The following is a 71,918-nucleotide window of genomic DNA, read 5'->3' as shown; positions in this document are numbered from 1 at the left end:
GTTTTTGTAGATAAAGTTTTATTTGAACACAGTCACAATCATTTCTGTATTGTCTCTGCTTTTGTGCTACATTGGCAGGGTTGAGTGATTGTAACATAGACCATATGGCTCAGAAAGCCTAAAATATTTACAACCTGGCCCTTTACAGAAAAAGATTGCTGACCTTTGATTTAGATTCACACCAAATGATAAGTCAGTATAGGTCAGAGTATGAGTCTGTGAGTTGAACAAGAATGTGCAACACTAATTAATAACAAAGCATAGCAGTTGGGATTTGTGTCCATGAGAGAACTTTTACCATTTAGCTGAGGTCTGTGGAATGCAGAAGAACTGGCTATTTCTAACTTCTATCAATGGCAGTCTCTGTGGTTGAGGACTTAAACTGAGCAGAATCTGATTTGATAAAAAATTCTTTAAAAATGTCTCTGTGTGTGTGTACATGCATGCATGTGTGTGCGCGTGTGTATATATGGAAGACTATCTCTCAGACAACCAAGCACAACCACAGGAAAAAAAGAACAAGGCCTAATTCTATCTGAATTATTAGGCAAGTCACTCTAGTCCTCTTGCAAACCAAATGTGGCTCTCTGTGCTTTGGGGGCATTTTTCACAAATGCTACAAAATAGGGAAGGTGGATTTACAGAGTGAGCTCAGAGGATGCAGAGAGTAGCTGCAGTGAATTAGCTGAGATTGGTGTAAGGCAATGGCACTCTTCAGAACCATGTAGAGATGTCTGTTGCTTGGTCATGCTTCATTCCATTCTGCTTTGATCCTTCTAGTTGAAGAAGAGGCAGCCACACAGGAAGGGCTCCACCTACTTTCTAGAGTCTGTTCTCTGGGTACCTTGATCCTGGCCAAGTTTTTCCACCCAGTCCCCCCAGTTTTCTCAACTGGGAAATGATGGGGTGGGACCAGATGATCTCTAGGATTCTTTTAAGTTCTAAAATGCAGTATTTGCTTTGCAAATGGTCTAATGCTTCTTCTGACACTGCTTATCGTTTCTGAGATAACTCTTAGAGATCATTCAATACCCAATCCTAAGCTCTTCACAGAAGAAGGAAACACTGATTCCTATACAGTGCTGGTGTGATAATTTTTCTGGAAGACCTGTTTACATGTATGTCAGAAGACTTAAAAACAATGTAATCTCTTTGATCTAGCAATTCCACTTTTAAGAACTTATTCTAACAAAGTGAGAAAGAATATGCTCAGTGATATAGCCACAAGCATTTTGGCTTCAGCCCTGTTACAACAATGAAAAATTGAAAGCAGCCTAAATGTCTTATGTAATCAATGTGGTTGAGTAATCTGTGGTATAAACATATTATGAAATATTATGTGACCATTGAAAATGATGTTGTAAAAAAGTACTTATTGCCATGGATAAGTATACATACTGTTGAATGAATAACAGCTTTAGAGCATCAGTTTTTGTTACTATGTTTTCCTGAAATGGCTTTACCATTATTTATACTATCTATATGCCTACATTGCAATCTACAAAGGGTACACATGAAAATTATCAAACTGTTTACTGCTGGGTGGTAGGATGATGACTAATTTTGATCTCTTTGTCTTACCTTTATTTTAAGTTTTTCTACAGTGATGATATACTATTGTGTATGTATGTCAATGCATACATATGCACACATACATACATGCACACATCCCAGTTCAGAGAAGTAACACAAAATTTAAATGGATAGATCTGGACGCCCTGCCCCCTGCCCAGCTAACATAAATGTCCTCCCCATGCAGTTAGATGGGTAACAGGCTGCTCTGCTTCTACAGAGAGGGAAAGAGGCAGACACTGGCAAGAGTGACATTGGCGGACCTCTTGCTCCTTCCTCACGTCCTGGCTAGGATGACCAACTATCCCAGTCTGTCAAGGATTGAAAGATTTCTTAGGAGGAGAGACTTTCAGAGCTATGCTGGGAAAGTCCCCAGGCAAACTACAACAGGTTAGTCACCCTGTGCCTAGCAGACTTGGGAAGAATGTCTAGTACTTATGCAGGTACGCAGAGGTACGTACGTGTCTGACTCACTCCATGGTACGTGGTCTCTTGAGCGATCACTCACAGAAGTCTCTGACCCTGGCCCTCTAGGCCTGGAAAGGCAGTGAGCTCAGCAGGGCGGGGTCAGGACTCAGAAGAGGCTGTCTGACCCTGAAGAAAGCAGAGCTCATTTCAGGTGGCACCTTCTCTTCTTTGCATTTATCCCAGCGCGAGTATCTGTTCTGTGCCTGAGCCTCTGCAAGTAAGATGAAACGAAGTGTTGTCTGAATAATTCAGGCTCAATTAGCCATTCAACGACTTAATTTCCCACTTTAATTATTATTAAACATTGAACTAATTAATGTTGCTGAAGTTGCATTTATTGAATCCCATTAGCCCAATTGTGCCCATTCTGCCAAAACTCTCAACATCCTTTTTATGAAAGTGAAAGAGGACAGAAAGCAGTCAGAGGAGCAGAGACCAGCAAACCACAGCTGGTGTGGACAGGAAGTATGAGTGGCGATGACAGCGCAAGTTTGTGTAAACAGCTGGGAGATTCCTACTGCAAATCTCTCTCCCTGGGTTGCACATGCACACCTTTGCAGGCGGTGGGCGAGATGGTGCAGGGCAGGACCAGTTCCCATTCAGCAAACGGAAGCTGTGACCTTGTCTTGCCCCTTGTCACAGTGTTTCTGGAAGTAGCACACCTTTTTTCCCCCGACCAGCTGAGTCAGGAGACATTCTCACAGGTAATTTCAGGGAGTCGGTGCATTGCTCACAGTCAGGTTACTCCGAGTCTTAGTGGGCTGACGTGCTCTGTCAGGGATGTGAGGGTGAGTGTCCACAAAGCAGACTGAGCTCATTCCCAGGCCAGGTCACGCGGGCGAGTTAACAGGCGTTCCTTCGGTCTTCTACCCTGTGGTGCCAAGTCACGTTATTTCCTAGCCCACAGGGTAAGCACATGGAGTGGAGCAGAGCCACCCAGACTTTAGAATTAGTACTGAACTGCAGCTCAATCACTTGTCAATACCATATGGCGAGTTATTTTTTTTTATTCTTTAACATTTATTGAATTTTTTTAAGAATGAGAGAAAGGGAGGGGAGGAGAGGGAAGAGAGAGAGTGAGAGAGAGAAAGAGAGAGAGATTTCATTGTTCCACCCATCCATGTGTTCATTGGTTGTTTCTTGTATGTGTCTTCACCAGGGATTGAACACACAACCTTGGTGTATTGGGACAACACTCTAACCAACTGAGCTACCTAGCCAGGGTTTTGCTAGTTATTTAATGTTACTAAGTCTGTTTCCTCAAATGTGCAATGGGAATAATATACTTCCTACCTCATTTTCATTTTTCTCCTCCTCTGAGTTTCTCTGATCTATGCCTTTTTGTTGCCTGTAAATCATCCAGAAAGAGGGTCAAGTTGATTCTCTGGGGAGGGTATTCCAGATTATTCTAATCTTCCGCCACACAGTGGCTACAGTCATGGAGGCTGGATCTTATTCCGCAGGGGACTTTAGAATCATTTTTGTTCTCTGAGAAAGACTTGTTGCAGGGGTTTGTAAAGTATCATGCATGGACAATTGGTGGGTCACTGTGGTTCTCCAGGTATCATAAAATTCAGGGTGAGAAAGTGCTCACGTGTCCCTGTGAGGCAGAAACATAGGGAAGCCCCACTAACTCTGGGTGGGAGGACTCTTGGTCTTCTCCTAGTCACCATGTAAGTTCTATCAAGAACCCACATCACCGAATCCTTTGTTGTTCTCGCGTTGTCCTTCCCCATCTTTGCCAACAGCACAAAATGACAAGGTTTGGCTAGCAAGCAGTCGCCTGGATTTTTGTTGTTTGTTTTATACCATTAGGAAGAAGAGGGAGATTAGCTGTGAGAGACCACCTGGTTTTTGGTGAAGAAATAAGAAGCGTGGCGAGATGGTTCAGGTGCATTTGCTGGTAGGAATGCAAGTGAGATCCAGAGGAGGAGGATGTGAATGTGAGCAATGGGAGAGTTCTCTGAAATAACCCATGAGAACATCTGACGCAATTGATGGAGAGAGGGCGTGCTGCCCTCAAATGAAGGACGACTGGTTCTAAGATGAGATCACACTTCCTATCTGCACGTGTGTGTGTGTGCAACACAGAAGTATCCCTCACACTAGAGTCATGATGAAAATCCCACCTCTTAGTAAGCAAATCTAATCCAGGGACCCAGGACACTTGCTTGACCCGATTATCCAGGAACTCTGCTACTTCATCCTTCTCCTTATATTTTGAGAGAGAGAAAGTGGGTCCTGAAGCAAAAAGAGGCCAGGTGAGGTGTGCTCAGGTGTGTTTGCTTGGTGCCAACTTTAGAAAACCATGTGCACAAATATGTAACAGCATTTAAAAGTTTCTATTCATGGAACCAATAACTCTGGTTCTAGGAATCCGGCCAAAGGAAATAATCAGTAATGCTGATGAGCATGTATGTTAAGGGTTCTCACTGTAGCACTGTATATTAGAGCAACATACTGGGGGAAAGATGGGTGGGGCCAGTCATGGGAAATATCTAAATATGTTTAAGTACATCTGCAGGGTGGAATTACACAACCAATGAAAATGATGTTCTAGAGGTATTCATTTCCTAATCTAAAAAGTGATGCATGCATATTGTTTAAAAGTTGAAATAGCACAAAAGGGGAGAAATGAGAAGGAGGTCCCCTCTTACCTCAGACTCCAGCCCTTCTCTATTGATAATGACTACTCTCATCATAGACAGATTTTGTTTTGGAAAAGAAATAACAAAATGACTTCAGAGTAATGGTAAGTGGAAGAAAGACACACACACACACACACACACACACACACAAACCCTTAACTTTTCAGTATAATTACAATTTAAGAGAGGTGGGATCAGAGTAATACAGAAAAAGTTATTCAAAACTGTTTCTAAGTGATGAAATTAAGGGTAATTTTTATTTTCTATGTTTTCTAATTTTTTAAATAATCTTTTACTTTCTAAAACTCAGCATTTAGGGAGCTAAAGATTGCATTCAAGTTCAGAATACAGCAAAGAGCAAAAATGATTTCTTTAAAAAATAAAGTTTTTTAAAAGTCAAGTTTTTTTATATTTACACATATATGTTTCCCTATTGTCATGTGTAAGTTTAAAATAACACTACAAGCTGATAAACTTTTGTTCTAAAATACCTAGAAAATGAATGTGGTCTCCCCACCAGCTTTCTCCATCATCCTACTAAATCGACACAGAAGAAAGTTAGAAAACATCACGAGAAAGTTTGATTTCTTAATTAGTATTAAAAAGGGGTCTTGTGCTCAAACAAAAATATTCTTCTTATTTTGCATTTGAGCGCCAATTGCTGAAATTTGGACTTTGTCTTTCTATAAATGAACCCATCCAGGAAAATAAATTTGACACTGGTTCTTAGGTCACGGTCTAATGTTCTGAGATTTTGCGAAAGGATCCCAAGGGAAAATATTTGTCTGGTTTGTATATAACAGCATTTAGGGACAAAATGTCCATGTTCCAAAAATGCTAAATGTACATTTAAGAGTCTAATGCAGATTGCTGGATTTACAATGCTATTCCAGAATCCATATACAAGCTTTAAAGAGACAGACATTCCTAAATACCCCAAAAAAGATCCAGGAGCAAATGTGTTAATTTCTGATGTTGGAAAGAGCTTTCTGCATCTAAATTGAAATGTATGTATGTGTTTTGATGATGAGATTCCCTTACTGGAGAGGAACTGGAAGGGTATCAGCTTCTCATTCTGTTCAGGATTATTCTGTCTGTACCATATGACCACGGCTGCTGGTCAGGTTCACCATTGAATCTGTGGCAAGTAGAATAAGCAAATATCCTATTTGTATCCACAAACTAGTTAATAGGTGAATGTTACTTAAATTAAGATTTGTTTTTGTCTTAGATAAACAGACATGGGACTTAACTGAAGAATACTGGGCGCCAAATGAGCAATTCTTTCCCTGTGGTGCCCCCACACTTGCCAAGCTATCCGGGTAAACGTCACAGCGGCGAGGTGGCGGTGGCCGGAGCAGTAAGGGATGAGGGCTGTGGGTCGTGGTCTGCCACAAGAGCTGGATTCAGATTTTTACTTCCTCATATTTTGAATTCTCGAGAACTGCTGTTTCATATATTTATAGATGTATCTTGCATTCATTTGCTAGGGCTACTGTAACAAGGCAACACAAACTAGGTGGCTTAAATAAGAGAAATTTATTTTCTCACTGTCCTGGATGTTAGATGTTCAAGGTCAAGGTATCAGCAGGGTTGGTTCCTTTGGAATGCTATGAGGGAGAGGCTTTCCTATGCCTATCTCCTAGATTCTGGTGGGTTGCTGGCACTCTTTGATGTTCTTTGGCTGGTAGACACATCATCCCAACCTCTTATTTCATGTTCATGTGGTGTTTTCTCTGTGGGTCTCCATCTCCAATTGTCTCCTTTTTATGAGGACACCAGTCATATTGGAATTAGGATTCCGCCTCATTCCAATATGACCTCATCTTAACTAGTTACATCTGCAACAATCCTATTTCCAAATAAAGTCACATTCTGAGGTATTGGGGTTTAGAACTACAACATATACATTTTCAAGGGACACAATTCAACCCATAACAAATATGTAAACAGATAAGCACACACATGTATGTATGTAGAATATTTGGGGGGGGGAGATAAACACGGTTACTGGCACTGTGGTCTGCTCTAAACACTGATTGCATGACATGGAGTTTTACTTGAATTCTCCATCGTTACTGTGAAAAATGTATGTATGTTGCTGATTATAGCAGTTATCATGCCATACATTTGTGGCATTGTTTTTGACTTTGATGGTAGAATAATGTTTCCTGTATCCATATTTTGGGGGTCAAAAATAATAGCTACATCTGCATACAACTAGCATGTGGGTAACTAGCATAAACCATGTTGATATGTGAGATGTGATTTATGACTTCACAGAATTTCTTCCATTTTCCAAGGTCAATAGCATCATTTACTTCTTCATTTTGGATTAGAAACTTATTTACTCCACACTAGTTTGACTTCACCGTGGGCAGCTGTGCATTGTCAGAGCAGACCTTCATGACCTGGCCCTGGTACGTGATAGGACTAGATCATCTAGAACCTGAAAACTTCTACAGCCTTGTGGTGATGGAGAAAATGACATTGTGACAATGAGTACAGTGGACCATCGCGCACGTACGACAACAGAAGTTCTGTGATGTTTCCCCAAAGATACCTGATCTCATCTGCTCTTTGAACTCCTTCACAAAGAAACCAATGGGTACTGAGTAGCTATTACAAGTTCCCTGGTACCAATCCTCAAAAACAGACCTAGGTTAACCTCTGACCAGGGGTCAGGAAAATCTCACATATGTCCAAGAAAGCAAAGCATGCATTTCAGTAAATAGAACGTAAGTCCTTGGGTGTTCTAGAAAGCTTTATCTACCAGAAGAAGCCAGTTGCTGGGTGCAGGGTACTGATCTGAGGTCACCAAGGGACTACAAAATGAAAAGACACAAGGCATCAAAATTACAAGCTATAGAACAACCATCATTCAGAACCACCAGAAACCAAGCTGAATGGAAGTCCTACAACTATGGAAATAAAGAAGAAACCAGCTACAGGATTAAAGAAGAAACCACATCAAGATGGGTAGAAGGGGTGGATATGTGGAACACGCTTGACCCACAGCCACATGTGGTAAATAAAAATCAGGAAGGATATCTGAGGAGGGAGGGGTCCCAGCCTGACACCGGGCCCCCCAGCTCAGGGTTCCAGTGCCAGGAAGAGAAGTCCCAATAACTTCTGGCAGTAAAAGCCAGTGGGGATTGAAGCTGTGAAAGACAGAAACTGCTGGAGTCTCAGGAAATTTCTCTTAAAGGGCCCACACACAGACTTACTCTGACTCACTCCCTCTGAGCTTCAGCATAGGGGCAGCAGGTTGGAAGTTATCAAAGACATACAGGGAGGAATCAAATTGTTCAACTTCAGGGTGAGGGGTGGGGGGCAGCTTTCTCCCAGAGATAAGTTCTAGCAGAGGCCATTGTTCCTTTTCTGAGCCCTCCCTAACTGAGCCACAGAGCAGATATCTGAGATTCCGTCAACCTGGCTCACATTGTTTACTCCACCCTGGTGATTCCCTAAGGCCCTGTCCCATCCAACTTTCAGGCCCACCCAAGCTGTTTCTAATGGATTTTCTATATGAATGGTTTATCTTGGTCCATGCTTCAGATTTTCCTAAAATCTCTCAAATAAACAGCATCTGGCTTCAGCGAGCCTTGTATCTCTCATGAAGTTGCCCTGGGCCTGGTACTAGCAGCAGCCAGATTTGGTTCACAGCTTGGCCTCACTTAGGCAACTCCAAGCCCAGCACAAATAGCAGCCATCTGCAGATTTCTTTGTAGCTTATGCTGTGTGACACCACACAAAACATAGGCAGTGGCTGACCTCAGACATGCCAACAGCAATCAAGGCTCAACTACAGCAGGACGGTGTACACAGCTCACATGGTGGGTGCACCTTGAGTGCTGAGCTTGGGTGATAGGAGAGGCTGTGTCACCAGACCCTACAGGACATCTACTACATAAGGCTACTCTAATAAGCCTGGGAGACATAGCAGCTCTACTCAATGAATAGAAAACAAACACAGGGAGGCTGCTAAAATGAGGAGACAAAGAAACATGGCCCAAATGAAAGAACAGAACAAAACTCTAGGAAAAGAACTAAACAAAATGGAGACAAACAATCTACCAGGTACAGAGTTCAAATCGCTGGTTATAAGGATGCTCAAAGAACTTAGTGAGGACCTCAACAGCATAAAAGAAAAATCCAGTCTGAAATGAAAGACACACTATTTGAAATAAAGAACAATTTATAGGGAATAAACAATAGTGTGGGTGAAGCCAAGAGTCAAATCAACAATTTTGAATACAAGGAAGTGAAAAACAACCAATCAGAACATCAAGAAGAAAAAACAATCCAAAAAATAAGGGTAGTGTAAGGAGTGTTTGGGACAACTTCAAGTATACCAGCTTTTGCATCATGGGGGTGCCAGAAGGAGAAGAGAGAGAGAGAGAGAAATTGGAAACCTATTTGAAAAATGACAGAAAACTTACCTAACTTGGTGAAGGAAATAGACATACAAGTCCAGGAAGCTCAGAGAGTCCCAAGCAAGATGTACCTACCAAAGAGGCCCACACCAAGACACATCATAATTAAAATGCCAAAGGTTAAAAACAAGGAGAAAATCTTAAAAGCAGCAAGAGAAAAGCAGTTAGTTACCTACAAGGGAGCTCCCATGAAACTGTCAACTGATTTCTCCAAAGAAACTTTCTAGGCTAGAAGGGATTGGCAAGAAATATTCAAAGTCATGAAAATCGAAGATCTACAACCAAGATTACTCTACCCAGAAAAGCTATCATTTAGAACTGAAGGATGGCTAAAGAGCTTCCTGGACAAGAAAAGGCTAAAGGAGTGCATCATCACCAAATTAGTTTTATATGAAATGTTAAAGGGTCTTCTTTAAGAAGAAGAATTAAAACAAAAACATTAGCAATAAAATGGCAATAAATGTATATCTATCAAGAATTGATTCTGAAAAAATAACATAAACAAACAAGCAGAAAGGAAACAGAATCATAGATACAGGGACCATTTTGATGGTTGCCAGATGGGAAGGGGGTTGGGGGGATGGGTGTAAAAGGTGAAAGGATTAAGAAGTACAAATTTGTATTTACAGAATAATCATGGGGATGTAAAATACAGCACAGGGAATAGAGCAGCTAGAGAACATCTGTGCACGACTCATAGACATGGACAAAAGTGTGGGGACTGCCTGAGGGAGTGATGGGGGACGGGGTGAAGGGGGGCAAAGGGGGAAAAATCAGGACAACTGTAATAGCATAAACAATAAAATACAATTAAAAAAAAGAAAAGGCACAACATCCAATAAACAATGTTTGTAAAACAGTTAAGACTTTAACAGTATTTCTTTTTTTCAAAGAGAGAGGTAGTTTTGAGTTTTAAGGTAGACTGCTAATGCATTTTAAATGTTATTTATCATTCAAATGCAGACAAAAATCCTTTTTAAAAATTATGATACCCCACATACACATCGGTTAACTTCAACAACTATTGTTATAAATTAATTGCTTGATAATGACAATAGCAATTATTAGCAATTTAAAAGCTTTGCTGGAAAATATTACAGATAGCAGGTAAGGCACTGAGGAAAAGGGAAAAGTTAGCTAGAGTATTTCTTGACAAGCTCCAATTCCTAAAATAACAGCCTATTGTATATGGACAGCGCAGACCATTGCAGACTCTCACAGTGAGTCCAGGCAGCCAGCAGAGTCTCTGAGGGTGGAGGATCTCACCCCCTATCTCATTGTTGACTTGGGCAACATCCCAAAGGCTGCTCTATAAGAGTTAAGGTTTGATATTTTGCCTAGGAAACCTCCCACTGCAGTCTCTGTAAGGACCAACTCTCCCAAACTTTTAAATTCATGAAATCTTTTTAATGAGGCAAAACCCTCCAACCATCTGTCCTATCTGTTTTCTCTGACCACGGGGGAGAGTTCGCCTCTGTTCACTCTTCCTGTCTGGTGTTTCCAGCAAACCAACTGCTCAGAACAAAAGACCACATCTCCTTTTCTCTTTTCTCTTTGTGCTGGTTGGCCAACATAAATGTGTTTCTCATTATTTGGTCTGTTTTACAATGTGAGAGCCTGCTGGGGTTCATTGCTTTGGGGAGTACTAGGTATTTCATCTCATACCAGACTGGCCCTTCCCTGATGTTTAACAATGGCAGTCTGTCCGAAGACAGGAAATTCTGAAGTGCTCTGCTAAAGTGAAAGGCTCAACCAGATATTAAGGTTTGGGAGATTTTTCCCTTGTTTTTAAAAATTTGTAATTCCCTTATAGCTTAAGTGGATAAGTATGGGGGGGTGGGTGCCTGGAATGGACCGTGGGTGGTAGGACAGACCCAAAGGTAATTCTCAGGTTCAAAGCCATCGTGGTGCAATGGAAAGAGAACAGGCCTTGGAGCCAGAAGGTCTGGTTTGAATCTCGGATCTTTTTTACTGGTTGTTTGAACAGCTTGTGACTTTGAACAAGTTAATTTATCTGGCTGAGTCTTCCTTTCATCATCTGCAGGGAGAGGATTTAACCTACTCTTTGGGATTGTTGTAAAGATTAAATGAGATGCTAATGAAATCACCTGGCACATTATGGGTGTTCAGTAATCAATGCCTCTTACTGTTTTTATTGTTGTTGTCCTAGGTAATGGCGAGAAGGGACAGCATGGCACATCCAGGGCCTGTGACCAAGGGATGGCCAAATCCATGGGGTAGAGGCTTATAGTAGTAGAGCTGTGCTCTGTGTTTAAGGATCATTGATAGGGGGCAGGGGGACGGCATTGATTAACTCAACTCTGACTACTCTGGGCAAGTCACTTAACCTTAGTGACCTCATTAAAGAAATATCTATTGAGCCCCTGCCTCCAGCTCCAGGGCACTGGGTCATCTGTGATATGGAAATCATAATAATCCCCACTTTCATCTTACGGTTGCCCTGGAGATCAAGGGAGATAATGTCTGTGCAAGTACTTGGTAAACTTCAAGCACTATCTAAATGTTCTGCTGTGGACGTGAGGTAGAGGGTACATTTACTCTGTCCCATTCATGAGGTTCAAATACAAACTTTTCATTCCTGGGTATTCAGCAGAGAGCAAACACATTCTATTTGACTTTAGCATTGAATGAAAAGTAAACAGTACCTTTTCAGATGCTTTGCTTCCTCTCTTCTCCCTTCAAAACAAAACCAAGCCCTTTAAGTGCTTCCTGCTGCGTTTAGAAAGAGATGCCGGATTACAGATCAGCCCCCCTTCCCTCACAGGGCCTTAGAGGTGGGAAAAAAGTGAGGCACCACAACAAGGGTGTCTAAAGCTGCCTACATTTGGTTCTTCATTAAGGGATTGAGCTTTTTTCAAGCCCCACACTAGAGCCAAGTACCCCCAAGGCAGGTGCCTTCCTCTTCCCTGGGAGTAATCCCAGGAGAAGTACGGATGAAAACACGTGCACAGTATCACTGTGGAATCATGTACCGTGTTACTCTGAAAAGGAGGAGGGGGGAGGCCCCCTTTTTTCTCTCTTACTGTTTGTACTCTTCCCCCCGGCCCCCACCACCACGCTTCACCCCTCCATGAAGGCTTTGTGGCAGTTAAATCGCACTGTGCCTCTTCCCTCCTCTGGCCCCCAGTAGAGTATGCATCTTCCACACTAGTCTTTGGCCTTAATGATTTTATGTTCCTTATTTATTCGTTAAAATTTGCCTTTGAACCAGGCGCTGTATTAGGTACTGGGGATCCAAGAGCAAACCAAACAAACATGGTCTCTTCCTGGGAGGAATTTACTATTTAGTAAGAAGGGAGATTTCAGAAAATGGAAGGGACAAATGAGCAATATGTCATACATCATAAAGAACATCATAAAGAATGTAGCTTCTATTCTGAAAACAATAAATGCCATTGTGAAGGTTTTAAACAGCTTTATTCAGATATGTGACATACAATAAGCTGCACGTACATATTTAAAACACACGAGTTGAGAATTCTGACATGTGTGGACACCCAGAAGATCATCACCACAGTATAGTGAGCACATTCCTCACCCCCCAAAGTTTCCTTGTGCTCCTTCCTTTCCCTACGGTCTGCTCCAAGCAACAATTGATCAGTAACATCACTGAATAATTTGAATTTCCTAGAATTTTATGTAAGTAATCATACAGTATATGTTCGTGTTTTTGTAAGGCTTCCTCCACTGAGCATATTTATTTTGAGATTCATCCAAGTTGTAACGTGTACCAATAGTTCATGCTTTTTACTGTAGAATAATATTCTATTGTATGATATACCAGTTTGTATATCCATTGATCTGTTGATGAACCTTTGGTTGTTTCCAGTTTTTGGCTATAATAAATAATATTGCTATGAACCTTTGCATATAAGTATTTATGTGGACATATGCTTTCATTTTTTTCGGAGGTAGACAACTAGGAGTGGAATTGCTTAGTCATATGGTAAATTTATGTTTAATTTTCTAAGAAACTTCCAGGTCTATTTGACCTCTAGGTCATCATTTGTTCATGTCAGCTCAGTGTAGAATTACAGAGACATAGACAATGATGGTGAAGAAGCAAAATAATAGCTGACAATTTATGTCTGTTTCTCACATGCCAGGCATTTGTGCTAAGAATTTTAAATGCATTAGTCCTTAATGCTGTCAATAAACCCTCTGAAGTACGCATTATGATTATTCTTATTTATAGATGGGGCCTCTGAGAGTTTTGAAATTATATAACTTGCCCGAAGTTTATCTCCTAGCAAGGAAGAGAGATCTCAGGCCTTTCTGACCCCCCAAATTTGTATTCATAACCACAATGTGAAAGGGACTGAGCCAGTGGACACTAAAATCAAGATGCTTGTGTGTTTTGCTTTCTTTTCAGATGGGGAAGAGTGTAACATTCTGTGCCCATGGGAGGGGTTCTGTTTAGTTGAGATGTTGGTTTCATTTTTTTAAAAGATGATCTCTGGACTTTTTATTGACCCCCAGCCCTTCCAAGGGGCGCCCTACTTCTGCTGCCTCTAAAGCCCCAGAACTTTGGTGGGAGTCTTTGCATGGATTGTATGGAGCAGCTGTTGTTCAGTGTGGCACCAAGATTGAAGTCCTCCCCTTCTTCCAGTTGGCGGTGCTAGGTGGCAAGCTCAGCCTCCGGCTTGACCTTAGTGTTCAGCAGGGCCTGGTTCTCTTGGGCCTGGCGCTCCTGGGCCTGGCGCTGCCCCTCTGCCTGCGTCCGGCCAGCTCTGACTCTAGGTGCAACAGGGTCCCGTTGAGCTGTTCCATCTGCATGGCACAGCACGTCTCCACGCTCTCAGCCTGTTCTCCAGGCTGGCCTGCAGGTTTCTCATGGAGTTTAGGTTGATCTCTGAGGACTGGGTTGTACCTCAGCAGCTCCTATGTCTCAGCGGTCTGAGAGGTGGCCACTGTGGTGTTCTCCTCAATCTGCTGGGACCAGTACATGTCTAGCTCCTCTCGGTTCTTCCGAGCCAGCTCGTCACCCCGGGCCCGGATGTCCGCCATGATCTTGCTGAGGTCCTGGGGCATCCAACTCCATGGCCAACCCAGAGTCGGGAGTCTGGTTTTCCAGACCATTTACTTCCTCCTCGTGGTTCTTCTTCATGAAGAGCCCCTCCTCCTTGGGAGCCTCAATCTCTGCCTCCAGCTGCAACCAGGCAGATATTGGTGACATCAATGGCTTTTCGGAGTCCCCTGATGTCCCCCTCCACAGACTGGCGCATGGCCAGCTCTGTTTTATACTTGACCTGAAGTCATCAGCAGCAGGGCACCGTCAATCTGCAGAACAACACAGGCACTGTCCACAGAATTTGCAAAGATCCGAGCCCTCAGGTCCCCGATGGTCTTGAAACAATGCCTGGGGCCCCTTCTTCTCCAGGTGCTCCCGGACTTTGTTCTCCAGTCTCCGATTATCAGCCTCCAGGCTCCTCACCCTCTCCAGGTGGGAGGCCACACGGTCCCTCAGGCACTGCCTAGTCTCCTCCTCACTCTGGGCACTTCCCACTCCTGGCAGACCCCCTGCCATCCCTGCAGCCTGGCTCCCTGATCCCCAGCTGCCCTGCACTGCAGTGGAGTGGGACATGGACACCCAGGAGCCTGAGCCCCCGGAGCCTGCACAGATGCCCGGCGCACTGCTGGGTGGCTGGACCCCGTGGCTGGGCGACGGCAGGGAGCCCAGGGGCTGCCAGTTTGTCGAGAAGCTGGAGTGGGTGCTGAAGCTCATGTTGTTCAGGGAGAAAGACAAGAAACCAAGACTCAGGTTCAAGCTGCAGTCAGTTTCATTTTGTTTTAACTGTTGTTCTAAGAATCTAAGCAAAATATAATGTGCAAATACATTTAGAAATCAATTTGTAGATTACTCTAGAACTCTATAGGAATCATTTAAGCTGTCTAATCCAAATAGGTGACTATATTTAAAATATATTTCTATTTTGCTAGGTTTAGATCATAGCTCTTTAGAGAGCCTCATTCATGACAACACAGCAAATAGGAATTGACTCTATAAGGAATCCTGGGAATCTGTAATATTTGGAGGCAGAATGACATAACAGAAAGAACACGAGTTTGGGAGTAAAAGAGACTTGGGTGAATACTTGGTCTGATATTTTAATGTGGAAAAGATGTTTAAATTTTATTTTCCTCATCTGTGGAATGGAGATAGTAATGTCTATTTTAAATGGTTGTTTTGAGGATAAAAAAGATCATTAGGCAAAGCCTTAGGTTCCTGGTGCATGTCAGTTCCTAGTTCCTTTTTCCACTCTACTTATTGTTGTTGTTTTTTAAAAAAGGCTCATGCTTTTTCATCTTGGCTTAAAATCTAAAGCCCTTCCTGCTAGAGGTTGGTGACCCTTCCCAAACTGTGTGCACAATTTTGTATGTTTGTACATGAGCATTTTGGTAGGAAAAATGTCCCTGGCTTCTATGAGATTTCAAAGAAACCCATGATTCAAAACCAGTTCAGAACCACTATGAGAGTTTTTCATCCATTCATTCAACAACACTTAGTGAATATCCACTATGGGTCAAATATTTTGCACAGATAAACTCGGTCACTCACTACCTGTAAGGAGTTTACAGCTTGGAGTAATGAATAAAAAACTGCAGTGTTTTGCAAATTTGTATGTTATCACACTAATTAAATAAATTAGAAAGAAAGCTTGGTACATGAAGGAAAAAACAAGATGAGTTCTAAGGTGGGGAATGAGATAACATGTAAGCAGGTTGAAAAGGCTCAGGAATCGAGAACATAAACCTTCCTGACTTGCGCAGCTGCTCCGTGGCTGGGAAGACTGTGCAGGCCTTGCCCCGGACGGAAGGGCCAGCTAGGGGTTCAGGGGTGGGGTGTGGGGTGAGGAAATGCACCCAAGCTCCCTCCACCCCACTGAGGGCGCTCAGAGCTCTGCTTACCCAGAGGGGTGCTTTGTTTCTAATTTGCTCAAAGGCACTCAATGTTTTAGGAGATTTTAGCTGTTAAACTTTAAAAGTGGATCACTCTAGTCCTGGGGAAAAAAAGTGTGTTCTTTGCTCAATTGATCTCTTAGAAGACATGACAAACAGTTTGGTCACTATGTCAACAGCATTTGGGAAATAAAGAAGGTATCTTTCAGTCTCAGGTCTTCCCACAAGTTAGCAAGATATGTTGGAAAATTTCTAAAACTGAGGGATATTTGGGTGTTACATGGAAGCAGCTAGAGAGCAGGTGGTTAATGAAGGCTTTTTTCTATTTTTTTGAAAATCTTTTTTGGATGCTTTACTTAATGTTACTCTGAGCAATGGGAACAATGGGAAAAACCCCTTGGCAGCTGACCCGTTTCTGCTGACCTTGACCTCACCCTGGCAACCAGCTCCACCTAACCCATCCTATCTCTGGCCAGAGCCTGCGCATATTTATTCTTTGGAGTCTGCACTTTGCTCTTTTATTTTTACTGACCCTGCGCTCCTCCTGTTTGCTCTCGGTGCTCTCTTCATGCATATTGCAGGCGGCCCCATGTTTAACTTGTGGTCAGGACTAAATATAACCACTGCTATCGCTAGAGCCTTCCATACATATCAGCCCCTTTCCAATGTGTTTGTAAACTCCACCCCGGGACAGCAGGCACCAAGTCTGCTTTCACAAGAGTTCACTTCTAAATGGAAACTGTCACCAAAACAGGGATGGCCGAGTTCAGGACGGAATCAGTTCTTATCACAGGCTGCACTCCTGCTTTATCTCCATGTGCAGAACCTTGGTCTCCAAATCGTAGGTGGGAGAGCCAGGAGGGAGCACACTCGGGGGCCCTCTTGTCCGTTTGACAGCATGGCAGGTGCCCCTCCCCTTGACCTTGTCCTCATCCTGGGCCCTTTGAAGGGAAACGAAAAGTGTCTACAGCGTTGTCCCATCCTTCCCTCCTTTGGAGCCTTCTAAAGCATCTGTGGGAGAGTTCTGCTAGTGGCTTTACGGAGTACCACAGACCTGAGACCCAAGGTTCTCCAGACATTGCTATCACCATCCACACTGCACAAGGATAAGCTTCCAGCCCCATCCTCTCCAGGAAGGTCTCCCTAACAATGCTCCGACCATGCTGTTTCCTCCTGGAGTAATCATTGCGCTGGTTAGAATTGTCTGTAGGGTTCATAAATTGTTTTGTACTTTAATGTCATACTTTAAAATGACAGGGAAAACTCATCAGAATCTGAGTCTCTCTTCTTTTTATTTTTCCCATCCACACCTCTCCAGGCTGAAAAAACATTGGCTGTTTTCTTGCCAGTGTCTCACTTTTCTGAGGACATGGAAGAACATTCAAGTTAACATCTCCCTTCTTCCCTGAATATGGTAGAATCTGCTGACCTGCATTACAGGGCTGGCAAATTACAGATAAAAAGAGGTGGCCTCGAGTGGCAGCAGGACCTCTTATACAAATATACTTAGTGAGAGGCAACAGGACACTTGCTCAGCCAGCTGAATCAACTTAGGAACAATGAGATCACAGAGCTTGATTTCATATCCTCAAAGTGGGTCTGGAATCAGGTCTTTTAAAATTTCTCCAAGGTCCATGAGGTCAGAGATGCACTCCTTTGAAAGAATACCGTGTGCATTGACATCATTTCCCAAACCAGTCTTCCTCTTCCTCCCTTCCTTCTCGCAGTTACCGAGTACCTACTATGAACAAAGCTCTGGGTTAGCAAGGAAGACTCACATGTCCTTCTTACGCTCACTTACATAGGAGAAAGCACTTAGCCACAGCTACGTTAAAAGGACTGAGGAAGGACCGTTAGATAAGATGGCTGGGCCGCTACTGGGTGCAGTCAGGAAAACAATTCAGATGCTCAGAAGCAGAGGCCATTTTCACAGGGGTTGAGGGAGAGTAAGGAAGCACAGAAAGAATATGGTAAAGAGAAGACGAAGGGAAGGGTTTGTGTGTTTGTATTGATTTGAGCTTGTGTTAACCCCAGGAAGGAAGGAAGCAAGTGGAGAAGGTACTGGAGAAAGCATGCAGGGGACAGCCAATGTGACCCATCAGAAAAGGAGAAGGGGAGGGGGTGTGTCGAGGGTTGGGGGCAGGGGCATGAGGCCCTGCCTTGTGTGCTTCTTGATCGGGACATTCCTCTGTCTTGCCGTCCTATAGATGTATAACTAGGGAGTTTTCTGTGTGGCTAGACGACTGCCAAGCCCGCTCTCCAAAAGGTCTCCATTTTGGTGTTGGCTGTGAGGGAGGGAGGGAGGGAGGGAAATAATTCTTGCTCTTTGCCCTGAGTTCTGTGTTTACAAGTTTACCCTCATGCTATTAGGACTTTGAATGAGGACACAGTGTCCGACTACTAGTCATTAGAAAAACTGTCCTGGTCGTTGTGCATCTTATAAAACTGGCTTCAGGCTTGATGCAGGGGGGGAGGGGGAGGTGTTGATAATCAGGATCGGGGAGTCTGGCTGTGCCGTGGGCCTGAGGGGGGCTAGGAACGGTGCAGCTGAGAACAGGGGGAAGCCTTTTGACAAGGAGGCGGGGCTGGCTGCGAGTCAAGACGCGGCCTTCTCATTTCAGTGACTCATTGTTAGGACTGGAATTTCAGGGTTCCTGTGGTGGGGGGTCCACGTGGGCAGGTGTTACAAAACTGGAATTGCTAGATCTTTCAGGGTACTGAGCGTGGATATGTCCAGTGCATGAAAGCCTCACCCAAGAACACAGAGCTGGATTTGATTTCCATTGACCAGTTAGGATATTATGCTGGATAGAAGATCACAGCCTGTACCTCCCTTAGAAACAGGCAGTAATGTGTGTAAACAATAAATCGAGACGAGAATGCTCAGCTCAGATTTTAAATCAGGTCGGAAGACCAGTGTATTTTGCTCACTAGCATATGGTTTTTGTTATTCCATAATCCATGTGAAATGAGATATCATGTGTTGTATGTAGCCCAGGACCAGGTAGATGGTCGAAGATGCTGCGTATGTTCCCACCACATCCCGCCCGTTCCCCTGACAAGAAAGTCTGAACTCCACACACTTGAAGTCTTCCTTCACAACCTGGTTTCTTTTTTGTGTTCAGTAATACATGAGCACCAAGTATGTGCCAGGCCGGGAGACATAATAAAGTCCCTGCCCTGGTAGAGTTTAGATTCTAAGGAGAAAGTCAAGAGACAAATAAAACAAAGTGTATAATGTCAGATAGTTAAAAGTACCATGAAAATAAATAGTCCCAGCAGAGTGAGGGTAGAGAGTATCTACGAGTATATCTTTGTTTCGCACTTGGTCACCAAAACGATCAGCCACAGCCAAGCAGGCGCCCCTCTGCCTCAGCACAGAGTTCCTGGAAGGAGAATGTGGGTGCATTTCCACAACCTCTCTCACCAGAGATGCCCTCAGCTCCTCTTACCCTCTTCCTGCCCACCTGTTGTTATGTCGTTACAGATTCAAGTCTCGAAGCTTCTTCCATTTGGGTTCAGTTTCCTTCTTCAAGCTCACCTTCCCCACGAGGGTGTCTGAGTAGGATATTCACTCAGTCTGCGAATATATCTTTATTTCATCTCTGCTTTTGTTTAATAGTTTGGCCCTGTACGGAGTCTAGATTAAGATGATTTTCCCACAACCCTTGGAAATATCATCCCAGTGTCTCCCAGTATGTGTTGCAGCTGTTGAGAAACCTTTTGTCAGGCTGTTTTTCTTTCTATTAATTTGCCTTTTTCTTCCTCTCTTCTCCCCCGCCCGCTCCCCCGCCTCTTTCCCCTTTCCTATACTTTCTCTCCTCCCTTCACTGTTTTTTCTTTTTGTCACTTTTTCCTTTGGCTGCTTTTAAGGGGTGTGCATGTGCGTGTGTTCCATAGCTTCACCATGGGTGTGTCAGTATAGATTTATTTTTCTCTGTGCTGTCTGGGACCAATGCCTCCATATCTTCAAATATAAATTCTCGCTCATTCTCCCCAATTAAACTGAACTCCAATGAAATGTTGGTCCTCCATTTCTATCTTTTATTTTTCTTAACACCCTTTAATATTTTCTATCTTTGTATCTGTTTGGTTTCATAATGGACAAACTGTGCTACCTAGTTCACAAAGTTACAGTGACCTATTTTATGATTTACATATTTTCTTTTCAAAAAATTTTTCTAATCTGCAGTTAAACTGTATATTGCATTTTAATCTTAATGACAGCATTTATTTGTCCTAGAAAAATTTTTTCAAATGTATATGTTTTCATAATGCCTTGTCTTTTCTTGGAGTTTTTGCTTTTTGTGGAGTATGTATTTAATCATTTTAAATATTTCTTTTATATTCTCCTCCAGATTGTCTATTCTATCAAGCCTAGCTCTCCATTTTATTCTGTCTGCTTATTCTTGCTAATGGTGGGTTGTTTCCTTATGTGTTTTGTAATTTTTTATTCATGCTGTAGTAGAGACTCTGTGTGTGTGGAAACCCCACGTGGCATGGATTTTGAGAGCATTCTCCGAAGGTAGGCTGCTTCTATTTTTGCCGAGGATTCTATGGGCTCCACTGGCCCAGTACCAGTTTTTTATGTTATTCCTGAATGTAGAGTTTTCTAGGCCATGCAGGCAAATTTGTATCCCTCATTATGCAAAGTGGAGGCTTTGAGTTCCTATTTTTCAAGAGAGACTTTACTTCCTCACCCAGGGTCCACTCAGAAACCAAAAACCTTTTTTGTAATATCTGGGTACTGACTGGTGGATTTTTTCTGGTTTGTCTTTTAACAGAAGAGTCAGCAACTGAGGGTCCCAGCTGAATGGAGGAATTTCAGTTTCTAGCTCCCTATCTTTATCAGGCTCACAGCCTTTGTGAGGTCCAATACACAGACTAAACGTTTACTTGAAAGCCTTGTGCTGCCAAGATCCTGAGTGTGGTCCCAGGCCAGCAGCATCAACAGCATCTTGGAGGCTGTTAGAAATGCCTAAGTTTAGCCCCACCCAGACCTACAGAATTCGACTTTCCCTCTTAAAAAGACTCCAGTGATTCACTTGCACAGAAGAGTTTGAGCAGCTCTGCTGTAAATCACCATGTTATATAATCCTCATCCTTCCATCCTCTCTGTTACAGAAGATACATTGTCAGCAAATGGGTTTTGGGATTTTTTTGCGGGGGGATGGGGAGGTTGTTTTAAACTTTTCATTTTTGGAACCTGAGAATTTCATTGTCTTTCTCAGGAGCTATCTATGCCTTTACAAACACTTGTTAAAACCTCATAGTGCATATGAAAAGACTTACTGTATCTTTGTTAACCTCAGCAATTGCTTTGTTTCTTTATGTTAGAGAATTGGTCATAATCTTGTATCATTTTTGCCCAAATTCTTTATTCTCTCTTGAGCTAAAGTGAATAATGGAAAATAATTCTCACAACACGTAATAACACTAATATACTAACTGCAGCACGATTAAGTCAGGCAGTCTTTTAACTCTACCAGATGTGTAACGAAGACTGTCTCAGAACTGGGTATGCTCATAATCAGCGCTGGTCTTGCAAAACACTGTTTCAGGCACGTAGCTGCAGTACAGGAAGCAACCCTTGGCCTCTGTGGCGAGCTCACCACTTACAACTTGGGAGACTGTTCTGAGCGCGACCCTGCGTCTAGAGAGTCACGTGTCCTCAGGAGAATGTGCACTACATCCTAACAACCAATTGTAATGCAAATTAGGGCCCCGTTGTCATACACTTTGTTAATGAAAATGATAAAACTATAAGCTGGGCCACTTGTGAGAGCTTTGTTGCTTCTGGCACGATAAGGTGTGGAAGAGCATTAGGTGTGTGTTTACTCGGGGGTCCGGGAGGACGTCTGAATTTCCTAGAGCAGTTTGTCAACTGTTAGTGAAATGGGAAGTGGGTGTGACACGAATGATGATACCGCAGGAAGCTGCTCTCTGATGACACCTGGAAGTGATTGTCTTTAACATCACAGGATAACACTTTGAACAACATAGAGATACACAAGGAGTTGAGCTTAGAAGAAGCTGCACTGGCTTTACGTAATAAAGGAAGCATCTTTAACTAAAAAAAAACCAACACCCAAAACCTTCCTAGTATACCATATCACCAGGCCAGGAGGGCCAAGCCTACTCATTCCTCCAAGTCCAGCTTTAAGCATTTAGCAGTTTCCTAGGCCAGCTCCTGGCTTAGTGTCTTGTGTCTGCAGACACTCAATAACTATTTGTAGCTTCTGTGTTCTAATGACAGGTTAGAGAAGTTCTTTTGAAAGTTGCATAGTTAAGTGAATAATTTTTGCTTAGCTTTTCCTTGGCCTCTTTTTTTCTTCCTATCTCTTTTCCTCTCCTCCACTACGGTCCCCTCCCCTCCTATCCCCTCCCCTCCTGTCCCCTCTCCTCCCACCCCCTCTCCTCCCGGCCCCTCCCCTCCGGTCTCCTCCTCTTCTCTTCTCTTCTTTCTTTTTTGCATTCTAATGCTTTGACCCATAACGTCCCCCCGGACCTGCCGTGTACTTTTTACAAAGCTGGGTCTGGCTCAGGGCGAGGTCTCCTCTCTCCACCATGGAACCTCTGTAGTGAGATAGGAGAAACCAGCTGTGCTCTCCAAGTTAGAGACCGAACAACAGAGCAGGGGCCAGTTTATCAGGACACCTCTTTCAGAGCCCTTGTTGAGCAGCTGGGGACCGCAGCCGGTGCCCAGGGCGCCGGCACCTGGAGGTCTGGGCAGTCAGAGCCGCAGGGCAGGCGGCTCTCTCCAGATGCCTGTTAGGCATCAGCCATACACTCATTCATGGCACTGCTGATCCTAAACTGCAGGAGCGCCCGAAAGGGAAGAGGAAGCAGCCCCCGACTTGGGGAGCTTCTAATCAAGTGGTAGTGAGGTACCCTTTCCAAAAGTATGAGAAGAAAAATCCCAAGCTGTCAGAAAAACAAGTGCCTCATGGAGATGTGGAGACTGCACAAAAATGCTGAGGGTACATCAGACAAAGAGATGGGTCCCCCCAGGATGGGCAGGGCCCCATCATTCTTTCATTTCCTCAAATTGCCACTAAATCCTTATCCAGTCTCCTGCGTTTCCTATGGAAGGATAGAGCCCCTCTGGTACTCCCCTCCCCCGCTCCCCAGGAAATCCATAACACCAAGCACAGAAACTTTGCCTCTTTACACACCACTTTGGGGATTCTGCTTGCATTAAACAAACAAACAAACAAAAAAACCCAACACCATAACTTCCTTAAACTAGGTGAGAGGGGATTTCTGCTTCTTTCTTCCTACCTCCTGGAGGATCCACCTGGCCCACTGTTTCTGATCATTGTTTGCACAGCTTCAATCCAAATGTGCATGTTGTTATCTGAATGGTGGAAAGCTGAGCTGGCAATGACCTTAGGTCATGGTCTGCCCTGCTCCTCTAGAGGCAGGATTAGTATGGGAGACCCCCCTCTGGCCAGTCTGCCGGCTAGCCTCCCTCTTCCCTGGGAAGCCCAGATCATTGTCTTCGAACTTTTCTCACAGCGCACACATCCCTGAAATCCCTTAGGCCACTGTTTCCTGAAGGGCTCCCCATTCTTAAATGCTCCCTTACCCAGGGGTTTTGTATCTGTACTGATTATTTGAACTTTCAGTTGTGTCTTATATTGTTAGGAGGTGTTTGGTTTTTAAAAAATCTTTCTGACTTGTTTCCCCAACTGTATTGTCAGTTTTTTGAAAGCAGACAGGGGTACTTATGCCTGTGTTAAGTGTGAGAAAGAGACCCAGGCTGAGGTCTTTTCTGCTAAAGTGTTTATAAGCCCCGCGGAAACCACATCTCTGGACACTGACCCTTAGTGCACAGAAGAGGGTCCTCTTCGATATGGGGCAGCCTTCAAGGAGACTTTGAGCAGAGGCCATGGCCAGCTAGCATACATACCGAAGCCAAAGTAAAAAAAGGTGGCTCATATGTTCTTTACGAGGCACAGTGCTAAATGTTCCATACACATAAACTCATGTAGACCTTTCCCAAACCTTTAAATTAGCTATGCTTATTGTCCTCATTATGCAACCCAATTAATGAGATCAAGTAATTTGCCTCTCAATCACACAGCTGAGTATGTGCGGAAGAAGAACTAAAATCTGAATCTGCCTAACTTTAAGGCTTCTTTTCTTATAAGCGTAAGGTAAATAGGGTTTTACTTTTCCTTCTCTGTAGACAAAACATGGCAGCATAGTTCGTGGTCATGTAAATACATACCAGGAATATTTACCTTTCTAAGTCCTTTGTCTGCTTCCTAGATAGGGAGTATATGTATGTCCCAGTGGCTCCTGCATGTGCCAAGGGTGGGAATCCCTACAGCAGGAGAGAGCTTGCTTTCATCTAAGAATCAAGGGATCTGATTGCAGACCTCGCTGCTGCCAGCTCCTGGTGCCATGTTGGGCAAGTTGCTGTGCCTTTCCTTCCCTGTCCTTGCTCATCAGTAACTCTAAATGAACTCTGAGATCATTTCTAAAACTACTTAACGGTTCACTTCTAAGACTTATCTCTGCTGTCCAGAAACTAAAAAGAAGTTTCTTGGCCCAATTTTGAGTGCACACTGAATTTAACAATACTGTTGCTGATATCTTTAATCCCCAGAGAGCTTCCTATAAGTAAATTCAAATAATAAAACCAGGATCTTTCATTCTTAACATGGTGTTCTTCAATCTTTGACACCATCTAAAGGCTCTTCTCTCAGGCTCCAGTGAGTTCCAGTCAGCACGATGGACTTACTATCGTTCCTCAAGAGTGTCTTGATCCTGGGTGGGTCACTTTTTGCCTCTAGGGCTATAATTCCTACAAAGGGAGAAAACTTAAGGATACAGGAGTCATCTCTCTTAGGATGGCCGATTAAGCCTTCTCACCTACAGAAAGAATCTCCCTGCTTAACCAGTGCGGGGCTGGAGGAAAATGTGTTTACATTTTGAATCTCCCTGCGGAGCGCAGACTCCACAGCTGCGCTTTAATCACTCTGCACAGCCCCAGGCTCCCTGCACAGTCGGCTGGGTGAGGGGCCTGTTCTCTGAGGAATTCATCAATCTACAAGTTTTCATTAAGTACATTAAGGAATTAAAGTCCTGATTAAAAATGCCTTCCTGGCACCAGAATCTTGTCGGTTCTTGGAATCTCTAAGGTCTACCTCTACCTTCCCCTACCTAACCTTCCTTTAAAAAAAAAAAAATAATAATCATGCAGGAAAAATCATCCTGTTTGCAAAAGAAAAAAGTGAGGCAGAAGGAGGTGTGGTGCAGGTTCAGTGTGCCAGAACATTCTCTTTGAGAACAGTGGCTTGGGCCGCTGCCGGCGCCAGCCTGTGGTTCTGACCGTGCCAGAAATGGCCTGAGTAGGTAGTTAGCATACACAGTATTTTTTTTTTTTTTTTTGACTTACTGTGTAACTGTGGGGAATGAATTGAACCTTTTGGTGATCCATGTGTCAATGATAGATGCCAAGATGTTGGCTCTCATAATTTTGTGACTGTGAAGACCCTTGAAATATTAGGAAAGTCTTGGTAAAATATAGTGACCTTACAGGGGTGACATTTCTGGTCACTGCTAAAGCTCTAACAGCATTTAAATAGAGCTTTCTGCTTTGTCATAAATGTATGTCCTCAATATACTTTGAGGCTGAACTTCCCAGTTTTGAGGGGATAGCTGTATCAGGTGTTGACATTTTACAGTGTGTGTCAAAGGTACTAAGGGCCTGATTTTCTCTCATGGGGGCCAGATGTCATTGCTCTTCCCTCGGGCTTCTGTGTGCCCTCTCCCTCTTCATTCCTCTGCTGCTTCCAAGGACAGATCCACATTTGCTAACCTAGACCCTGTGGGGGTTAGTGTCACCAAACAGGAAGAGAAAGCCCTTACCTTGGCAAAATTTTTAAAAAGTTTTCATTTGCTTGTCTGAAACAGGGAATATTTATGCCTTAGAATGAAAATTTAAGTTTTCCCTGGACTGTTGAAGTAACAACCAATGGGCCATTAAAAGCTGTCGAATTCTCACTGCGAGAATTTCTCAGTAGGGCAGTGGGTAGCTGATGTCATTTAACTTCTCTGTGCCTCAGTTTTCTCATCTGTAAAGTGAAGCCATAGGAATCACCGGCAGCCCAAGGTTTTTTCTTGTGTCAATAGCATGATTCTCTTTTTACTATTATTGTATTCAGTCATCATTATAAAAGCTGGTGTTGCCAAAAATTATTGATTTTGTCACTTTTTTTCCTTAAACAAAATAATCTCCTAGCTCCTTTCCTCTCCTTTCTCACTCTTTATAAAGTACTGTCCTGATTAGTAAAGGTCCACGACCTCTATCATGTAGACAGAAGGATTTTAACCTTCTACGGAAGCATTTCATGTCTCATCACTGACTTGAGTTTTCTTTGGTATCTGTAGTAGCTGGGGGGAGTTTTTATTCCTAGCTAACACTATCTCCTTTATGCTGGTGACCCACCCAAACATTTTGGCCTTAACTTCTTAGCAAAGTTCTATTCCTATATTCCCAACTACCTACAGGGAATTTCCACTTGGGAAGAATATCTTACCATGAGTTGAATAACAGGTTGTTTTGAGCAGCTGTTACATATCCAACATTATGAGTAATCTAGAGGAAGCATTAGACATCATCCCTGCTCTTCAGGACATTCAATTGAAATGGGGAAGAAAAAACCTGAAGTACATTAGGTCAGGAAACACTTGTTGAGGGCCAGTTTGTGTGGGATACCAGAAAGCCTGATGTGTGGCCGTATGTTCCAATTTCCCAAGAATTGTCCTATTTATACATGTTGCATTGGAGTAATTATCAATGTTACTCCTTCTGACCTTCAAAAGTATTATAGTTTGGATAAGGAATTACAGGGGCATCTTAATGATGGGAAATGACAGGGCCTTGGAATCCTCAAGTCAACAGAGAAAATTACCATAGCAACTAAGAATCTTGAGATATAGTACTTTGTTAACATAGGAATAGACATGGTCGCACCTTGGGTATATTTCATTCTTGATGAGACAGTTCCTCTCATTGCCCAAGGCATTTGTAGAGGCTATACTGCATTGTTGGTTTATCTAATGCAAAGGTTATCTCCTCCAGGTTAAAATTCTGATCAGCATCTCTATCTCTGAGATGGATGTAATGTATTTCTGAGGTACGTCAGATCTTTCATTTACGGGAAATAAACCAAGAAAAAGCCTTAAAGAACAGCCAACAGGTCAACTCTAGCAGCTTGTATAGTTAACATAAAGAAAAGGGACCTCAGGTCTCAGTGGCTCAGTTCAACAACCACTCCCAAGTGTCTCCACCAAGACAAGTCCTGGGCCTTCAGTCTCCAGGGCAGAAGGAATTTTGGAGCAAAGTCAGAGGTAAGAAATAGTGTGGGATATGTGGGGACCACCATGTGACTTGGCCTTGGTGGAAGGTGAGTCAGCGGGTGGCAGGAGACGTGGCTGCAGAGGAAGGCAGAAGCCACGTTAAGAAGCATACTGACTCAAGTTTGGAAATGAAGTGGTACCTGAGCAGAGCTCCATCCCCAGGCTCTGATTGGCCTGGCAGCTGCCACATGTGTGGCAACATGATCTGTTTTTCAGGGTTCCTGCTGATCTCTGAAAACCCTCTCTGCCCCCTCCGGGGCTCTGTTCACATGCGTGCTGCTCACATCAAGCGTAGCAGTGTTGATGAGACACATGCTGGAGGTCTGGGACAAACAACACTAGCTAGAAGGAAACAACCAGACCTGGGCAGATATCCCCATGTTTTGTGTCACCTCCAGGTGCTACAGAAGGACTGGTGCAGCGAGGACAATTGATTCCCTGGGTCAAGGTAGTGGTGTTTATGTTCTTCCTGAATGTGCAGCAATAGCTGACAATGCTGGGCTGGCACTGAGGATCCCACTGGCTCTGTGATTGTTCCTCCCACTGGTCGGCTTGGATGGCCCAAAAGGTCATGTGACCCAGCTCAAGGTACAACCCCCAAGCTGCTGGATCCTGAAGTCCCTGCCACTCTGGACCACAATGTACTAGTTGGGTGATCTTATTTACCTTGGCAACACACGTCCTTGGCAACAGAAGCAGAGCAGTATGGGTTGATGCATAAACACAAGAAGTTTAAAAAGAAAAAAAACCTTCTACCAGATTGGAATTAGCAAGTAGAATTAACCAAAAGGGAAAGATGTAAAACCAGCAGGAAGAATGTCTCCAATCAGGTGAGAGGAACGTGCCAGCAAGGATTTTTTTTCATATAAGAGAATTATTAATAGATGACCAAGGACTTTTAAAATCAACTACAGCCCTGGCCAGTATGCCTTGGCTGGTTGGAGCATTGTCCCATGCACCAAAAAGTGGTGGATTTGATCCCTTGTCAGGGCACATAACTAGGTTGTGGGTTTGATCCTTGGTTGGGATATATACAACAGGCAACAGATTGATGTTTCTTTCTCTCTCTCTCTTCCTTCCTGTCTCTCTAAAATCAATTAACATACCCTTAGGTGAATATTAAAAAAAAAAAAAATCAAGTACAGATGTTTATTTTCCAGTTTGCTAGACATAAATGCTAAGCATGGCATTTGCAAGAAATATCTTTTTTTAGGTACAAGGGAGGTCTTCAAGTTGTATGAAACTTTTTGCCTTCACTTATTTGCTTAAACATTGCAAGAGTTTGACCATTGTTCATTTGGTGGCGAATCAGCACTGGACTAAGGGATTGTGAAGGGATTCCCTCTCCTTTGAGGATTAAGAGATGCCAAGAAATGGAAATCATCCTGATCAGAAAAAGTCCATGAGATTATTGGACCCACGCTTATGCGAGGTCCTATGGGTGCTGATCACTTTCACCTAAAGTGCATTGAGGAGTATGTTCTGAACTAGACAGTTGAGATCATAGGATTATGACTTTTAACTGTGACACTCCCAGGAGAGAACTCCAATTTAACAACCTCCTTCATGAAGTTTCAATCCAGGTTTCACTGTGATTTACACCAGTGTTACTCTTAAGTGTCTCTCTGTGATGATGTGAGAGACTTGGTCCAGAAAGTAATCAATATACTCCTTCCTTCATAAAGAAAGTCAGGCTTTAAAAAAACCACTTGGCTGAAGCACAATGTGTTTAGGGAGGCGGATGACAGACAGTATGGTGCAAGCTCCTTCTCCTGGAGCAGGATGTTAAATTTGCAGCCCAGCAGCTCTCTGCAGAAGGACGTCTGCCTGCAGACTGCACTTTGAGAAGCACTGACATGTACATGTCATCTTTCCAATCTACAATTATTAATCCATCTTAATTTTGAAAAAAATAAATTTTGAAACAGTTACTAACTTACAGAAAAATTGCAAGGGTAGAACAAAGTATGTAGAACTGTATAGCTTTCACCCATACTCTTTTCAAGTTTTAGCTCTGACGTGCTTGCTAGCAAACACTGCAGTTCTCAGTCATGTGATCCAGTCTCTCTAGAACGAGTTTTGTGCCCTTGACTTTTATAAAGATTACATTTTGTAGAATGACCCTCAACTTGGGTTTTCCCTGTCCTTCCTCATGGTTAGCTCCAGGTTATGCGCTTTGAGCAGAATGTCACAAAAGTGATTTTGTGCTATTACTGCAACCTACCAAGTGGCTCATGATGTTCCTTTTTCCCAAGAGCAACTTGGATCACTTGATTATGATAGTGTCTCTCCCATTTCTCTACTTTTTTCTTTTGTAATTAATAAATATCATGGATATTCCATTACTCATTCCACTTTCACCAACTTGTTTTAGTGCCCATTGATGTTTCTTGCCTGAATTTATTTTTACCGTGATGTATGTTTGCCAAATGGTAATTTTCTGATTGGATCAGTCCTTATACATTTAGTAGCTGACATTCAATAGTAGAGAGAAAATTTCTCATCTCCCATTTTTAAATTCATTTGTTTATAAACAAATGAGTTATTACTCATTATAAGCTAATGTTCAGTGGGTTACAATCCATTATTGTCATTAATTATTTTGATGCTCAAATTGACCCAGATTTCGACAGTAGGATCCCTGTGAAAGTGGCTTCTGTGGCCTTTCATACGCGCCTGCCACTCTGGGGGCATTTCCTCCACAACAAGCTGCTCATGGCCTATCGTGTACTTCCTTCCACTGCCCCAGCTCTGGACCAGCCAGTTCCCTAAGAAGCTTGTCTTCTTTTCATGAAGAGTGAGAGTTAGAAGCCAAGATCTGGATGCTAAGTATGTGCTTTGCCACTGGAATGTTGCATTTCCCAGGCCTTCTGAGAGCTAGGAAATATGTGTATTTTTATACCTGCATATTCACATATACACATATGTATGGACACATAGATACTTTTACATCTATCTTCTGTCTCTATTTCTCTGGATCCCCTTGTCCTCAGTATGTCTATTTGTTCAGTCTCCTGTACGTAGCCATCCTCCTGACTACATGAGGCTGCCTCTTTGCTCTGCCCTGACATTATCCTTGTAAAGGTCAACATTACTAACTGCCACCAGCTGCCCCTTCCACCTTGCTCCAGGGTCATCCTTGCTCAGGCCCCGTTACCCCCTGCTTGTGCCTTCCCAATGACTATCGGGTTGAATGAGGAAGGCTAGAGAGGATACCAAATTTTTGTTTTTTAACTAGAAGAAAAAGTAAGCAAAGGCTAGATCGGGATTATCAGCAAGAGTTGCTCCTTGGTTCGCTGATATACCTTAGGATTTAACCTATAAGACAGCCCATCTACCCATGTGGTATGAATATTGACATGAAAGGGTCTTCCATGTCCCTAAGTCTCCACCAGGACTGTGACGGTGAGGGGGGTGGGAGGAGGGAGGCGCTTGTGCGTCCTGCAGGCATGTGGGCCTGGGTACGGCAGCAGGGACAGGGCTGTCCGCATTGATTTTCCCCTTGTGAACTCAGCAGAACACTCTTCGACTGGTCTAGACATACAGCATGCCTAACGAAAGAGGAGCAAAAACAGACAATTGGTTTTTCTTTGGTTCTCACCAGGAAATTACATTCTTCACCCTCTGTTGAAATGAGCACCAGAAAAAGAAATGTGTTTCCGCAGTCAGCAATGGCTGTTACCTAATTATGAGCTCGCATTTCCTGTGACTTGAGCAACAAGTATTTGCCAGAACTGCTGAATTGATGGTAAACTCCTTGAGGGCAAGGGACAGAATAGGAGACTTATGTAATCATCCACGGTGACTTGCAATTAGTGAATTGGTAGTCCGCTCCCCTTTCCTGCTAGATCATTAACCATAACACCAGGTGAGGACTCCTGTCTCTTTTCCCACAGTGTTCTAGGCACCTCTCTTGTTCACATTTTTGGCAGGACTGAACGCTGTAACCTTCTGAAATGGTGAAAGGAGCAGAAGCAGAAGTGAAGTCCTTTCCTACTTTACCTTCTCTCCCTCCATTCCTCCTTGCCTCCCTCCTGCATCTGAATTAAAACATGGCAGAAGCTGATGCAAGGATGACCTTGAACTAGGTGGGCAAATGACTCTACTGCTGAACAGTGCTGCTTCAAGTTCAGGGCCGAGTAGTAGGACACCCAGGTCCAGACTGCAGTCAGGGCCCTCGCTGTGGGCCAGCCCCTGGCACGAACTCTCTGTTCAGCTTTGAGCAAGTCTCCTAACCTCTCTGGGCATTGTCGCCTGTGTCTATAAAGCTGGAGGTTGGGCTTCCTGGTCTCTTAATAGTCTGTGACTCTAAAGTTGTTTCACCCGGGTCTTAGGAAACACTGAGCTGCATGGCCACATGACACAAGGATGGTAAAGTGACACGGAAAACTGAGAGTGAAACACTATAACACTAGAAAGACCATGCTCTGCATATTAAAATCCAAAACTCTCTTTCTGTGTGTATGTGTGTGTGTTTGCTTGCAATTATAGGAAGCACAGCAGAAAGCCACTTATAGTCACTGCTGAAGGCTATTCTAAAATTCATATGAAAAGATAATCCCTAGAACAGCTAAAACAATTAGGAAAAAGAAGAATGAAATGGGAAGAAGCGCTCTGCCTGATAAGACCTGACTACATGGCTACTGTAATCAAGACTGTGGTATTGGCAAAGGGATAGATGCGTATATCAATGGAGCAGAATAGCGAACCCTGGCGTAAACCCGCACAAATATGCCGACTGCTTTCTGACAAAGATGCAAAAACAATTCAACGGAAAGAGGTCAGATCCTTTAGCAGTGGTGCTGAAATAGTGGATATCCACAGGGAGAAAAGAAGGAACTTTGACTTAAACCTCTCACTTTTCATAAAAATTGATTAAAAATGAATCATGTATTTAAATTTAAAATACAAAACTATAAAATTTTTAAAAGAAAACATAGGACACAGCCTTTGAGATCTAGGACTAGGCAAAGAATTCTTAGACTTGACACCAAAAGCATGATCCCGTAAAAAGAAAAATTAATAAACTAATGAAAATGAATGAAAAGTAAAAACTTTTGCTCTGAGAAAGTCCATGTGACAAAGATAAAAAGGCAAGCTATAGATTAAGAGAAAATGTTTTCAAACTATGCATCTGATAAATAAATGACTTGTATCTAGAATATACAGGGTCTGGCATAAGGAAGGCCTACTTGAGTGTTATTGGTAGGGTAATAATATGCGTATAATAATTTATAGTTTTAACTTGAACATTTCTCCTTAAATGTCATATGACGTGTTTGAATGTGATATTGTTATGTTACAGAATTACATGCTTATGATTTTGTAATAAAAGCATCTGTAATTAAAAAGGGGCATTATTTGTGCTGGACCCTGTACAAAGAACTCACAAAACTCAAGAAGTAAAAAAACTTCTCAAACAATTCAATTAGAAAATGGCAGAAGACATAAAGACATATCCCTGTAGAATACACAGAGAAGACAAATAGGCACGAGAAAAGGTGTCCCACTTAGTCAGCTGTTAGGGCAGTCCAAATTAAAATCACGATGATATCACTGTACACCTATCAGAACTGCTAAAATAAACAAGAGTGACACCGCCAAAGGCCGGCAAGGATGTGGAGGAATTGCATTCATTACCAGTGGTGTAAAATGGTACCACCATACTGGGAAACAGGTTGGCAGTTTCTTATAAAACTGAACATGGAATGGGACTATCCTAGGGTCTTGCAATTACACTATTGGGCATTTACCCCAGATAAATGAAAAATTATTTTCACATAAAAACCCATCCATAAATGTTTATAACAGCTTTGTTTGTAGTAGCCCTAACCTAGAAACAACTCAAGTGCTCTTCAATATAGTAATTGTTAAACACACTGCAGAACATCTATACAATGGAATAAAACTCAGCAATAAAAAGGTTCAAATTTGATACCTTGAAGGGTTCGGATGAATCTCCAGGGAATTATGCTGAGTGGAAAAAGCCCCCCCGCCACACCCCGGAAAGATTATATACTGCATGACTCCACTTATATAACATTCTCAAAATGACAAAATCATAGAGATGTGTTGGGAAATACCCTGCCTGGTTTCAGGGACAGACAAGAGGATCCCAAGGCTGGAGCTAATCAAGGAGGCCTTGGGAAAACAGGCCAGTAAGGAGACGAAACCTGTCTCCCTGGCAGGGGCACAGCCCCTACCCACCTTGCATCCTCCTGCTTGACCCTGTGATGGTCGCTTGTTGATGACGGGTAAGTTCTCTCAAGAGGAGGGATGACCTGAGCCATCGGCTGGTATGGGCAGCAGACAAGGACTTGGGGGACACGGAGAAAGGGCTAGAAGGCCTGCACTCCTCGGCTTGGCTTGGACACGGCCAGAGTCCTCATTCTATCTGAAAGAAGTCTCCTTGTCTCTGGGTGGCTCTGCCTTGCCTGCCTGGCTCAGGCTTGAAACAATACTAAAGGCAGGTACAGCCTTAAACTGGATCGGGCGGTTCCTGGGAACACTCAGGCCTAGAAGTAAGTTCCTGTAAGTATGCTTTGTTCTTCCCTCAAAAAGTGACGGTAACGGGCTCATGCTGTGAAGGAAAATTATATTATTCATAGACCCTGACCTAAGGCAGATCTCTTGTGTTCCTCTAATTGTTATCCATGATCTCTATTTGTTTTCTGTGAACAGAGCCTTTTGACAGTGATTGATGAGCTTTGCTCCATACCCCTGTGTATATGGTTCTCAATAAAAGCCTTTGGACACGGGGGTTCGGGACCTTCTCTCCCCCAGAGGGAAGAGCCATGTCCCCTCTCGTGGCAAACAGAGAAGGGTTTGTGACGACTCGTGTTTACTCCCCGCTTCTGTGAGAACCCAGGGATGGGGTCTGCGGGATTCAGAGCCCCGCTTCCTCCTCAGCTGGCTCTGGACAGTAACCCTGAGATCCAGGAGCCCCTCGCTCCGCTGCGGCGCTCCCCGCAATGGAGATGGAAAACAGATTAGTCATTGCCAGAGGTCAGGGACCGGGGCTTGGGCGGCGGTATGGAGGGGAATAGAGGGGGAGAGTCAGTGTGTCTATATAAGGACAACACGAGAGACCTCTGTGGTGGCAGAAGTGGTTTACGTCTTGCCTGCCTCAATGTTGGTGACCTGATTGGGACACTGCAGTACGGTTTTGCCAGATGTTACCATTGGGGAATCTTGGTATACAGTTCATGGACTCTGTTTCTTAAAATTGCATGTGAATCTACATTTGTCTCGAAATAAGAAGTTAAAAAAAAAAACACATTAGGGATCTCTGTCTGGGTGTATTTTGATGCAAGTAAATGGAGTAAAACATGTACAATTTGGGAGAAGAAAAGACTAAAATAACTATTGGAGAGAGTGTAAATAGCTTGGTGACAATGATATGTCTTTTTCTTTCTCTGTTCCCCAGAGTACTTGGCCCCAATTATAACCTTGCCCTTAAAAGTTCTCAGTAATTTTGTTTAATATATCATTGTTAGTATGGGATAGAAGTTGCCTTGTCAAGGAGTTTAATTTTTGTATAAAAATGCAAGATACATATGTATGAAAATAAGCAATTCAAATGTGGTTCTGTGTGAAGAAGCTGATGATTTGTTTGTGAGAGGAGATGATAATTATTCTTGATATGATAACCCAAACATAACCAAATTCCTTTGGTGTAATATGCAGTTAAATGGTTGTGTTTTCCTCTTGCAGGGGTTTTGTTTGTTAGCCGGCTTTTGTTTTATTTTACAGGATGTCCTTGAACTACACTCACAAGCATGGGAAGCAGGAGCCGTGAACTGAGCTCTAAGGAAAAGGTTCTCACCCAGATTTCTGGAGCCCAGGGCTCTTAGGAAGCATGCCAGGGATCTGGGGAGGGAGGATGGCTGTGCTTCCCTCCGGCTTGCAGTTTCCGCCTTGGGCAGCTCCTGTTCTATCGCTTTTGAAAATTGGCTTTATGTAAGATTTGGTTTAAAGCCAGATTCCAATGCTTCATAGGCCATTTTGAAAGCCACCAGCTGCTCTTGTCTGTGTCCGCTGGCCCAAGACGCTGCAGTTGCATTGAAGACCACGTATCCCTGGGTGCCCGCCTAGGGAAGACAGTGGGGAGCCCGAGCAGATAGGGAGCGAGCCTTGCTGTGCAGGGCAGAAGAACCAGTGCCTTGGGCTGCTCCCTGGGCTGCTCCCGCCCCGGCCACAGAGTGCTCTCTTTCAGCGCTGCCCTCTGCCCCGGGGAGGGCAGGAGGCCCTCACTTACAGAAGCTCCGGGTCTGAAACTTCCCGTTTCAAAGCAGAAAAACGAACCAGCGGGAGAGGGATTTTTGCAGAGAAAATAATTTTCCTTTTCAGAGTTTGCGCGCGTACGTGTGCATGCAGTAATACATGAACACTATAAGGCATGAGGCTCCGAGGGGGAAGGTGATTGACCAATTGATGAGAAAAGCAGCTGGAGGCTGCAGAATTCAAATCATCTGCTTATTGCCAAAGCAGATGGGCAAAGCCGTGTGCGAAAAGAATTTAGGAAAATATTTAGGAAAATATCCAGTGTCGTTTCAACAGATAACTGATTATGGCGAATAATAATGAAAAAATTTTTAATAAAATGATATGGTACTAAGAGAAGTGAAACGGCACCTGGCTAATCCACCTTCCCATGGGACACAGATGTCCGCCGAGGGACAATGACCTAGGTGGCCCTGGGAGTGCGCCCAGGAGAAGCAGTGGCTAATGTGTCTTTCTCCCCAAGTTTAGCAGCGCAGGCAGTGATGTGTGTGGTTCCCACTTTCTCCGAAAGAGGGGTGAACTCCGGAAAGCTTAACTCCCCTTTGGTGGTGGTGAGTTCCCCTTGGATAAATGGGGCTTCATAAAAACCCTTCCGAGTACCCACGTCATCCACATGACGGTCCCTCCCCCAGCACTGGGCAATGGTAAATGCCAGCAGGAGGAGGTGACAAAACTGAAAGGGAAGAATGTGTGTGTCCGCATCGCAAGGATGGCCCTCAGGAAGGGACCTCCTTGGCCTCCCGTGGTGCTTACGGTGTCCTGAGCTTGCTGGGCCAGGGAAAGATGGGCTGAGACCCTGTACTGGGCAAAATTCCTGGGCGCGCTTCAGTGTTGCTTTCTGGTTCCTGGGGTCTGGAATCATGCTCAAGTCAGCCTGTGTCTGTGCCTACAGCGAACAGCTTCTCAGGGAGTTTTGCCATGCCCTCTTTGCTGGGGACAAGGGTGGCAGGGGCGGGGGGAGGGGGAGAGGTAGGAGTACATAAGCCCAGACCAATAATAACTCCTTTCCGTCTAAACTTTTACCCTTAAGAGTGAATTGACTGGAGTCCCCAGAGGGCTTTTGGCCATCAGCACTACAATTAGGAAACAGAAAAGCTAACCAACAAAAACAAATAAACCACAGACAAAATTATCGCTCTGTTATAACCCATCCAAAAAAAGGCACCATCCAGTGAGAGCTGATTCTAGCCCATGGCTGGCCTGGCTTTCTGAGCCCCCCAGAGGTCTAAGGAGAAAGACCCCAAGGCCCAGGGGAGGTGAACGCAGCCAGGGCTCACCCTGGACGGTTTGCCCGGTGGCTCCTGGTGGCTCCTGGTTTACTCGAGTGCTCCAGGGTAATTCATAGCGCCCCATTCATTCCCAAGGCAGCCCAGTCAGGACCATCCATTATACGGTCTTTAAACAAACAAACAAACAAACAAACAACCTGAGAAGTTGACTCCAGGCCTCAGCTGAGGGTCTGCAGTTTGGTCCTGAAGTCTCGCTCTTCCCATAAGACTCGTCAGCCAGAGTCAGCAAACACCAGGCTGCAGGTCCAGTCTAGCCTTGGCCTGGCTTGTATGGCCCACAGCTAGGAATGGTTTTTGCATTTTTAAAGTTTGTTTTTTGAAGAAGAATACGTGACAGAGACCCTCTGTGGCCGGAAAAGCCTACGGTATTTATTGTCTGGCCCTTTACAGACAAAGGTTGCTGACCCTTGATCTAGCCACCTGATCCTGCCTTTTTGGGCAGAGGGTCCAGATACTGGGTCATTACAAATGTCTTTTGTCCCCAAAGTGTATTGTATATCTGTGTCCTTTCGCCAATTCAAGCCCAGCAGAGGACCTGAGGTGGGCAGGCGCATCAGCGTTTGTGGAGACATGTCACCTACCAGACATCTCGAGTGGACACAAAAGGCACCAGTGAGATGCCCCCGCCTGCCCCGACACCGCAGACCCCCGCCCCCTACCCCACTCCCCGCCACCGTCAGCGATGGCGAGGAGAAGAGTGAAGGCTAAAGCCTTCCTGTGCCCCAGCGGGGCTCCTGTGTGCATGAAAGGCAATGCTGGGACGGCGAATCCTGCCTGCCTCTACAAAGTCCCTGCAGCCATGAGCCTCTTCGACGGCTTCCGACCATCAGCGACATCCTGCGGTCCCGCCAGGCCCTCAGATTCCCCAATTATTTAACGTTCACTGTTGCTGATGTACACGTGCGCAGGTGTGCGCCCCATACTATGTTTTTAAAATATCTGTTTGAATTAGCTGTCAACTGTTTCAGAGATTTACATGTTCAAACCTCTGGGTGTCCAGCTTCCCCTTCCTCAGGGCCGGCGGTCCTTGCACGAACTGAGGCCTTTGGGAAGGATGTGCCTGCTGTCTATGAAGATGTGTGTGTTTGCTTGGCCCCGGGCGTTGCTTATCTACCTCAAGGGTCTTCTTTTCAGAAACACCACTTGAATCTCAGCTCTGTGAGAGCAACACCAGTTTAGGGGTACAGTTTTGGAAAAAGCAGAAAAGACCCTCATGGTCCTCTCTGGTTTTGCCACCGACCATGCAACTTTAGGAAACACACTTAGGACCTACATCTTTACCCACCAAAGGAGCTCTGATGTCCCTTCCAGCCTGAACAGTGATGATTTCATCAAGACCAAGCTGTTATCTGGGATGCTATTCATTCCTGTGATTTTATGAAGAATGCAAATAGTGTACGTGGTACTTTCTCCAAGTTTACATTTAGAAGCATTTTAAAAATGAATGTGTTGGCCAGCTCTCCAGAGTGCTCAGGGCACAGTAAGAGCCCCCAGTTTCCTGTTCCTGCAGGAAACACTAAGCCCCTTCAATGCAGCAGTTGACAAAGGATGGCAAGGTCAAGGCCAGGACCCAAGCTTTCAGACTCCTAATAGCTCTGGACAGCAGAACTCACTGCTTTTCATGGCTACCAGAGGATTTACCTTAAACATGAGTGTCTCCTTCAGGGGTGTGTAGAATAAGTACCTTGCACATGGCAGGTCACCACCAAATGTTCGACTCAGTTGTTCTGAAAGCCGGATGTCTGCTATTCTGGGAACATAGCTCTAGAAAAGTGTCATTTTTCTTTTTTTACTGGAGACAACTCTGAGATGTCTTTCTCACAAGTCAGAATATATGATTATGAAAATCATACCGGATCTCAAATAGACATTCATGAAAAAAAAAGTGTTATATTTTCCCCTCCCATTTCTATGACGTTTGATATTCTTGGGAAAAGCAGTTACGTATGTCGCTCACTTTTTGCGTCTGATGCTTGGGCTAAGCTTTCCAGCGCGCCCCTCCCCCTGCTGAGCCACTGCTGCCTTTCGGGGCAGAGGTTGGCTGACAGGCATCGTCTGGCTGCAGTCCACCTCTGCGCCCACTCCCTGTTCTGAACTTTGAAATGAAACATCACTGGAAATCTTTGGGGTGAATGTCGGATGACGAACGGAGAGGGAGTCCTACCAGGAGTTGGCTGGTTTTGCTGGTGACAGTGATTAAGCAGTTAAAGATCTGAGTGTCATTTAGTTTTCCCGCCTTTGAACGTACCAAACCGAAAAGATGTTTCAAGTACAAGTGAAAGGGTAGGAAGAAACATGCCCTTGGATCATGAAACATGGATTCAGAACATCATGTTAAGTGAAATAGTCCAAAGTTAAGAACTGTATGATTTCAATCATACATGGGATATAAATGGAAAGCAATCAGTGAACAAACAAGAAAAACAAACAAAAACTCAGAGCAGACAACAGTTCGGTGGTTACCAGAGGGAAGGGGGAATGGAGGGTAGTAAAAGGTCAAGGGGCTCAATATATGGCGATGGAAGAAGATATGACTTTGGGGGGCGGGCACATAATGCAACATACAGACCAGGTTATCATAGGAATGTGCACTTGACACCAATATAATCTTACTAACCAGTGCCACCCTAATAAGTTTAAAAGTAAAGTATATTTTAAAAAATGATTCCAGAATAACAGTGGCACCTACATTTTATCCCCAGCACCTACTTTCTGAGCTATAAGCAGCTGCTGTGACAACTTACAAAGCCATTCCCCGGCCCTTCCTCTGTGTCAGCTCAACCGTCAACCACGCTCTACCCCTCTGCAAACCTCTGTCCTGTATGTAGAAACACGTTGTTTGAGAATCACTCTCCCCAGCTTGATTCCCAGAAGAGAGGTGGTTTCACAATAGGACAATTTCAGTTTTGTTTTTTATCTACCTTTATTGCATTTTTGCATTTGTTACAAACCACTCTTACACCACACAAAATACATCCATTCTGTGATTTTAAAGTGCATTTCCCCTTTAACTTTGTGTACAAAAATATTTATTTTTTAAAACATGGAAATTTCTTGACAAGGCACTTCCAGGTGTGCACTGAAGCTGAGCTTTCAGTTCTACATTCACATCGAAGTCAAAGTGAAACAACGTTGTCACAGCTGCACTCAGGGAGTCCTCCCGGGCCCAGGAATCTCTAGGAACTGATAACAGAACTGTAAAAACATTCACAGCTTTACAACGTGGGCTGCTGAGCTTTCGGACCCCAACCAGGAAAGACCACCCAGAACCAGAGCCATTCTGCCCCGCCCAGATGTGTCCCACTTCAAGAAGTGAAGATAGCTGCCAAAGTGTCTTCGGGCGACCCTGTAAGATCCCTTTGTACGTTTCACTTCTCCCCCATTTCAGCAATCACATCCGAAGAGGTAAGTAGATCGGGACCTCCCAGAGCAAAAAGCCGTGAGGCCTGCTCCAGCAAACCGCATCCAGCCGGGGAGTTTTAAAAGAGGAAACAAATGAAAAAACAACCAAGGCTTTCATTCACTGTCCATGAAGAGCCAGGAAACAGGCACTTCTAAAAAGTGAGCAAACAATCCCTTTTTGGGCTTAAAAACATATATAACCCATTTAACATCCAAGTGACTACAAGTGATGCTTGTTTTTAAAAAGCAAATTATATGCAAAGATCAAAACCACAAATTCGTTTAGCAGTTCAAAATTTACAGCTTTAGAAAACATTGAAAGAGTCTTGTTTTGCCACCATTAAAATTAAATCTTAGAGAAGAAATAAATTCTACCTTGATTCTGAAATTGTTTTAATTTGTGGAGACTACGTAACTCCGTTATTTCTTACCAGCTCCCCTATAACAAGTATATTAAAGAGAAAGAAACCCACTCAAATGCTTCATCTCTTCCAAGAAACACTGAAAGCTTATTTATTATATCTTTATATAGTCCAGCTTATTTATTGCACCTAATTTGCAAACGCTCCCCAGGGCATTTGGGGGAATAAATAAGAAACAAAAATGGAGCTGCTTCCCCATTCCTGGACCACCGCCCCAGTAGCAGGAGGCTGAGCCTTCTCGGGTAACTCGGGAAGGACCCCAGGACTGGGGGCCATTTGTCCTCAGAGCCAAGAGTTGACTGAGGGCCAAACCTACAGGTCAGGTGCGGGGAAGTCTTCAACCTGGAAACCTGCCCCCCTGTGAAGTGTGGAGACCCTTGAGCTGATGGTGAGCTATGAAACAAGGAGAGGTTCCATTCGGGCAGTTCTTGAGTCCATCTGCTGATAATCTGGGACAGTACCGGACAGAAGGAGTGAGCCTGCCTGCTAAAGAGGCGGTGGGATTCTTCAGATGCTCCTAGCTCGCTGAACGGCGCAGCTGACAGGGACGCCGGGCAACCAGACTCTTCAGTCAGAGCAGGGTCTTTGCAAGCGGGTGAGGACTTGCCTGGTGGGTGAGAGTCCCAGGTGCACAGGCTGGGGGCTTGCAACCAGAGCCGCCAGCAAAAAGAAGTGGGGGAGGGCTGGGAGTTGAGAAGGGGAAGGGGGGAGTGGTTTAAGGCAGTTTTAAAAGAGATACTTATCACTGAATTACCCTATTTCAAATTTTGACATAGGAATGTCTTAGGATCACTATTATTGAAAGCCATACAGAAGTCACTTGAGGCATTTTTCTCAGGAACACAGAACGATCTCATTACCTTTAGTTGGGTAACGTGCAAGTGCAGCTGTACCTTTCCTGAAAGAGAGGGGGCGAGGGAGGGGACTTCTTAAAACAAAATCAGTTCATGACCTATAGAAAATCAGTTTCGCTTCCCTTCAGTTTAGATTTTCACTCTTAATGGTTCTGATCACTGGATTTGTAACACAAAGTACTCTCTGTGTATTTGATGTAAGATATGCTTAGATAAATGGATAAATCACAGTTCTGCCCAACTTGAGCACAAGATGAATGCAATTTTTCCCATAAATTGCAACTCACCTGGCAGAGCCATAAAAAATAAAGCAGACTAATAACAGTCATTTTTAGGAAGATGAATTACATTGAACACCACTTAAAGAGCATTTAAAAAGTCAGAACATTTTAAAGTTCAAAAAAGAAACAAACAAAAAAAAAATCACCACCAAACTCCAGGGGCCAAGCAAGACACTTCATACCTGTCCGACACTTATCTACACAGAAGCCAGGAGGTCTTTTCTAAGCGACAGGAAAATGCAAACGGAAGGAGACTCTTGGCTTGTGGAGTCCAGGAGCTGTGTATCTGTCTCCTGCTTCCCGTAGGAAAACCTCACTTCAGTCAATCAGACAAAAAGAAAATGAGATAGTTGTTTAATCTCCAAAAACAAAACAGAAAAACCCCCAACCTTCTACAAATACACATCTAAAAATATTGTAAACTACCCCAAGTACAAACCAGTCCTGCCCGAGAAAAATCACAGGATCTGGGGAGCCCTCTAACAATCAAAGTCCCAGGAGTCTCGCAACAGTAAGAACCAACAGGTTTTTAATTCTTTAGTCCAACATGGTGAAGAACAATTGATGTCTGATTACTTCAGAGTCGCCATACATATGAAAACCTACCCCTTTCACATAACCATACTCACATACCATAAATACGAACACCCAAATCAAAGCCCCTGGGTGCTTATAAAGTGTCCTGGATATGGTAAATCACAGTCAAAATAAAAGCAAACATTTTCAGAAGGCTTTGGGGGATACATTGGATCTGCCAATCCAAGCGTCCTGAACACCGCATAAAAGATGAGTCTCCAGGAAAGGAGACGGAAAATCCTCCTGTGAACGACGACGCCTGCAAACCAGCTGAGCAAGTTAACGCACCCCTGTAATTGAGCCGTCTGGTGACTCAGGATAAGACTGAGCACTTAGAAAGTTCCCCCAAAAGCCAAGAGGAGAAGCTGAAAGTGTCCCACTCGTGGCTGTCCTGCTGTGTAACACTGCACAGGAGCCAGGTACTTTGGGTCAGAAAGGGGAAGTGCCTGTCTCACAGGCCAATTTGCCTTTCTTATCTTCTGAACATCAGATGAACTGTCATCTTGATGAACAGCAGCAGAACAACACAAAAGAAATGCACACAAAGTATGTAGAACGCGTAGACATGGGGCAGCAGCAACAGCCAGGAAGGGCCTGGCTGGGTGGAGAATGCCCAAAGGCAAACAGCCGCGGTCCACAAGGTAGCCGGGGACAGTGACATGCAAGTGACTGACTTTCCCAAGCGGCTCCTCCACACCGCCAGGGCACCCTCCGACTTGCGTCGTCACTAAGCCACCGTCCTCCAGCCTCGCCAGCACTGCCTGCAGGCCTGGTTCCTGTCCAGACCCTTTCTGGCACCCTCCTGCCCAGACCCTGTGGCTGCCATGGGTGCCGGACAGACCAGCACACGACAGTCACTCTGCGCGGGAAGCCAGTTCTGTGATTGAGGCTGGGCTGGTCTTGCTGGTTGAAGAAAAAACTGTATAGGATCCTTTGTTTTCAAAAACTGTGCCTAATGGCAGTTCAGCTGTTCTCGGCTCCCATCTCCATCCCACTGTGACTACAGCTGGGCCGGTACACACGCACTGGGCCAGGCTCCAGCACACGCAGTCACTAGTAGTAGGGCCCTAGTTTTTCGTACCCTAGATAACTGGGCCACTCCGGAAACAGACCATAGGAACACCGAGGGCTTCCGAACTGGTCAAAGGCTATTCCAAAATCTGGTCCATTGTGCGACTCGGCTGTCCCCTGAGTGGATTTTAATTCCGCCCGCGTGATCCGATAGTTTTTGCCTTTGTTGCTGTCCCAGTACGTCTGGCCGTTGCACTCATAACACACAGCGAACTCCATTCTTTCATAAGACTGGATTTTCTCAGGTAAGCGAATGTCAAAGGAGAACGTGTCCCTGTCTGAACTAGAGTAAGTGTCCTTCACATACCAACAGGGAAAGTCTGTGAAGCTTTTCCAAGTGTCAAATGTCATCCTTATTTTCACCGTCTTCTCAAACGCGAGGTTGCGCACCTTCACTGTGCCTGCGATTGCTTTGTCCTTCAGCACGCAGTTCTCAAGGCAAACGTGGTCGGTCTGAAGCCGGTTTCTGAAGTCTAAGTAATCTGCAGAAGGCTGAGGAAAATCCAAAACAAAGCTCTCGCTCTCTGCTGTCGTCAGACTCACAATGTTGTCTAGGAGCTCGGTGATGTTAAATGGAATATCTAACGGGTCATCAAATTCTGAGAACACTTTGACCATTGTCAGGGCCAGCCCCTGGTTGTCCGCGAAAGACACTCGCTTTTTCACCTTTTTCTCTTGGATAGTGGGGGCCATCACTCCGCTGGCTTCATTCTTGCTGCTCAGCTGAATACAAGGCCTCAGAGGTTTGCTTGGCTTTGGTGAGATCTTGAAGGCGAACCTATCTCTGCGCAGGGAAGGGGCCATGCAGCTGTATCTGCACTCTATGTCCACAGCCATCATTGGGTCAGGCGAATAGGCTAGAACCCTGGCAAAAGGGAAAAAGAAAGAAAGAGGCTGCAATGAGATCAGGGTGATGTTGCTTTCCTTCCTCTCTGTCCACAGGGCTACAGCTCAGTATTAACTCAAGTGCAGTCCAGCATGACTTTGGTTTCAAGGGAGATTTAAAGTGTAAAGTGGGGGTGGGAGGGAAGAGGTCCAAGGTTAAAACAAATGAACAAAAAAGTACGGAACCACTGGTGTTAACACTAAGTTCATAGGTTTTTGTAATGATATGCTATGAGGATTAGCAAGAGAGCATATTATTTGCAGGACTGCTCAAACTTATACGAGCAGGGAACCCTTTTTTTGTGGAGCATTAAGCAGGACTCATTCTGAGAACATATTTTGGTAGCTACCGTTTTAATCAAATAAAAAAATGGATTCATCCCATAAATATTGATTAGTGTTTACTATATGCCAGACATTTCACTAGACCTTGGACTTCAATAGTGAAGACAGACACAAACCAACTTTCATTAAATGTACAATACATTTTTATAATCCAATATACCTTCTTTTAAAAAAAAAAACCAGCATTTTAGTATTTTTAAACTTTTCATATAGGCGAATATCTGTCTTTTTCTACAGTGAAAATAGCCTCTATAAGAACAAACAGCAAACAATCATTCTAAAGATTACGTTAAATCTGACTTATAAATACTGCAGTTTTCTTAAGTAGAAAAACCAATTAAACCCAAAAGATTAAAGACAAGCTTGAAAAACATTTTACAAAAAGCATGACAGTAAAGGGTTAATACCTTAATATATAAAGAGTCTTACAAAACAATAACAAAGTATTTTACCTAGAAAAATGAGAAAGAGCATTAATAGAAAATTCATGAACAAATACACAAAATGTCCAACCTTGTAAGTAATGTAAGAAATTTAGATTAGGAAATAATACCCGTTTTTACCTATTGAGTTAGGTAAAAATTTTAAAAGATAATACAAATATGTGTATTAGTCCAAATTAGTGCAACTTTTCTAAACATTCTTATCATTTTTGGCTCTAATATCACATGCAGGTATTTATCTTAAGGAAGTAATTAAAAATGCATGGATGTTAATATACTAAAATGTTCTATGACAACATTATAAGGGGAAGGGTGAGAAAATAATCTAAATGACCAATAACAGGTATCTGGTTAAATCAAGTGTACCATATTCAGGTAATAAAATTTTATATTATCATCAAACCATTACTTGGAGAAAGATTTGAATGGCATAAAAAAAACTGTTACTGTAAAAAAAAGGAGAGGACAAAACTGTACATAGAGATCATACTTGTGGATAAAAATATTATGTATATTATGCATATTCATAAAAAAAAGACTAGAGATATACTCAAAACAGTCAGAATACCCAACTGAAGTGATTTCAGGAAATTTCTGTTTTCCTGCTTACATTTTCTAATAATATCCCTTCTATAATCAGAAAAAAGTGAATTAAAAAAAAAACAACCCTCAAATATTTCAGGATTTGCCAAAAACACATTCAACACAGTTCTCTCACTAAAGCTGGGAAATTTTTATCTTTCTAATTATTATGGCAAATTTATATTCTGATTTGACAATTATTATGGGCTCACTGAGAAGCCAGTGACAAAACCAGCATTAAAACCTGTAGTCTGAGAACCACAGAACACAGATCCAGATTCGTTCCCGAGCATAGCTCCGTCACTCCTGCAAGGGGGTAGGGAGGTGAAGCGTGTTGGGGTGCTCGCTCTCAGGCCTGCCCTGGATCCGCACCCCACGGTGGGGATGGCTGGGTGATGGTGGTAGTTAAGGACGAGTGACAGCAGCCTTTGCCCAAAATGTTGCTCTGAGCTGGGAGCACTGGTTCAATCCAATAAATAATATCTCATTTTTACCTTCCGATTTTGATCAACCCAAGACAGTGGAAAAAAATGAGAAAGGACATAATGGTTTGACCCCATTTTTCCAAAAGAATTATAGCACTTGCCTAGGATGAAGGAATTACTCAGCAAGGGGAAACATATACATTCAGAGACAAATAAAACAATAATTTATAGCCATAGTTATCTAAACATTCGTTTTAAAGGGTATTTGTCTTACTGTTTCCTCTCTAACAAAGTCAAACGAGTGGAAATTATAGGGGCAATTTGCTTTCTATTATCTGTTCTTATACCCCTGCAATTGTTCTGGATAGGAGAGTTCCAGATAGGGCAAGATAGGTTTTAAGAGTGCTGACCAACAGGTTCAATGAAAAAAAACCCCCTAAACTTACAAAGTACTTGAATTTAGGTTTTCTTTCGTCCATTGCAAAACTTTGTTAGAATGCACTGGAAATACTTCTTCAGCTCTAACTTCAACACAGGTAGTTTTTGTTGGTTTGCGTTTTATTAAATAGGAACGAAAAACCAAGCAGGGGGCAAAGCTTTGTATCACAGCCCCTCCCACCCTGTCAACCCTCCACAACCTCGAGTAGGAGCGGAGGGAGGAGGGGTTCCTTCTCGGCCACAGCAGCTTCCTCCTTGCCTGAGTCAGCACAAGGTCATCTGCCAGTTCCCTCTGCCCAGCCAACCAACCTCATACGTGCTTTCCTGCACGACATCTAAACAGCTCATTAGCAAAAGGCTAGGAAACTCTCAAAATATTGTGGAAACAGTTCTAAAATAAGGGAATCAGTTAAGGAATGAAAATTTGGTTAAGTTTCACTGTTTGCACTCAGGAGTGTAAATTTGCCCGAGGTCCCTAAAAGCACTAAGCTGTAAGAACAAGTGGAACTAGGGGTGAGGAGGTGAGGTTCCAGTCGCAGCCAGAGCTTATTAAACAATTCCACTGGTCCATTCCAGAGCCTAATCAGTTTTGCAACATTTTTCCACGAAAGGCAAGAGTAAGGTTAACCACCTGTGGGCCCAAGGGTTACTGCCCCAGGAGCATTGCACAAGCAACCCCTGCCTAGAACCCTCCACTTTCTCAGTGTCACCGTAACTGGAGGTGTGGACATTCACCCCTGCAGCCTCTGTCTAAGATTAGATCTGACTTCGCCTATCTTTACACGTAGATTCCAGTTTTCAGAAACTGAAACATTCTCCAAGAATCGGTCACCCAAGTACTGATTTGGCTAAGTACCCTCTGCTTGGGAATTCGCCAATGGACTGTGACAGGGGTGACTATCACCCAGAAGTGGTCCTAGCAACAAGGTAACAGTTTCCTGAGCCCCTGAAGGAAGGCCCCTGGCCAGGCATTTTTAGGCTCACATGACACGGAAAGATCAGTCCCAGCGCAGCCTGCACCCAGCTGGACCCCAGGCCTCTTCTGAGGACACTCCCACTGCTCCAGCCCTTTCTAACCCTGGCCGGGGAATGTGCGTCACCGAGTCTGGCCAGAGGTAAAAACCGAACAAGACACGCGTTTGACCCAGCAGAGCTTGACATGGGACCTGGATGCCAGTTCGTTGCAGGACGGGACCCTGAGAGCGTGAGTGGCCATTACTCAGACCAGTATGGATGCTCAAAAACTTTGCTTCCAAGTAGATACTGGAGCTCTGTTTGACCCCATGAGGGCCTGGGCCATGCCCAAGGGTGGATTTCAGTGTTCCTGGTCAAAAGAGGGCAAACCTCAACACCCCATGAGAGTTAGAGGACGTGGATAGCTCTGCATAAAGGTTTTCCCTGTCCCACTAGTGACAAGTAACACACCACCTCAAGACAGCTGGCCATGGCTAGATGTCATGGTGATTTTTCTAATGAGAACTATAGGCTTGTAGAGAAAATAACCCCATGACCTTCACAGTGTCAGCTAACCTACTGACTTTCTGGCCGTACCTTTTATAGGAAGTTGTTTGTTTGTTTTTTTTTTTTTTTTGGTCTTGAGACACATTTCGATATTTCCCCCTCCATTCTCTTTCACTTTGATACACAAAGACAGACAAATAACATGGACCATTGCTCCCCCCCAACCCCACCCCAGGACGCAGAAACTACATTAGGTAAGCAGTTACAACCGGTTATAATTTTTTTTTAGAGACATGACCATCTACCCCTTCAATACTCCTTTATCCCCTCCCAAAAAGTTCAACACAGTATGCATAAAGTCGACATCCTTCTCTTTGTACTCTGACCATGAGGCAATTCACAGCCTTAAAAGCCACTTGTAAGCCTCTATCTTGTCATACCATCCAAAGCATCTTTGAGACAAATATCTGTGGATGAAGCTGCATATTACAGGGAACAGAGAAGTTAAAATGGCACAGTCCCCGCCGTCTAAAAATGTCACGCATGAAACGCAGAGCACGGGCCTAGACATGCCATCGCCCAGCTGCGCCACTTGCTCCAAATCACTCAAAGTCTCTGGGCTCCAGCTTTCTCCTCTGAGGTCCCTTCTGGCTGACATTCGTGGCTGCCAATAGTGCCTGACGGTTCTCTTCCCACTAACTTTCCCTAAATACCTCAACTTCACTTTTGTGGTGAGGCCTCCAGCTGGCTTCCTCCAGGTCTGGCTCCTGGACACCCCTGCCAAATGAACCGTTTCCTCTCTCCTCTGTACCCCGGCTCAAAGCCCTGGTGCCCTCTTCTCCTGGACCCTAGGTCTCTCAGGGAGGCCTGGCCACAGAAACCACAGACTCCAACACCTTCTAGAAACTCTCCACGTTCCCAAGTCAAGTCTCTCCTCAATTTTTCTCCTCTTCTCTAGGAAACGATGGCATGACGGCCCCCAAATCTTCCAGTATGTCGTTCTGCACCCTCTACCCCTCTTTTGCAGCGAGTCCCTCCCACACCCCTTTCTCTGTGTTCAAAGTGTGGAACGTCCAGTCTGGAAGATCCTACCGGTACCCGGACCCTCCAGTCTGGAAGATCCTACCGGTAACTCTACCCGGACCCCTCTCTGACCCACCCCAAACCCTTCTACTATCCTCCTTCTCCCGGTCGGCCACCCACCTTTGGGGCCGAGGGGCAGCCCCCTCCCCAGCTCGCTGGCTGCTGCATCGGAGAGCTCGCGGAGGGAGGTGGCAGGGGGAGGCCGCCAACGCCGGACTACACTCGGTTCCCGGAGGAGGCGGAGCCCAAGTTATTATACCAGGGCGGGGTGGTGGGGGTAATCCTGGACTGAGCCGCGCCGCGCGAGCGTCCCCACGCGGCCACCTCTCCCCAGACGGCCCGAAACAGCCGCAGTCTGGGAACCTGAGGCCAGAGGTGACCCGGCTCCGCAATACCTCGGCCACCGCGGCGCTCTTTGTCCCATCTCCCTCGGCGGCCAGAGAGACTACCAAGTGCGTTTCCTTGAGTTTTACCGGGAACCGAGGTCCGGAGAGAGACGAACCGACTTTTTCTTGTGCTCCAGACCCCACCGCCCAACTCCGGCGACACACTCCAGGGACAACAGAAGGGGACCGCACCTCGGTTGAACACGTGGGTCCGGCCAGGTTCGATCCTACCTCTCGTCCCTGGATTGCCCGCTCCACGTGGAGGCAACAGCTTCCTGAAGCCTGTCTAGAGTGTTCCACCCAGGAGTTTAACTGCAAGTTGGACGGAGAAAGTGTAGATGGCAGGAACCAAAGAGGGTTTCCCCTGCGCGCCTCTTACCGCCGTGCCTGCGGCCCTGCTCTCGGGCTCCACGGCGTGGGGAGGGCTTTACCTGGCACAGCTCATAAGCCCAGAGGTGCAGAGGCGCCAGCCCGCGGCTGCATCTGTGCCGGAGTGGCTGGAGGAGCCGGTGCGACAGCAGCAGCAGCGGGGGCCGAGACTCAGGTCCGCGCCCTCCGCCGGCAGCCGCATGCGTCCGCACACAAGCACCCCGCTCGCCTCCTCCCGGCTCCCCGCCACCTGGGACTCGGGATCCCCGCCGCCGCGTTGCTCCCTTTAACTTTCCGGCCACCTCTCCCTTCTCGGGATGCCATCCCAGACCCCCTTTCACGTGAACGCCCCCCGCAACCAATGGGCGTGCCCAGCACGCGAGCGGGGACCAATTGCCGTGAAGCCGCGCTCCTGGAGAGCACCGCTCCACCACGTGATCTGCTGAGCGGCAGGAGGGATAGGGCTGCAGTTCTGGCGCTGGGAAGGGCGGTGGGTCACTGTTTCATCAGAAGCCTGGGGACAGGCGCCAGGGGTCAGAGGCACTTTTCCTACGGAGGAGCGTCCCATTACAGCAAGAGGCTTGGGCATAAGCTGTCTGCAAAGTTCCCTTTGCTAGGCAAAGGTTTCCAAAGCAGTCCTCCTGGCCCCGCCTTCGTCTACACAGTTTAGCTTCTGGCCTCAAAGATGAGCAACACTTCTACCACCTGTGGAGCCCGTAGATGCCCTGAGAAAATACTTGTGTTTCCCTCCTATTTAGGTGGATTTCTCTGGGACAGTTATTGAACGTTTGTTTTGTGCTTGTCATGGTCTGGGTATTACTGGGATAGGGATATAGTACAAATTCTTTTTATAAGGTTGTTATTGGGGAAAAGGACCAAACCCTCTTCACAGAGTGCCAAATGTATATAGAGGAGGGTTTCTCAGATAGGTACCACATATTGCCGTGTACAGTGTGCACTTTTGTTGCCCAGACTTTTTAGGGAAAAATAAGGATGTGCATTATACATGAGTATTATGATTATATATCATGGGTATAATAATCCCATGTATAATGCACACAAAAACGTGGGTGCACATTAAACACTGCAAAGTAGGATATTTTAGGGGAAATTACCTGACTTGAATCTATTACAAGAATGACTTAGACATGATCTGTATGGTATATCTTGAGATCTGTAGAGAATGGTCAGATTAGAAGAGGCCAAAAGCCCTTCCTCTCCTATGAGATCAAGAAATATACATTTATATAGTCATATATCAATATATAATCTTTATGATAGATTTGAGCAGGTCACTTTAGGGATGAGGATCCCAGCTTTCTAATTTTAATGAATTTTGAAAGTTGATATTGCGGTTGCCAGCTTTTTGAAGTGCAAAGTAAAGACATCGAATTAAAAAAAAAAAGAAACCTTACCATCTTCTGTTACCATTCTTTTATTTAGGGGGGCAGTGGAAGTTGTCTTTAACAGCAATAACAGCAAAATGAAAGGACATAATCTCAGAGTAAAGCCCAGTCTTTTACATTGAATATATTTAGCTTTATGAAAATTCATTATGTTGAATGTGGTATTTGGGAAATTCTGCTTTAAGGGATAGAAAAGCATATCCTAATTTTCCTAGGGATCTAAGACTAAGACACTGTTTGGTTACAGTAATCCAACTCAGACCTTCAGCCTAGAGAGCTTCCCCAGACATAGTCTCCCTGTCTCAAGGGTGATCATTAGTCCTCTTCCTTCTCTTTCAATGGGCAAATCTGATAAAAGACCACCTGCAGAATCAGCTATTGGTAGGTGGTTGGCAAATAAAGTTTCTGTGCAATAATCCCTTTCCCAACTCTAAACCCCCTTTATTAGCTGATGAGTGAGATGAAGATTTATTAAGCCAAGTGTTGGCTGTGTTTCTCCAGTGTAGTGAGCGCATTAACTGAGTGGGCAAAGATAAACAGCCAACAGGTATTACAAAATGTATGCAGGCAAAGGGTGATCTGAACCAAACTGGGAAAAGTTAGGACAAGTAAATACAACTTTACAGCATTAGGGTTTGGAAGCACCTTCCTTACATAGATCTAGGAAACCATGGGTAATAATTTCCCCGGTGGTTTTGATGACTATTTCAGACCGAGAGAGTGGAGCCAAACTTAGCTGTGGCACACCACAGTCTTGGTAGGTAGGAGTGTGGCATCTACGAGTTTGAAAAGAGCACAGTTTTATTTATGATCAGAATAGAGCTGGGCTGCAAGCTTTAGAGGACTATTCCAGCAGAATTCATAGCAGCCCAGAGCCCCAGAACCTGAGGCTGGACTTGGCCCTTGGGCATCGAGATCTTGCCTCACCCTCTCATTTTGTAGCAGAAAGTCAAAATGTACAATTTCAACCAACGCATACCAAGTTCCTTTGATAATATCTGGCCTTTTAGTTTTAATTTCATTCAATAAGCCAACCCTCCCCTCCTCAAATAAACGAAAAAGACTAACAGTAGCTAATCGGAGCTAATTATCATTTTCGCATACATTTTTCTTTTTTGTGTCTATCAGTGGTAGCACTGTCTTTTTTTTTCTTCCTTAAATGGGGGCTCATCAGTGACTCCTTCAATCCACTCATGGGCATTTGTTCGTTCATTCAACAACACATTAGTGAGTAACTACTGTAAACCTGGGTGCTAAATATGGAAAAATGAGATACAGCTTATTCTCAAGAAGCTCTTAGATTAAATAATGATGTGGGATAAATGTATGGAAGGTAAATCTGTGTTTTGGGAGCTAACAGGAAGGCTGTGCACATGTGGCCGTGCAAGTGGATGTGGGGAGTAGGAAAGGTCAGAGAATGCTACTGAAGAAGTGACAACTGAGCAGCATCCTGAAGGGGGAGTTAGACGTTAGGGGTAATGGGAGTGAGCGTGGCGGGAATCAGCAAAGATGCCACTGTTTTTAGGTTCCCCCAAAGAATTTCCACTCTACTGATTAAAACAGTGTTTCTTTATGCATGTGTTAACATTAGCTTTGTGCTCACCCAGAAGATTTTTTAAAATATCGTCATTGCCTTGTCTCCTTTTCAACTGAACACATTTCAAAGACAGTCAAAATCGAGGTCCTATCTTCATCCAAGATTTTAGAAGAAAATAATTTTTTTCTTCGTAGAGTTATAATGTGGCCTCTCTTTGAATAAAAAATATTGCAGAGCAAATCTAAATAAAAATACCCAACACCAAGAGTCGGAATTAAAGAAGAGAACATTCTTGTGCCTGATGAGAATAGAAAGAGGGAAAGACTTTCCAAACTGCCTGAGTGGGTTTATATTTAGACGAGTGAAGTTGTTTGCACCTGTTAAAGCTGCAGGCATGTTCCGGGCGCATCATGTTACCTGGGGCCCTCTGCCCCTCTTTCAGATTTGACTGAAAGTGACTTGCTAGGTCATGTCTTACGGGATAGGCAGATGAATATTTTAACCAAGGGATTCTGCAAGCCCCTATCTACGGGGGATGCATCCTTAGCTTGGGGGATGCATCCTTAGCATGGGAGAAGACATTGACTGGTTTACAGGTCAAAACTCTTAGAGGCCATCAGAGTATTTTTCTCGCAGTTGAGGGCTTTTGAGTTCCTGGGTGAATTTGACATGGGGACCACTCTTTTAGAAGCTCCGTATGCAGAGCAGCTTTTATTCCACTGCTTCATACAATTCCTTGTGCAGTGCTTTGTACAAACTTGGTATGGTACCTTTCATTTGCATTATTTATTATTTTTATGATTATAAAACTAATACAAGAGCATTGCAGATGTTGTGGAAAAAACAGAAAAATGCAGAGAGGAAAATAGAATCAGCACCACCTAGAAATAACTACCAATATAATTCACTGTCTATTTATTCAGTATGTACAAGTATTCTATGCATAAACATTAGATTACTATAATTATTTACTCATGACTACTTCTCATTTTCAGTGTATTAGCATTATTATAGTTTTTCAGACATGCTTTTAAAAAAATGACTGTGTGATATTCCTTCAAATAGAGAAGTTATACTTTAACTATTTTTTTTTATTGTGGGGCACTTAGATTTCCCCCCGGATTTTCTCTATTGTGAATACACTTTGATAAGCATCTTTGTATTGAATCTATGCCCACATCCCTGATTATTTCTTATAACCCCATTTCCTACAGAATATAAACGTCCCTCAGACTCTTGATTTATATTGCCAAATTGTTTTTAGAGAGATCAGTATTGACTTTTTATTCCCACTACTGGAGAAAATTTAAGAGTTAAATAATCCTAATAAGGTCTTGGTTTGTGGACTTTGGCAAATCAGAGACCTCATTTGACAAAAAAGCTAGCTATATGAGAATTTTGACAAATTTGTCATGTACTCTTGTAACTGGGTGAAAATAGCTGCATTCCTCATTTTTTGCTTTAGCTTTGACTCTCAAAGTACACATCCAATTTGTGTCATGAATGGGGACTTCATAACCCATATTATTGACTTAAATGGCATTAAGTGGTATCTGGTCAGAGAGAAGAGGGAGAGGTTAGGAGAGAGGCAATGCCGCTTTGCCACAGGTTTCAAAGGAATTAGGCAGAACCCAGTATGTATTTATATTCTCTGCTCTCTCATTCCCTATTCGTGACTGGTGTGGTCATAAATTATATTTAAATATGTAACTGTATACATATGATGCAATGTATACCATCCAGAATGTCATGACAAGTGGCATACATTTTTGTGCAAAGGACATGTCAAGTGGCTTTTAGGATCAAGACGGACCACTTGGCCGCTGCGTGCCTTGTACCTGAGGTCTGGGCGGCTTTTGCTGCCTGCCTGGGGCCAGATGCCTCAGCTATGGCGAGTACTTCAGGGGTTTGTGTAAGCAATTGTATTTCAGCCGGTTCCATCCTGCATTTACAATACTGCCTGGTTCCTACTCTTAGAAACAGGCGATGATATAATGCGTATTAAGAAAACAATGACTCACTTGAGAGATGAGGTAAAAAAAAGGAAAGAAACTAAGTATTTTTATGTACCGTGATTTTAAAATGTGCACCACTATGTTTCCCAGCAAGCTTTAATTTTCTATCACTCCTCGTTTTCTTTGAAATTTAGAGTCAGGAGTTGAACTGACTTCATGGTTTTCCTTATGATCATTTGATATCCTCTAGAGAATTACGACTTAAAGGCTGCATTCTTCCTTCTTGAAACTCATGGCAACGGCTTCTCCACACAGAGCTGCGGCCTGTCCTGGAGCTAGAAGTCGAGCAGTGAAGGCTGGAAGTCACCACATGTTGAGAATGTTCCTTCTCCACTCCTCGCCTCGCTCATGTTTCCAAGGAGGCACGAATCTCAGGAGCAGCGAGGGAACCATCATCTCGTGTCGTGATTTCATCGACTGCATAATCAAATACAGAGGACAATAGTGCATTTGTTGTAAAGGCTACTCTAGTTTGTTCTAAAATTACACTTCACCAAAAACAACAACCTGGTAACTAACTATTAGTATGAGTCTTATTTGGTAGGTAGCCAGGACTATAAAACACACAAAGCCAAACTTTGACATTGTTTTCATCTAAGCCTTGGAGGTGGACATAACCATATATTAAGCCTTAGCAAAGATATTTGGCATCATTCCTGTTTTCCTCTGTTAATTCCTTGGTCATTCCAAAGATTAGTAAATAAGCATTTCTCTTTCTTATAAATCAGCATTAGTCATTGCTTTAAGGGACAATCCCAAGTCATAGGTTATGAGAAAATAGAATCATTACAAAATGGAGGAGACTTCTGGTTTAATTTCCTGCTCAAGTTCCTAGGAAGACATAAAACGATGGAGGTTCACACAATCCTCAAGCCCTGGAGACAGGGAAACATAGTGTTTAAGAGCTTGGTCATCTGGTGGTGCTGGATATGAGGACTGTCGGCCACCATGAGCTGCGGACCTTGGGAAAAATTGACTTCCCAATTTTGTGCCTCTGTTTTCTTATTTGTAGAATGACAATGTTAACGCCTGCCTGGCAGGTACTCTGATTTCCTGGAACATTTTATGTGTAATCAGGATGACTTGTTCCATAAAACCTAAAAGCAATGAAAGTCACATTTCTGGATTACTCTAAATACGATAAAAATCTGGATCCTATCCCTCCACTTACTGAGGTCAGGCAGAAGCTAAATGTCAGCTGGCTCACACAGCCCCTCAGTATTGGGAAGAGGCCCTTTGTTCTCAGTCTCTGTGATCCCAGTCCCTAATGCTGATGCTTCTCCAGCCCGTCCTCTGTGGAGGTCAGGTCCTCCCACCGCACAGCTGCTTCTCAAGGCAGGCCTCAAGGCCATGCCTCCGTAGCAGGCCTGTTGTGAAGTTCAGGCGCTCCCAGATCTGCGCCCCCTCCTTGTGAGCTGGGTGTCCGCTTCCATCGCCTGTAGAAACCTCAGATCCTGCAGCTCACACGCTCTGGGAATTCACCCACTCTCTGGGGTGGACCATTCTGCAAACCTATAGAAACACTATTTTCTATCCTCTGTCAATCTTGCACTGTTCTTGGCCCTTTCTGGAAGGACCTCATGGTCTCAAACAAAGGTTTATATGGGGCACATTCTTCAGATGCTCCTGAAACAGGAAGCAGCTGTTAGTACCTCATTGGGGCTGAATGAGCCAATACTTAGGAAAAAAGACCTATTTATTCTCTTTGGTGTAAGGTGTGAGAATAAAGCACAAATTTAAATGCAGACATATTTTTAAACTGCCAAGCACATGGTAAATATTTCAAGAGTATTACTAGTGGGCTAAATACCCTCTCATTTGAGGGTAGATGAAGGGAAATAACAACTAAGATGTAACTTATAAAAAAAGAGAAAAAGATATTTCTAAAGACTCTGAAAAGGAGCAGACCTCTGAAACACATTTACTATAGAAAAGACATAAAAATTTAAGGTATCTTTGATTAGAAGAAGACATGGTCTTTATGAATTACAGAAAACCACACACAGAGAAGAGACTTAAATGAAAAGTTAGCAAGGTGATTTCCTTTTTATTTGGAAAATTTCATTTAGAAATAGGTGTGTATATCCTACATGGTTCATTGCTTTCTTAGTTCTTCCATATAAAATTTTTTGTTGTAACCCCTTAGTAAACTCTAGCATGCATTTTGAAGAGTAAAAAAACATTTAAATGTATAGATTAATAAACTTTCATAATACCTTTTGCCTAGTACCTCAGACACCCCCTTTATTCCCCATTCCTGTGACTCTGTTCCACAGAGGTGAGAATTATACTGATCTCTAACACCATAGCAAGATGGTTTCTTACAAAAGTAAACAACCTTTCCCCATACGATCCAACAATCATGCTTCTTAGGATTTGCCCAAAGGAGGCGAAAACACATGTCTATGCAAAACCTACATATGGATGTTTATAGCAGCTTTATTCATAATTGCCAAAATTTGGAAGCAACCAAGACATCCTTCAGTAAGTGAGTGAATAAACTGGTACATCCAGACAATGGAATATTATTTAGTGCTAAAAAGAAATGAGCTATCAAGCCATAAAAAGACATGGTAGAAACTTAGATGAGTATTGCTAAGTGAAAGAAGCTAATCTGAAAGGCTACACACTGTATGATTCCAACTACGTGTCATTCTCGGAAAGGCGAAACTGGAGGCAGTATAAAGATCTGTGGTTGCGGGGAGTGGGTCAGGGAGAGATGACCCGGTGGAGCGCAGAGGAGCTTTAGGGCAATGAAAGTTTTGTGTACGGTATTATAATGAAGGAAATATGTCATTATGTGTTTGTCTAAACCCATAGAATATAAAACACCAAGAGTGAACTCTAAGGGAAACATTCTATTGACTTGAGGTGATTAGGATGCTTCAGTGAAGGTTCATCTTGGTTAAAAAAAAAATGTACCATTCTGGTGAGTGATGTTGATAATGGGCAAGGCCAAGGCTATGCATGTGTCAGGGAAGGGGGCATGTGAGACATCTGCGAGACATCCTCTCAAGTTTGCTATAAACCTAAAACTGCTCTCTTTAAAAAAGTAAGATGACATATGAAGAGAGATGAGAAAAAAATGGATGGCAAAAAAATCACACTTAAAAAATTAAACTCCATGTGGAAGTGCAAGTAGAGAAGACTGACAGTGTATAAACTGGAATCGGGGAGTTGGAGCTTAAGTCAGGAGTCGACCAGGATGTCCGGGAAAGGAGCACTGAGTCAGAAATGAGAAGAAGAAAGACAACTACTGAAAAAAGAGACAGGTACTGAAGAGGAGAATGGGAATCCAATTGAAGAATTATAATATTTACTAATGAAAAGAACAGAACAATAGAAAGAGAAGTGATAAAAACTGTTTTGAATAAAACATTTCCAAGCTGGGAAAAGACCAGATTGAGTGCGGGCACATTTTTCAGGTAAAACCACTTTAAAAAGACCCGCACCTAGACATACACTGACAACATTTTTCCATTACAAGGACAAAAAAAAAAAAAAAATGCTACAAGTATCCAGGTGGGATATAACTATCCCCCCACTCTCACAACCCCTTGAAGAAATTATTGATGGAAGAGCAAATACCAGGTGACTTCTGACCTCTTTGCAGTGTCAATGTCAGAAGACCATGGAGAAGCAGCTAGAAGAATTTCATATTGGACTAGGTTGCCTTTTTTTGTGTATAGGACCTCTCTTCCTAGCACGTCCCATTCCCTCCCCCTCCCCTGCCGACCCATTACAAAATACAGCAATGAGACTGAGTAGTACTCAGAAAGAGCAGTTACATCTTGTCCACCATGCTATTATGTATAACGTCTATTTTATGCTGCCCAGGCTATGACATCTGGCAGCTGGCAGCAGTGGTGTCCTTTGCTGCTGAGAAAGAGGTCTCCCTCCCAATGCTGTCTTTAACCTCACCCCTCCCACTCCAAGGGTGGTCCTATTGTTTTCCTTGCCAGTGGGAATTTGCACTTTGTGAGTGTAGTGTTTGCTCAGGTGGAAGAGCTCAACATACCAAGTCTTCTCCTTAATTTCGTTCCAAATGCCAATACTTTAGTTTATAAATCCTACTGAAAAATCATAGGCTACTAGAGCTCTTCCAGCCTCGCACCCCCGACTTACAGGTGAGGAAACAGAGATCCAGAACGGTGCTATCACTTGTTTATCCATAGCAGGTTCCAGATAGTGTTACGGTTGAGGCAGGAGACAGTCAGGAAAGAGGAAACTCCAGAGATGCCCCAGGGCTAAGATAAAGAACACGGATAAAGGGCGGAGACCCTGTTCTAAGACAGGTAGTTTCTGCATCTGGAAAAGCATTGAATCCTAGTGAACCAAGAATGTACCCATGCAGAAGATGTTACCTGACCCTTGCTTCATTATAATGCATTATAATAAATTAACATTGTGGGACCCCCTTCCCGGTAGCCAATCAAAGGAATCATGGGAGACCCACGCTAAAGGAATAAAAGCCCTTCAGCCCCTGAGTTCGGGGCTGCTAGGCTCTGCTCTGTTCTTCTCCGCTCCACTCTGCTCAGAGTTGGCCTGCTCCCATGTTCTGCGTGGCCTAATAAATCTGCTTTCTCTTGCTTTCTGCTATAAACTCTGTGTGTTTGGTTCAATTTTTTGTCTGCAATTACCAAAAATCTGGTTACCGGTGCTCCTCTGTGACACCATCACCTTGTATGTCCAAGACAAGAGGGAAGAAAGGATGGGTTCCCCACCTTTGCCTCCTCTTTCACCACCATCGCCAGCTCCGCTTCTGGGGTGCATAGCATGCGGTTTCTTGGTCAGGAATGACCGCTGAAGAAGGGAGCAACCGCTTAGCACCTTGCAGTGGTAGCCAGAAGTCCACTGTGCTTTGTGGAGGATTTCCACTCAAAGAGCTCCTTCCGGGGGTCACGGCAGTGTTCTTTCTCCTCCCCTGGATCTGACATTCAGCTGCAGGAAGGGCAGAAGGACAAAGTCACTTGGTACCAGGCAAGACACAGCAGATAAGGAGGAGAGACCAAGCGGAGTCTCCAACCGGCTGCCCTCATGCTCCAGTAGGTGGGAAGCCGGAATGTGGGCAAACCTTGGGAGACACAGCTCTGGGCAGTGTCGGTGACCAGGCTGGCCTTGGTTCAACCCCTGTCGCACTGCCTGGTGCAACTCAAGCAGGGCAAAAGCTGCAGCCTCAAGTGGGGAAAGCTCTCTCACCAGCTCTTCAGCTTCATTTCTGTTTTTATACTCCACAGGTCAAAACTAGACAGTAAGTCGTTTCATTTACTGAGCGTACACTCAGTCCCAGACACTCCACATACGTTATACCATTATCCTGACTGGTAGGTGTTTCTAGGAGCTCCCTTGTATAGGTAAGGGGACCGAGGCTCAGAGAAGTTAAGTTACTTGCCTAAGTTCACACAGCAGCAAATGGCTGAGTCTTGATTCAGAGTCAAATCTGTCAAAGTTCAGGCTGTTCCTGCCACACCAGGCTGCAGCTCCCAGCAACCAGGTGGAAGGGGCTGATAGGCCCACCTCAGGGACTTCTTGTCTTGCTTCCCCCTAGGTCTGCTGCATTGAATTTTAGGGCCTTCACGGAGGCCCCAGCAGAATAAATTTTGGATTTCGCAAGCATAGCCCTTAATTCAGTTTCACTGCTGGGACAACCGCCTCATTCATAGGCGGGCAGTGAGGGAAGGATGATTAGGTTACTCGTGGCCGCGGCTCTGGCTAGAGGAGGAGAGGTTAGCGGCTCTCCCCATGGCTTCGGCACAGTGGGCAGGAAGGAAGCCTGTGAGGTGGAGCCGGAAGCCATGGGGCTGAAGGGAGGGTTTCTGAGGCTCGCACAGGCTGCAAGGGAGAGGCCACACAATGGACGAACACATGCCAAGTGTCTTTGTCTTCAGGAGGAAGCCAGACATAGAGAAAAGTCCTCTTGCCTCAAACAATTAGATACACTCCACACCCTGAGACAGCAGAAAAAAGTAAGTAAAACAACCTGCAGTGAAAGTAAGAAAGTCTATAGTAAACCTAGAAGGAACTCTGTTCAGAACCGCCTTGTGGCAGTTGTCTAGGATGGCAAATTCCTTGGGGCCAGGGCCACTAGAAATCTTCAGTCTTTTCTGGCTTTGTCATAATGGTGGTGGTGGCGGGGAGCGGGGGGTGGGAGGCAGGGGTTGGGGGGCATAGAGTGACAGTGTGCAAAAGGCGTGTCACACTTGGGTTTGTGGTGGGGAGAGGAGGAGGCTCCTGGGTGACTGACCCCCACTCTCATCTCTGGGCCCCCTTCCATAGCCCTCAGCCGGGGCTGGCGCTTGTCACACAGCGTGTGAAGCACGTGACTCTTGTAAGGAGAAGGGTGGTGACAAGGGGAGGGAAATGCTTTGACATGGGTCATCTTGGACATTTTATGTTCCCTCCGCCTCTCTGCCTCAAGGACTCCTGGGATCTCAGAATAGACAATTTTCTCAAGGGGGTCATACCAGCCTCAAAGATATCCTGCCAAAAACAAAAATTAACTTTAATTCTAATTAACTCCAATCTAAGCCATGAATATGTGCCATCTGGTGTTTTTATGAATAAAGGAAATGTTGCAGAAGCAAGTAATTAACATTTCAAGGCTCCAGGAAATATTGGGTAGTCACAATTTTAGGATGATAAATTATAAGGATTATAAATTATGTTATCATAAATTATAAAGATTCTGGTAAAACCTTTGCTGGCGGTTTCTAGTGCTTTCCCATCACTGCCGGCTACAGAACAAAGATGTGGAAGTACTTCCAGACCCTTGCTCCAGCCTCTGGCTGCCGGGACCCCAACACACCCTCTCCCTGAGGGGGCTGAAAAGGACTGTGTTTATAATGCCTGAGATTGCTAAGCCACTCTTTGCCAATCACTTGAAGGCATTTAATTTACTTTTCATTTCAAATGTATTTAATACCTACTTATTTGAGTCAGACCTTTTGTCTGAGGGAAAGCCAAAACTGGATCAAGGAAAATCCAGGAAAATCGTTTTATATTTAGAGACATGTTCAAGAAAAGATGTGATCAAGGCACAAGGAAAAACAACAAAGAAGCTGTATACTGTTGTTCCCAAAGTGCCTAGAGGGATATACTGGTATCTTGAGAAGCTGATCACTAAAATGTCTCTGGGATCAAACAGATCTGGAGAGTGTGACAAACTGGAGCCCCGCACGGGGGTGCCCAGAGCTGGAGGGCAGCCTGAAGGCCCTGACAAGGCTTGCGGCCGGCAGAGCTGTCCCTGCTTATCTGGCCCCGCATTTCCCAGAATGCCACGAGAGCTCACGCTTCCTGCCAAAGTGGCACTTCACTGTAGGGAAAGGAGTAAAAGGGGGGAAAAAAAAATAATAAATGTAGGTGACCATGACTGAAATTTTAGAAAAGAAATTATAACAGACTAGACATTATGCGTGATTTAATTCTCTGTAGTTATTTGTCCATAGCAAGCAAGGGCAAAAGAAGTTTCAACACGTATGCACGAGACACCTTTTCCTAGGACGAGACAGTCACCCTTTCTTCCACCCCAGCACAGAACCAAGCCACAAGGGACAGAGAGAACCACGTGGAAGAGATTAAATCAGCCAGCTAGAGGCTTCCCATGACGAGAGAAGGTACAGCAGATACACACAGACAAGACACAGCAACTCACTGGCTATCAGGCCTGGTACTAGCAGTAAACCTTCCCACATTAACAGAAGAGTTTGGACAGAAACACCTAGAAGCCCGTGTAGAAATGGAGGCAAATATTGTGGCACTGCAGCCACAAGTTAAGCAACACCTCAAGCTACCAACAGCTGGAAGAGGCAGTGGGGGGTCTTCCCCTCAAGCTTTCCGAGGGCCTGTGTCCGTACAGGTGCTTTAATTTTGGACTTCTGATCTCCAGAACTGTGACAGAGTGAATTTCCAATGTTTTAAGCCAGGATTTATTTTTTTTTTTAAAGAGGAGTTTTCAGTCTTTGTAGGATCAAAATCCATCCATCCATTCATTCAATTTATTATTTGCCTGTGTGTGTATCTCGGCTGAGGATGCAGAGTGAGCAAGCCAGAGCCCTGGCTGTGTCTGCTCTTCCCCGTGGGCAGAGGAGACGGAAACAAATAACCACAGGCCACAGAATTAGGTTCTTTCGTAATGTGGTGACTGGAGCGCGGTCGTCCCAGTGTAGCTCATCCATTCTGATGCCTGCGGCAATTAAACGGTGCTTTCTCAGTCACCGAAGCAAAGTAACAGATGGCTGTTTAATTGTTTATAAAACCAAACATTAACTACCGGGCTTGGCAATACATCTCCCTTCCTGAAGGCCCTGGAAGCAGATATCACACAGGGCTCCGGAAGATGCTAACAAACACCAAGAAGAGGAGCCGTGGAAACTCGGAATTCAGCGCGATATCTGCCCCGCTTACACCTCCGCAGCGCAAGACCGAGAGAGTGTGTTGCAAGAGCGCTGCGCGGGATGGAGTGGCTTCTCCTAGAAATGCTAAAATAGAAAGCTGCTCACAAAGCCCCTTTCCAGAGATCAGGGGTTTTTAGCGAGTTACATGTGTCGGCAAAAGATGTGTTGTTGGGGGGGGGGGGGGCGCAGAGGGGCGGCATTTGGACCTTCCAGTTCCGTGTTTCTGGCCACACCTTAACTTGGCTGGTGTTTTAGCCTATGAAGTTTTTAACTGTGCAAATGTTGTTTTACTAAAGCACTAATTGCAGTAATGGGCAGGGCACTTATGTCTCTAGTAATCATATCAACACCACTTGGCCTAATCTTCAAAAATGGACTACAAGCTATTACTAGGCTATAAAACCCTCCCTGTGCATGCTTCACTGCAGACACCTGCAAACAACGAGCAGCAGCCTGAGAGTCACCAAGGGCACCTTGCCGTCCAGCTGTCACCAGCATTCCCCAGGAGCCCGGCTCCAAAGACCACCATTTCCATCCATCTGCCTCTTGGTGGTGCTGCCATTTACACATTGTGGGCGTTGGCCACCCAGCCTGTTTCTCAAGGGCTCCGGCTGGATTTTCCTCACTAGGGGTAGTGAGTATGTTCTGACACATACTGTGCACGGAGCGCTGCGGACTCTTTCTTCTCCTCCTGGGTTCCACTGAAGTGTCACATGCCCAGAAAGGTCCCCTGACCATCCTCCCCCCAGCTGCCCTAGCTCCTTCCTGTTTGTTTCCTTCATGGTTGTCACCCTCTGTAATCATTTCCAGTTCTACTTATTTTCTTGTCCGGGGTCTGTAATTGGAGAGCAAGCCCTGTGGGAGAAAGAACAATGTGTTCTCGCCTCACCTCTGTGTGCCCCAGAGCACAGACAGGCCTGCTGACCGGCGGAAAAAGAATGAGGTGGCCACAATATCCGAGACAATTTTGAGCAAAAAAGAAAAAGGAAGATCACCTGTTAGTTGGTTCATGGAAGTTCATTTATTTTTTTCTCCCTTATCAGTCACACAACTGACAGCTCCTGGGTCTCACTGGACCAACGTGTTGGGGACATCACCAGAAAACATATCCGTCTAGGTTCCTGAGTGTTAACCAGAAGCAGGTGGGCACATCCATTTCAGGTAGTGCCTTCCACCTTATCATGCTGAACCAGAAGTCAACAGAGACTAAGAGTCAGGGATGGACCATAAAAAGTAATAGCTGACAACAGTGACCCCAGAATCGAGGGTGGTCCAGAACTGAGAGTAGTCCGTCTGCAAGGCAAGCAGGAAGGGGCCAGGGAATTCACGAGAGTTTGAGGGCAGGTCAGAGTGAGCAGAATGCCACACTGTCGTAAAGGTTCCCAGTCCCCGGAGTGGCGATCCATCCTGCCTCTCTCCATTTTCTGGGGGTCCAAGCAGCAGAAACCCGCTCCAACAGAAAAGGTTAAAATCCTCCAGCTGTGAGCTTCTACCTTGAGAAATTTAACTAAACATGGGGGAGATGGGAGCAGGCCAGTGGAGGACAGAAAATAAGCAGCTGCTGGTGAGAAAATATTTTTATACTCTCAGAAAACCAGCAGACCATGCAACTAGATTCATATCCATCCATCCATCCATCCATCCATCCATCCCTCCATTATCCATCCATCCATTATCCAGTGGCCATACTGTAATGGACCCAGAGCACTATGCTAGGCCCTGTGGATAAAGAGAAAAAAGATTGTCTTTGAGGGGTTCATGGTTAGGGGAGGGACAGGTATCTGAACAGATACATACAACACAGGGATCTGTGCTATATAATAGAACCTGCACTGGGAACTGGGCACGCAGAGAAGGGAGCCGCACCCCGCAACTGTGCAAGGAGGTGGGATTTAAGCTGATCCTTGAAGGAGTGAGTGCAAGGAGTTTTCCAGGTGGCGAAAACGAGATGGACTGGCTTCAGAATCCTTGCCATGACAGTGCTCCAGGAAGCAACACTACTCAATCGGATTTGGGCCTTGAGAGGAAAACTCTCTGTTACCCTTGGTGTTATGCAAGCCAGGAGAAAAAAGGTTTGTACGAAGGAGAGGTGAGCAGAAGTCATTTCTAATGCTAAAGAGGCAGAAGAGAACAAAGCTTGGAGGAAGGCAGCTGGGCTGAGGGGGCAGGAGTCTCACTGACCGCGGAGAACTGTTGGAGCGCAGCAGGGCAGCAGTCAGTGCGCAGCGATCCCGCAGGCTGCGGGCCTCCCGTGGGCTGGGAGCCGGGACACTGAAGCTGTAGTCTCTGGGTTTCTAGTAACCCACTGTAATGCCATTATCTCATCAAGAAATAGAAGTAATTCGATTTTGAGAAGCAGTTAACAATGACATTTTTCTCTTGGTGGATGAAATTTTACTAAATTTCCCAGATCTGTTTGAAGGCTACATTAAGCATCTCGATTTCTAAGATACATTAGATTGGCCCAAATGCGGTAGGCACGTTGTTTGCGTATTCCACAATTGCATTTGAAGGACATTGGAACAACTTTTTAAAAAATCACCAAGTGCCAATGGCTGCCAAAGTTGGGAAAGCATTTGTCAACAAGAGTTTCTGCTTTCTATATTTATGGCATTTGATGTAAAACACGTAAACTAGAGAGGGCCTGCAGGTGGCTCTGCAGGAGGAAATGAACATTGCAAGGTACTCAGCCCCAGAAATCACCCAGCTCTGTCTCTAGCCTGGGTTTGACCTTGGACAAGCTGTTTAACTTCTATAGTCCTTTGTTTCTTCATCTGGAAAATGAGAGGCCTGGCCCTGGGCACCCTAGTCGAGAGAGTCTATGATTCATCTCTGGCCAACCTACTTCTACCCTCAAATTCATCGGGCGGCATCCACATCAATAATTTATATACACCTGCAAGTCAGCTCTGCCTAAAGTCAAGTTTCCCCTACTTTTTAGTTTCCAACTGAATTCAAACTCCATGCCCCCTGCCATCCAATGACACCACCCAAAATCTGTAGAGGTCAGAGCTGATGACATCTAAGGTGCTTTCAAAGCCCAACATTTCTAGAAAGGGACCATCAATATTAATTAAGTGCTGGCAGATCTCAGGATTCCTTAGTATTTTCAAAAATGTGCAAGCTCACCCCTCCTGTGTGCCCACGAGGAATTTGGATATACCTGCAGATCTGGTTACTGTATCTATTGGGTCACATCCAAAAGCCACAACACTCTGCTTCCTGAATCTCAAATGTGTTCTTACTGAAAATTCTGTTGAATACCTAAAGAATTAAGCATACTCCTGGCCAAAACCATTAAAGTCATTGAGTATTGCGATTATTACCCCACATGATAAATTAGAAATCAGCGTTTTGTTCCAACCTATGCATTTCTTCAAATGATACACAATGAATAAATAGCTGTGAAAGGACCCAGAGCAAAGAGAAGGGGGCAGTGCCTAAACCCATCCAGAGACAAGCGCCCTTTAGAGCTGGTATTTTAGCCCAAGGATGGCTAGGCTCTCAGCTCTTTGGCCCCTGGACTTGGCTTTGCTCCTCTGCTCTTTCTCTTCTTTCTCTCTTCTAAGGTCTGCTCCATCTGACAGTCCGTCAAAGGCTGGTGTTTCTCAGGATTCTGTCATCTCCCTCTTCCTTCATCATTATATTTACTCTCCCATGGCTCACTCATTTTCTGGACTTAAAAATGTACCTGTTGCTGATGAGACCTGGACGTGCTTCTGGTCCCTGAGCATCCTCACTGAGAGCACAGAAACGGGTGGAAAGAGCATGAGTCCACCTGCCCTTCAACCAGCATGCAATCTAAAGCCCAATGAATGTACCACCAGCCACCCTGCTCTCTGAGCTAGAAGCCTGGATCCATCTCCGACTTGTCTCTCTTCCCCCAACAGATGACAGTGTACTTTCTGAGACACTTCCCTTCTCCTTGATGCCACCTTCTCTCCAAATCAGCTGCTGCCTTAAATTAGACTTTCATCATCTCACCCCTGAACTGTTTCCATAGGATGAGCTGGTGTTGCCACCCCTGCCTCTCCTCTACTGCAGTGAGAATGATCTTTCTCAAATGAAAATCAGATCACGGTCTCCTTTTACTGTGTTCCCCCTTGGTTCTGTAAGTGGAGTCCTTTGTTTCCATTCCCAGTAACTTCTTGCATCTTCCTGTGGCTGTTTCACACCTCCAGGCCTCATCATCTGCCTGGATTGCCTCTTCCTTTGCGTGCCTGGTAGGTTCTTATTCATCCCTCGAGACCCACCTTGAGTGGTACCTCCTCTGTGAAGACAACCTTCACCCTGGCCCACCCTCTTCTCTCCAAGATCCATGGTACCTTGTTCTTGCTTCCGTCACTTACTGGGGTTCTACGTGCAATTGCAGGCAGACTGTGCTGGGCCTGGAATCACCTGCGGACTCACTGACTCATGTGTCTGGCACCTGGGCTGGGAAGCCTATAATAGCAGGGGCTCCTCGCGAGGCATCTCCCTCTCTTTGTCTCTCTGTCAGAGTAGCTTGACTTCTTACATGGCAGCTTAAAGCTCAGAAGGTACAAGGAGGGGGGATGGGTTGGAAGATAGAGAGAGAGCAAGCCAGGCAGAAGCTATTTAGCCTTCATGACCCGCCCTCAGAAATCTTGCACTGTCACCTCTACAACATTCTGTTTGTCACAAATGATGTCACAAATGATATCACAAAGGCCTGCCCAGGTAATGGGGACAAGGTAGGGATTCTACCTCTTGATGGGTGAACGTCAAGGTTCTGGAAGAACATGTAGGTCTGGAAATACTGTTGTGAGCATTTTGGAAAATACCGCCTGCCACACTCTGTTAACAAGGCCACATTCTTTTATCCTACTGGGAGTTCTTCGTTACCAATGTTTCATTGAACAAGTACCCTAGCAAATAATACTTCTGCAAATCTATGAAAGATGGACTTTGATGCTGGAAAAATCCATCCAAAGTCACTGTGAGATCCCTGAGTAACTGCTGAACCACAAGAAAGCCTGAGATTTTTCAGAGTCGCCCAGGGATAATATCCAGTTGCTTATTACACTTGGAACTGAAGGACTCAGGAAGGCATTTGGGCTCCCAATCAATTGTGCCACAGGCAAGCTCTGTGGTCTTGGGCAACATGTGGGCTCCTAATAGCCAGGGGCTGACCTAAATCCTGCCTGGAGCCATTCTGTGGTTTGACTGGTATAGACCTGGCTCTGTCAAGTCCCAACAGTTACCACAGAGACATTTTCCGTGTGTGGCTCTTCCACTGGGTTGTCTGTGGCCGTCTCCTCTTGGTGGGAACCAAAGGAACCACATACCTGCCAACTATAGACACCTGGCCTAGTTAGGAGCAGGCAGAAATCAACCCAGGACAGAGGAGCCACTGGAGGGAGAGAAGTGTATGGGCAGAGGAAACAGAGAGAGCAGCCAGCCTGGTTAAAGTGCTGTGGAAGCTGGCACTGGCTCAGAACCACCAGGGTGGATGACCCGGCTGGTCTCCTCAGCAAGATAAGGAACCTTAATAAACCTTACTTCAGCTTGTCTCTCTTTTTTCCCTCCCCAAGACAGGTGTTTCCCCTCTTCTAGGGTATAGTATTTAACATAAATACACAAGGTTTTCCAGGCCAACTTATCCCATGGAGGGGACCCTTGGGTGGTCTGAATAAAATCAGAATTTTTGTTATTGCCTTGGCTCAAGTTAGTAGTTGCCCCATCTGGTTGAAATGAGAGGCATAGTCCTCTGTTGTGCAAATGAAAATAATAAAAAAAAATAACTAAAGAATTACAAATAAACTTTGCAAAAGAACTTAGGTGGTTCAAAATTCCCTAGAGATTTTAGGGAAAAAATAATTTCTTTGTTGTCACTTAAGCAGCATCATGGTGTGCGTTCTTCAGATTTTTAAATTTTATTTATTTTTATTTTTATTTTTGCTGTACCTATATAAATAGCCAGGAAAATAATTACACAGAGAAAGAGTGCAATGAAATAGTTTTCAGAGATGAGCAGCAGTCTCCCGCTGGACTGGCCTTGCAGCTTCGGTGGCTTCTGCCAATGCTATTGAGGGGCCCAGTATCCTCACCTCTTCCTATGGATTATTCATTTCAAACATAGTATATTGGATGCTTTCCAGTAGGCCAAGTACTGGGGACATAACCACTAATAAAATATTCTCCCCTCCCAAGCTTATAATGTCCCTTTTATAACATAGTGAAGAAAATCTGGGAGGAAAAACACCATTTCACTATAACTGCTATTGCTATTTTGATGTATTTCCTTCCTGGGTACATAAAATATGTATGTGGCTGTAATAATACGGAGTGTAAAAAAAATTTTTTTACCTTGTTTTTTCCAAAAAAGACCATTTATTATCGCTCTTAGCTGAGGTTTCTCAAAACAAGGTCAGGAGCATATGGGTAAATCAGTGCAAACAGAGGCCTCGGGTGTTTTGAGAAATCGCCTTCCTCCGATTTCTTTGTTTTCTTTGTTTGTTTGTTATTCTAAGACATCCAGCAGCCCCTCCCTCACTCTCTGCCGCACGACCCCAAAGCAGTGTTGTCCGCGGTGGAAGAACGAGAATATGCTAGCAATTGAGTCTTGCCTGGCCCGCGTAGACAATGTCGAAGGAGTCAGCTGCCACCTTCTCCTGAGGACATGGGGCCTCGCTGGGTGACAGGCAAAGAGCGCCCAGCGGTCGGAGGCGCTGCCTTTCTCTTCCTTTTTCTTTTTAAAGCCTCCGCGAGTGCCGTCCAGGGAGAGGTTAGTTATCATCGGAGCCTCTGGTTCTGCTGCACTCTGTCTTTCAACCCCGACCCCTCAGAGATGACAGCCTGCGGGAAGACAGGCCGCCGGGCCTCTGCCCTGAGTCTGTCTTCCTTCCCATTCCCGTTGGACCGACCCAGTCCCTGGTGGTGGAGGCAGGACCGCGGGACTTGGAACTTGTGCGGTAAAATGGCGATTTTTCCATACAGAGGAGCAAATAAATAAGACAATTGGGTACAGGGTTTTGGGAGAGTCGTAGGCAAGTGAGCGGCCCCTTCACCTCGTTAAGTTCACAGTAAACCCACCCCTGGCTGCCACCTTCGCAGCCCTGTTCTGGGGGAGGTGCCCTCCCCCACCCCCCGCCCCGCCGCCCCTGCAATTTGCCCCGAGTTGAGGCCTGGGTCACGATGGTGTCGGGGAACAGCCCTGGCCCTTGCCCTTAGCACTGAACACTTGTCCCCTGATAGGCTGGTATTTGCAAAATGAATGTAAGCAAAAATGACAGGAAGAGTTAGAGAAACAAAGATGTAAAAGTGGTAGGATTCTAAGGTAAAGTGTCTGAATCTAATAATAGGAGCGGAAGCACAGAAAGAATTTCAATACCAGCCCTGAAACCTCTTAACTGCAGAGCTACCTTATGGCCCTGAAGAGTTTATCTAGCTCATTGTTAAGTCTTGTGCCCTGGGCTTCCTAATCTCAAATGACAGCCGCATTCCTTGGAGGCGGGAGTTGACCTGATGTCTTGTCCTTTCCAGGCGTCTCTGCAAATGCCTTTCCCTATAAGAACTCAAAACATTTATGGGTTGAACCTCACAGGGGTTCTGCCAATTCAGGTGAGTTTTCTGCTGAGGTCTTCCTGTATTAAATGGGCTGGTATAAGTAAGGTGCTTATAACAGTGCCCAGCACCTAATAAGTGCTGTGTGCTTGTTATTATCATTTTAATTCTCACCCGAGGATATGCTTATTGATTTTAAAGAGACAGGAAAAGTGGGGAGAGAGAGAGAGACAGAGAAACAGGCAGGAAAGAGAGAAAGAGAAACATTGATCGGGTTGCCTTCCATATGTGCTTCGACCGGGGATGGAACCTGCAACTGAGGTATGTGCCCTGACTGTTAGTCAAACCCGCAGACTTTTGGTGTATGGGACAGCACTCCGACGAATTGAGCCACCCAGCCAGGGCTGTTTGTTGTTATTACCAATGGTCCAAGCACACTGGCCTTGGTCATTAATACAAAAGGCTTTCAATGGAAGTTGAGATTCTTCCACCAACCCTGAGTTTCCTTTCCCACATAGCAAGAGTAGTGCTTTTAGTTAAATGTATATCCACAGAGGGGGCAGAGCCCTGGGCCCAACATAACAAGCTGTCCAAACCATGGTCGGGAGTGGGGGTGGGGATCTTTACAGAGGCTCTGTGCTCGCTAACATAACCTGGAGTCTGTTTCCGTAGGGCTTACCCAGCCATGTAATGTTTAAGGTGTCCTTTCTGGGACTATCAGGCTTCTAAATCAAATGCAATGCATTGATTGTGCCATTTATTGAGCTCCTACTATGTGCAAGGCCCTAGACTAGGCGACAGGTAAGGTATACGAGATCATTGCACCAAGACCTAAATTGTTGTGCATTTACTTACTGAATACCAGGCACCATACTGTGTTTGGGTCCATGAGCTTGTTTTATGCTCAGAGCAGTCTTTAAGGTAAACATGATTAACCCCATCATATAAAAAGAGAAACAGAATCGAAGAGGTGAAATGCACTTTTTTCAAGGTCATGTGCTAATGGCTACTGGAGGTAGAATTCAAATCC

At 44.5% G+C, this 71,918-nt stretch overlaps 1 protein-coding gene across 4 annotated transcripts; it reads right to left on the bottom strand.

The window, feature by feature from the left end:
- Positions 1 to 39,894: 39,894 nt before the first annotated feature.
- Positions 39,895 to 50,317, bottom strand: PPP1R3B (protein phosphatase 1 regulatory subunit 3B). 4 transcript variants are annotated; one of them, XR_008528522.1, is made up of 3 exons: positions 50,076 to 50,317; positions 42,132 to 44,461; positions 39,895 to 41,712 (listed from the first exon to the last, which is right to left on the bottom strand). XR_008528522.1 is itself a non-coding variant. In XM_054566084.1 (2 exons), exons 1-2 carry the CDS (start codon positions 50,213 to 50,215, stop codon positions 43,579 to 43,581), a joined length of 1,023 nt encoding a protein of 340 aa, XP_054422059.1. In that variant the 5' UTR covers positions 50,216 to 50,317; the 3' UTR covers positions 39,895 to 43,578. The 4 variants fall into 4 exon arrangements, 3 of the variants coding, with proteins under 3 accessions (XP_054422059.1, XP_054422061.1, XP_054422060.1); XM_054566084.1 differs by having other exon boundaries at positions 39,895 to 44,461; XM_054566086.1 differs by having other exon boundaries at positions 39,895 to 44,461; positions 50,024 to 50,104.
- Positions 50,318 to 71,918: the final 21,601 nt, after the last annotated feature.

The sequence above is a fragment of the Pteronotus mesoamericanus genome, unplaced genomic scaffold (assembly GCF_021234165.1).
Source record: "Pteronotus mesoamericanus isolate MK-2021 breed Mesoamerican mustached bat unplaced genomic scaffold, CSHL_Meso_final contig_169, whole genome shotgun sequence".
Lineage (NCBI taxonomy): Eukaryota > Metazoa > Chordata > Mammalia > Chiroptera > Mormoopidae > Pteronotus > Pteronotus mesoamericanus.
The sequence above is the reverse complement of the archived record's forward strand: the minus strand, read 5'-3'. Positions and strand labels throughout refer to the sequence as shown.

Bases quoted from the DNA above. Each gene is read 5' to 3' on its own strand.
- PPP1R3B (XM_054566084.1), bottom strand. From the start codon at position 50,215: ATGCGGCTGCCGGCGGAGGGCGCGGACCTGAGTCTCGGCCCCCGCTGC. The intron at 44,462-50,075 runs GTAAAGCCCTCC...CCCTTTTGCCAG, and splicing joins GGGCTTATGAGCTGTGCCAG to GGTTCTAGCCTATTCGCCTG.